Source organism: Lissotriton vulgaris, chromosome 3_1 (assembly GCF_964263255.1).
Source record: "Lissotriton vulgaris chromosome 3_1, aLisVul1.2, whole genome shotgun sequence".
Taxonomy (NCBI): domain Eukaryota; kingdom Metazoa; phylum Chordata; class Amphibia; order Caudata; family Salamandridae; genus Lissotriton; species Lissotriton vulgaris.
The window spans coordinates 1263584407-1263656495 of NC_141689.1; positions in this window are offsets into that span (position 1 = coordinate 1263584407).

The window sequence follows — 72089 nt, forward strand, 5'->3', positions numbered from 1 at the left end:
CCCAGTGCAATCTAGTGCCATCCCACAGGTCCAATCGAAACAAGGAAATGGAAATCTCTCAGCCTCAGATGACAAAACTGGCCAAAAATCTAAAGAAAGTATAAGCACAGACACTCCCCTATTAAAAAATCAAGCGGAAAGGCAAGGTTGGCCCGCTTCCAGACAATTAATCTTATGCCGGAAGCTTTGCCTTTTGTGGTTGTATTGACAGGAGTGCCACCTCTGAAAGAAGGAAAAAAGGAAACACAAATTGAACTAAAAAATAAATGTGTGCAATGGTTACAGTTAAATAGACCTTTACCTCCAAATATTTCTGGGGAAATACTTACGGTCAGAAGAGGGGAATGGATAGGCAGAAGCATAGAAACAATAGCAGGGGACATTATAACTATCAACTTTAGAGACACGGCTGCAGTGAATTATATATGTAATGCACCCCCTAGTGGAACTAATACACAAATCCACCCCTTACATCTCTCATATTTCTACCCGACCATACCCCCAAGACAAATGCAGAGACATGGAATACCTATGAGCAGGGCTTATCAGCTAGCTTCGCAGCATAGATTTCAACAATGGCAAACGCCCTGGCAAGGTACCCTAGATTATGATCCTTTTCTACCCCAGTACGTGTATTGGAATAGGTTCTGTGTACTGGACGAGGTGGACTGACTTACACTTGAGGAAACCAGCACTCTACTATCTGACACGAGATTAGATGAGGAAGGGCACATAATGACGGAAATCCCAGCCTTATGCCCCCACCCTACCTCTGTATTAGTGTCTAGTAATGTTCAGTCCACACCTTTAACTGTGTCTTTGCCCTCAATTGAATGTCCGGGCCCTCAAAATAGTAATGGTTATGATCCCAAAGGTTTATTAATGATTCTTATTTGGAACCTAGCAGGCATTCACAGGAAACTGGGCTCACCCGAGTGGAATGCTCTGGTGGAGGGGTACAAGATCTGTTTGTTCCAGGAGACTTGGAGCCTAGAACCACTCCATCGCGCTGGCTATGTCACATATTTTGTGCCCGCAGTAAAACCTAGAAATGGGAAGGGACGCCCTTCGGGGGGGCATTCTCATCTGGGTAAGCATTTCCCTTAATTGCCGTATAATATCCAAGCAGATCAATAGCCCTGATATTCTAGGAATTTTCTTGAGAGGTCCCTGTAGGGCAGAGGTCTTCAAACTTTTTGATGCCGAGACCCCCTTGTCAAACCTATTTAGGGGTAAGGACCCCCTTCCGACAAAAGTTTCTAGAAACTGGTACTCCTCATCATCATCTTTTGACAACCATAAATGCGCCTGTTAGACCTCATCACATCCATCCATCATTCATCCACCCACACTTTCACACATCCATCCATCCATCCTTCATCCATCCACCCTTTCATCTTTCCATCCATCCATCCATCCATCCTTTACCCATCCACCCTTCCATCCATCCACCCATCATTCATCCACCCACCTTTTCACACATCCATCCATCAATCATCCAGGCAACCTTTTATCCATCCATATATCCATCCACCCTTTCATCCTCCCATCCATACATCCATCCACCCTTTCATCCATACACCCACCCACCCACCCTTTCATCCATCCATCCATCATTCATCCCCCCACCTTTTCACACATCCATCCATGCATCATTCATCCATGCAACCTTTTATCCATCCATACATCCATCCTTCATCCATCCACCCTTTCATCCATCCACCCTTTCATCCATCCATCCACCCTTTCATCCATCCATCCACCCTTTCATCCATCCATCCACCCCATCGTTCATCCCCCCACATTTTCACACATCCATCCATGCATCATTCATCCATGCAACCTTTTATCCATCCATACATCCATCCTTCATCCATCCACCCTTTCATCCACCATCCAGCCTTTCATCCATCCATCCACCCCATCATTCATCCCCCCACCTTTTCACACATCCATCCATGCATCATTCATCCATCCATGCAACCTTTTATCCATCCATACATCCATCCTTCATCCATCCACCCTTTCATCCTTCCATCCATCCATCCTTTATCCGTCCACCCTTTCATCCATCCATCCACCCATCATTCATCCCCCCACCTTTTCACGCATCCATCATTCATCCATGCAACCTTTTATCCATCCATACATCCATCCACCTTTCCCTCCATCCATCCATCCTTCATCAGTCCACCCTTTCATCCTCCCATTCATCCATCCTTTCATCAATTCATCCACCCTTTCATCCATTCATCCACCCTTTCATCCATTAATCCACACTTTCATCCATCCATTTGTCCTTCATCCGTCGACTCTTTCATCCTTACATCCATACATCTATCCTTCATCCATCTATCCTTTACCTATCCACCCTTTCATCCTTCCATCCATACATCCACCCTTTCATCCATCCATTCACCCATCATTCATACACCCATCTTTTCACACATCCATCCAGCCATCATTCATCCATGCAACCTTTTATCCATCCATACATCCTTCATCCATCTACCCTTTCATCCTTCCATCCATCCTTTCATCCATCCATCCTTTCATCCATCCAACCACCCTTTCATCCATCCATTCATCATTGATCCACCCACCCACCTTTTCACACATCCATCCATCCTTCATCCTTACATCCATCCATCCACCCATCATTCATCCACCCACCTTTTCTGTGCCTCTCTTATGGGGGGGGGGGAGGTCAGTATCTCTCCGAGTCTTCTTCCTTCTTTCCTGATCATGGGAGGGCATCTCTGTGCCTCTCTGCTGGGGGCGAGGGACGTGTCACGAGACCCACAGCTCCAGGCGCGCAATATCCATTGACCTCAAAGGGCTACACCAGTGGTTCCCAAACTGTTTGAACCCATGGCTCCCTTGACCTATTAGTCGTTGGCCGTGGCTCCTCATTATGTTACTTTATCATGTTGGTTGGGGAGGTGCAAGTTCGGCCTCAGGAGTACTTCCATTTTTCTCCCTGAAAATGATTGGGATGAAGCAGATGAAGGAATTATAATCATATACAGCCTGAAAGCATGGAAACATGCCCATTAACCTGGAATTGTGCCCACAAACCTAAGACCACGCCCACAGGGAAATAGCCTCTAGCCTTGTACAGGTCCAGCCCACAGGCCAAAGAAATAGAAGCCACCAGCGCCCCATTCCGTGGCTCGTCGCATAGCCATCCACCTAGGTCATGGAGTGTTCTAGATCTGTTTGTGTTGCCTGCATTTCTGTGACCAAGCAGTGTAATATATACATGCAAGAAGTATTTGTCTGGGAGAACCTGTACATCTGGGATTGCTGCAAGGAGGTATACGTGTGCAGTTTAACATGCACAGATTTTACTGCAACCAAAGTAGCAATGGTAATTTTATCTTTAGTCTGCAAAAACTCTGAATACAGGTGTGCATTTATTCAACATCTGGACTACTCTCCATGTCATGCTCATCCCATTGTGAGGCTCATCAACGAAGCACTGGGAAAAATGTCTCCCTCTTTCATCACATCAGTTTTAGGAAACGCGAGCACCAAATATAAGTATTTATGTCTTCTAAGAAAGCCAATGTTATGTGTATGGTACATAGAGTTTGCCTTTTGGAGCTTTCTGTCCCCTGCTAATAAAGGCAAGTGTATTTATGATTACTATAATTGAATTCCTAATACATATGACTGAAATTGGGAATTTTCGTGAAAATCCTTTTTTAAAGGCCCCTTGAGGCAGATTAACACACATTTGTTAGTTTTCTTTTCTTTTAAATGTTTTAATGTTTATTTTAAATGTTGAAACCGTTTCCATTGTTTCTGTCTGCCTTAGTGGTTGTTGTCTGTCGTCCCAGTAAATAGAGCAGGTAGCTTTTGTCCCCACTACAAGAAACAGATTTCTACAAAAATGCATTTTATTTCAAGTAGCGGATACAATATTCATGTCTGCTGTACATAGTTGTCAGCTGCTTGGGCCCATCAATCTGGGAGAAGCCCAGCCGATCTGCTGCTCAATTAGCCAGAGCGTGAGCGGTATCTAGTCTGCGCGCATGATGTTTGATGGAACCTTGCATGTACATCATTTGCTGCCTTTGGAAAACTTCACTGCAAAAGTTACACACAGGAGCTAGACAACTTGAGCAATGTGCAAATAGCGAGCAGCAAAAGATATCGCACCACCCAACACGACGTTAACGTTTGCTTTGTGAAATCAGCCAAACAAACAGCACAGAACAAAATGCTCCATTTTCTTGCCTGTTTTCAAGAATGGCGATATTGTTCGTGAAGAATTAAAGGCTTCTTAGAAATTATCAGACAAGAAACTGTTCCCAGTATTAGTGGCAACACTCTTTAAACACCATAAAAAGCCACAATGTGTTATTCTCATATGGTGGTTTCACACTTTTTCAGCCTGGGTAAAAGGTTTAGCTGGCTCCCGATATTCTCAGATTTATCAGCTAACGCTGGTAACAGCTGTAGTGGGCCAGCGGAAAAGAGCCTAACAGTTTGCACCCTAATTAACTTCCAGTGATTCCCAAACTCTGTGCATGGCGCTCCTGGCTAGTTTTGCCAGCGCACCTGGGTGCCGCGGCTCACAGATTGGGAACCACTGGGCTACACTACAGCCTGCTCCCCCAGCCACCCCCCCATCCCCACTTCCCCTCCTCCCCCAGCTCAAAACGGCTTCAGGGACACACACACACAGCCACACCCGAGTACTTGACAGGTCTTATAAAGACTTTTTACTTGTTAATGAGGCTTTGATGTTTTTCACACCTCGGCGTGAATTAGGCCTCCGTCGTAAGCACCCTCGATCAGCCCAAGCCAGGAACTGCACTCTGACGGAATCTGCAACCCCCTTCCAAGGACTCCACGACCCCCCTGGGGGTCGCGCCCCACAGATTGAAGACCTCTGCTGTAGGGGGTTAACCCTCGATTTGTTTAATTTATATGTCAGAGGTACTAAACATGGGTCTATGTCCCCGATAGTAACCACTCTTGAAGCAGAATTCAGAGAAAATATTGAGGGTGCCCAAATCTTAGTAGCGGGAGATTTTAATTGCACCTACGAGCCACTCTCAACAGACGACATCCTGGACCTGGGCGAGGATGACACTAGAAGGGGTATTCCAGTCCTAACTATTCCCCCGATTAAAAGATGGACCCAAAGTGCGATCCAGTTAAATGCTCTGACATTGGAGTTTGGCCTAAGAGCCACAAATGGTCGTACAACCTCTGACCCCATGGGTGCTGCCACATTCAATAGAGCCAATCACACTTCGAGGATTGATTACATTCTGCTAGATTTTACACTATGGGGATTAGTGCAGGATATGGTAGTTTTACCTACCGTAGAAAGCGATCATAATTCGCTTTCTTTATCTCTTAAAAATCCTTGGCCTAACAAATCAGCTGAAATGTCCCCTAAACAAGCCCACAAAATCTCTGTTTCCTCCTGTGGGAGACGCTTGAAGTGGAATAAAATTTCAGCTGATGAAGCTAAACTTAATATTATAAATGAATTGCTTATGGCTTCACAAACGGAATTGGATACTATCAATCCGGCCTTGCTAACTGGAAGGGTAACACCTATCTTTGAGGACACACTTAGGTCCATAGGGGCATATTCTTGAAAAAGGTGCGTGTGGGCAGGAATATGGCAACCCGGAACTCTAGGGGCAAGCATGATTGGTACACATCTGCATGCAGGCATGCAAAATCTCTTTTGATTGAGGCTGTCAAAGGTAAATCACAAGCCCTGATACAGGGAGCTAGAAAAGAGCACAAGCGAATATTGGCAAGTGCAAAAAAGGAGTGGGAAGAAGAGTATTGGCGTATTTTAAAAGAGGCAAGCACTAAGAAAGACTCAAGGCATTTCTGGGATACTATCAGAACCAGAAACAGACCAGATAGTGACCTCATAACGTGTAACATCACTAGCCAAGTGTGGGTTAACCACTTCTCCAAATTATACACTCGCCAATCCGGACATAACATCATAGATATACCCAAGGATGATCAGGGCTGGGAGGTGGCTCCAATAAACCCCGACCTTCTGACAAAAAAAGTTGAGTATTCTACTGCTACTATTATGTCCCAAAACGATTCGGAGGCAGACCTAGTAGATCCTGACTTCTCAATAAAAGAAGTAGAGTATGCCATTAGTACCATTATGCCCCAAAAGGCGGCTGGTCCGGATGGTATTCCCGGGGACCTGCTGCGTTCAGACATCCCGAAATGGGGGAAATTTATTCACTGCCTGCTCACTGCCATCTGTAGGGGTGCACCGATTCCCGCATCCTGGAAAGGGGCGGAGGTCGTCCCTATCTTTAAAAAAGGTGCTAGGGACGACCCGTCAAATTATAGACCTATAAGCTTGTTGGACATAACCCAAAAGGTAGTCGGCAAGGTATTGCTGGTTAGAATATTGGAATGGATTAATGAAAACAACATCCTCTCTGACTACCAGGCAGGATTTAGAGTAGGTACCGGCACAATAGAACAAGCTTTCAGACTGATGTTAGTGTACTGGAAGGTGGTGGTCATAGGCAAAGGCAGTCTTTATCTCGCATTTATCGATTTAAAGACTGCCTTTGACCTTGTACCTAGGGAGACACTCTGGAGAGTCCTTGCTGACATGGGGATACCACACTACATTCTATCGTTACTCGTAAGGCTTCCTGAGAATAGTTTTGCCCAGATAAGATGGGTTACAGAGGGAGAGAAAATAAGCAGTATCCCGGTAGAGAGAGGGGTTCGCCAGGGATGTGTTTTAGCTCCCACCCTTTTCTCCCTGTATATCAACGGAGTGGTCGAGCACCTGCTGAAAGATCCTTCAGATGAACCATCCCTGGCGGGGGAGCGCATCCCCACCCTTCTCTTTGCGGATGATACGCTCTTGCTATCTAAATCCCCAATGGGTCTTCAAAAACTCCTTAACAACCTTCAGACCTTTTGTGCAGAACGGGGCCTGGTAATCAATACCAACAAAACGAAATATCTTGTGATGAATCCCCTAAAAAACCTGCATGTCCCCCAAAGTTGAACACTGTACCTTTGGGGAGGGTAGATGTATTTGATTACCTAGGCATCCGTTTGTTGCACAATATGCAGTGGGCTCCTCACTTAGACAAAATGCTTTTAGCCCACAAGAGGGTAACAGGGGCTCTCCTGAAGGAGCAGCGCTCTTGTGCTATTAGACCTATAGCCCCTGTTATTGAAATCTATACAGCAAGGGGTGTTAGCGCTGCTCTCTATGGGGCAGAGCTATGGGGCTCATGTAATATCAGTGAATTGTCAATATCTGAGAGGAAGTTTTGTAGGGCCATCATGTCACTTCCCCAAGGTACTCCCATGGCCCCATTAATGCTTGATTTAGGTTGCCGACCTATTGGAGATTTAGCAAAGTTCTGGCCCTTACTTTTATGGGCCCGGCTGTGGCGAGTCCCTGAGCTTGCCAAATATGCAAAAGGGCTCTCTGAAATAATGTCATTACCAGGGTGGCACAGAATAAAATGGTTGAGAGACATGAAATCCCTCTTGTGCAACTTGGGCCTAAGTGAAGCCTGGGCAAATAGGTCTTCTCCACCAAAGGCAACACTCAAGAGTCTGTACTGGAATTGGATTTTGACTCAACGGAGTACTAACCACACATTGGGTAGACTCACGGAGGATTTTTTGAAATTCAAGGACTTACCAATTCGGGAACTCTACTTGGAAATCATTGAGAAACCATTTGATAGGACCCTTTACTTTAAATTCAGAACTGGGATTCTTCCTCTGCATGCTTTTACATCTCTGTGGAAACCGAAGCACAGACCACAGAGTTTTGCCCCACTTGTACATCTAGACAAGAGACAGTGGCACATTTTCTGTTTGAGTGCCAGGAGTATGCCCGACCAAGAAGAAGATGGCTTAAGCAATTGTGCCGCTTGTTAGGGACTAGGCACCACATTGAGGCATTACGCATCCTAATGTCGGACTCTCGCCCACACTATGTCTGTACCTTTTCTAAATTTTTATCATGGGCCTGGTGCATTAGAAGCAAAAGGCTTAAAGAATATGTTTAATTCTTTTTAATCAATCACTTATGATATGCTTCTTTTATCTGAAAATTAAGACTTTTAAAGTTAAATGTAATTAAATTGCTGTATCTTCCTTTTTCTCTTTTAAAACAAATGAACTTGTGTATTTTTACTGTGAAGCTTTTATGATAATTTTTATCGAAATAAAGCCTTTTTGACTTGACTTGAGATACAAGGCTCAAGATGACTTGATACTCAATTTCTTTTAAAATGTCTCTAACTGTATATTTAGCTTCATGTGTAATGGGGAATTGTGGTTGCACTTGTGGGCTGGACCTTATGAGTATTATGTGATGATGGGAATCCTAATTCAAGCCTATATGGCTGCTATATAATGCCGGAATCGTTCAAGAGTCCACTCCTTGTCATACGCTTGTTTGCCTACTTTAGGAACAAATATGGAGAAATATGGTAATATCACATTTTTCCCTGTTGGGACTTCACATACAAACTCAGGGGGCCAATCTTTTTCAGCCACGAGAATTTCATAGCCAAATATCAATTTCTCCCAAAAGAGAATTTTTTTTTTTTTTTGTCCTCATTACGCAACAGTTAAAAGTAAGGAGTTTTCAGGGACCTTTCTTAACTTCGTGGCACCGCTGAGAAAAAGAGACCCCTTACGTCCGTACACTTATAAGGAGGAGGATTGTTGTATCGTAGTAGGTTGAGCTAGCCATATTTGCTACTCTTGCAAGCCTTCCTCGACATTGTTGCGATAGCGTAATCATTGGACAGTTTACAGAGGAAGTAGTGGGAAATCCAGGAATGTTACCACCATGTTACATGCACATTATATATATACAGCTCCATTAAATTCACCTCTTATGATATTCTTCCCACAAGTCCCAGAATTTATATTTTTTAGAGGCATGTTTCTTTTTTTATCTAGGTTGAACACTTTCAAAACTGAAGCCAGCCATTTATTATGAGTGGGGGGCACAGGAATTATCCATTTTACACAAATCTCCCTTCTTGCCAAAAGAATCAGTATGAAAATTAAGTTCTCTTGAGCTTTAGTAAAAGGTCTTCCTACATTCGTACTTGAGACCCCAAAGATAACTAGGTCGATACTTACAGAAAGTTGTCTTCCAAAAACCCCTTCTAAGGTAGTACCCACTTCTTTCCAGAAGGCGTCCAGGCTGTTTAGCGATACCGATAAGATCAGCAGGAATAACGGAATGGGGACAGCTCCTGTTTCAAAATAAACTTCTTGATTGGGATATATTATCTCAATGCACGAACTCCACTCTTTCGAAATTCAAATATTACCAACTACTGAGTTGGAGTAAGTCCCTCAAAGAAACTAGAAAAGGTAACACCGCCCTGGAGATAAAGATGCAGACGTCCAAACCATTTCTGAAAGAAATTTCCTTCTGGTACTGGGCTCTAATCTCGGCTGGGGAGGACGACTTCCGAATTCCAGAAAGTATCTGGGGAAAAGACCTGCCGACGCTGGATACATGTGATGCATGGCAAGTATCTATGAGCATATGCTGGTCAATTGTAACATCTGCTGCTCTCAAAAGAAATCATTTGCTCACTGTACACAGACTGGACACCGAAAAGATTATCCAAACTGAACAGGGCCACAGTGAAGAGCTGCCCAAAGTGTGGTTTACAGATGGCTGATGACTTACATATGTTCTGGCGTTGTCCCAGCCTGGACGCCTTCTGGAAAGAAATGGGTACTACCTTAGAAGGGGTTTTTGGAAGCCAAAAGAGAACTTTAAAGGTATGTGTATATCAACTTCAATTTGGAGTTGCAATGGATAGCTGAAACTGGTTTTTAGACCTGAACAAATTCATTAGTTGCTCTTGCCACCAGAAACTCTTGAATGTTCTGGTGAACTATTGTGGTGACCTATGGCCCACTGTCTAGCAGAGACTAGCTTGTTCAGAAGACATTTCCTTAACACGTATGGCATATTTGAGTGAAGTACCTCCCACTCTCTTCTCTTTGAATTTAGAATTCTGTAGCAGATGTTTTTCTTACTTTTTTATGGTGATGTCTGCAGAGCATTGTGAGACACTTCACCGATTTGCACTCTGATCGTCCTCCTCACTCCAAGCATTTTTCACATGATTCCTGAAAGGAACAAGAAGGACGTGGATCAGCATACTGATACCTATTAGACGGCTTCATAGTTTCACAATTATGCAGGATATAGCATTTTTCACTGAACTCCTGTTGAGGAGATCCACCCCGTGATTTAACTTTTTCTTTATTGTTCTGTTTATCCTTTTCAGAAATGCCTGCCAATTGAGATTTATACGGTCTGGCTCCAAAATGATCACGACTAATAGATGTATAGGTTTCAGCAATAATTTTTGGTAGGTTGTGCCCCTTGCCCATGAGAGCCACCTGTGTGATGCGTTAGCTTACTGCATATGCTGCTGCTTCCCATCTGTTATAAACTTAAAATTATTGAGGCCATCGTGGCCTAATTGCTAATCAGTTTCATCCCCAAATCCAGAGCAGGGGTTGCCTACATCCATTTTGAATCTGTTTCAGCACATCTGGCAAAACAGCTATAAATGGTGTACCATGAGTGATGGTATAAAGTGCAGCAAAAACTGTGCCCCATGGGGCATATTTTTCCATTGGGGGAACCATCTAGAAAGGTAGGAACATTGTGAGGATTCTAAGTTTGTCTTGGGGACCCATCTGGAGAGGCACTGCTTCAAGCTTATTTGTTTTTTGTGCAATCCTTAAATGAATCTCCTCCTGTCCGATGGGAACCTTATCCATGGTTGCTTATATAGTAACTGGACTAATTGCCGACATTTTTAAATGTGTTTGTGCAGCATAATAAAGTGTGTCATAAGTCTGTATAATCTAGCTAGACCTGTGTAAAGTGTGCAAAGCTCTTCTGCTGTGCCTGCTGATAACTGTTAATATGGTGTGTAGCCTACTAAGACTGGCCATGTTACCCCATTGTTGATGAGTGGACCTCATCTAACGTTTGCTAGTGGATGTGGTAAGGGTCATTGGAACCAATGTGTATGTGCCTGAAATGTAAATTTTATTTAGAAAATCTTGGTATACACTCAAAATATTGAGTTAAAAATATTGATTTGTATTAATAGCGAATGAAAAATATAGAATGGACATAATATCGAATGGACAGAATATAGTGGTTAAAAATATCGAATAGAAGGAAAGTAATATCGATTTTTAAAATATAGAAAGTCAAAATATCGATGTAGAAGAAGAAGAAGAATTCTTTATTGCTCAGTTAAATAAAACCATTGCAATCAGCATATTTACATGTAGGTGAACTTCAAATAAAACTTTTGTCTAGTAAAATATGACTATCAAACATTTCAGTTAGATGAACTTTAAAATGTTCTAAGAACTTACTTGAGCAAAAAATATATGTTGGAAGGCGATTAGGCTTTCGATTATCTAAATGCTAAGTCATTTTGTGAACAGGAAGAGAAAAAAAGAATAAAAGGCAAGCTCGCAGACTCCCTGCAGCCTTTACAGATTCTTTGGGGTTCGTAATCCATCTGTGGTAATTGTGGCTTGAGTTTGTGGTAGCGGCTTGATGGGGCGGTAGTCGGAGTTAAATGTTGTGTGGGTTAGTGTCTTCGGGGCTCTCCCTTCTGTCGTTCTGCTTCTTACCCGCTTTTTCCAGGAATTTTACCAGATGACTTGCTAATTGGATGTTTTTTCCATCAAAGCATGCTTTGACTGCCGGCCGGCATGTTCTTATTCCCAGTTTCTTTAGGGTTGGCTTTAGATGTTGTCGGCGCTCCTTGTCCAGACCTTTGCAGATGCATATTAAGTGAAGGATGTCCTCTTTTGTGTCCCCACATAATCCGCAACTTGATGGCATTTATGACTGTTTCCACGGGGGAAGATGGATTTGAGATGGGAGGATGCCCAGCCTTAGTTGTATAAATTTCTCCTTTGTAGACCGTGTAAAACCGGCTCCTAAGTAGCTTTGGCATGAGCTGCTGGTGTAGTTTTGGATGACGATCCAGCCGTGTGCCCTTTTCGTTAATGCAGCTTTGTCCTCTATTAGAGACATGGTCCTTACAGATTTATTTGCTAGTTGTTTGAACAAATTATGTGAGATGTTGCTCTTCCAGGCTTCTTGTAGCTCCAAAGTTTCTATGGAGTGCTTTAGATAAGTTGCGGCAGCACTCGTGTTTCTCCCTGATACCTCGTTCCAGAGATGATAATCCATGGATGAGGCATGTAAGTAATATCGATTGTTTAAAATATAGAAAGTCAAAATATCGAAGTAATATCAAATTAAAAAATATAGAAAGATAAAATATCGAAGTATATAATACAGATATTAAAATATAACGAATTTTTTATAATATCTTATTTCTTTTAGTGTTTTTTTATTGTATTTAAATTTTGCGTAATCTAATTCTGTAGTGGGTTGTGGGTTTATAGGGGAATAGGGTGGGAAGTAATTTAATTTGAATTAATTAAAAATGTTAATTTATTTATTGGTATTTATTTTGAATTAAATGTTAATTAATTTTAATTGGTAATTCATTCATTTTTAATTGATAATTGTTTTTTTAAATTAATTAATTGATAATTATGTTAATTTAATTAATTTATTTTCCTTAGTGGGTTGTGGGTTTATAGGGGAATAAGGTGGGAAGTAATTTAATTGTAAATAATTAGGTATGATCATTTTTTAATTGGTATTTATTTTGAAATAAATACAAAATTATTTATTGATTGGTAATTTATTAGTTTTTAATTGGTAATTCATTTTAATTAATTGATTAATTAATAATTATGTTAATTTTATTTTAAAAAACTTGTAGCGGGTTGTGGGTTTATAGGGGTATAGGGTGGGAAGTAATTTATTTGTAATTAATTAAATATGTTAATTTATTTATTGGTATTGAGTTTGAATCGTTAATTGATCCTTAATTATTTAATGTGTAATTGGTAATAGAATTTTATTAATTGATTATTTTATAATTAGGTTAATTGTATTCATTTATTTTCTATAGTGGGTTGTGGTTTTTAGGGGAATAGGGGGAAGTAATTTAATTGTAATTAATTAAATCATTTTTATTTATTATTTGGTCTTTATTTTTGATGTATTAATTAATTGGTAATTAATTTGTATTAATAGGTAATTTATTTTCTTTATTAATATTAATTTGTATTTGTAATTGATTAATTATTATATAAATTTACTATTCCCACTCCAGATTACCAATTACCAAATATTACATTGGTAATTCATTTTAATTAATATTTTCTTGGTATTAATATTTAATTCATTTTTATTATTATATTTAATCTTTACTTTCCCTACTGTTGCACTCTTTGGAGTGGGAATAGTAATTTTTACCCCTACGCTATCCAACTTTTTCCCTACTGTTGCACTCTCTGGAGTGGGAATAGTAATTTTTACCCCTACGCTATCCAACGCTTTCCCTACTGTTGCACTCACTGGTGTGGGAATAGTCATTTTTAACCCCCCCCCGCTATCCAAAGCTTTCTCTACTGTTGCACTCACTGGAGTGGGAATAGTAATTTTTACCCCTATGCTATGCAACACCTTCCCTACTAATGCACTCTCTGGAGTGGGAGTAGTAATTTTTAGCCCTACGCTATCCAACACTTTCCCTACTGTTGCACACTCTGGAGTGGGAATGGTAATTTTTACCCCTACGCTATCCAACACTTTCCCTACTGTTGCACTCACTGGAGTGGGAATAGTCATTTTTACCCCCCCCCCCCGCTATCCAACGTTTTCTCTACTGTTGCACTCACTGGAGTGGGAATAGTAATTTTTACCCCTATGCTATCCAACGCTTTCCCTACAGTTGCACTCTCTGGAGTGGGAATAGTAATTTTTACCCTCCCGTTATCCAATGCTTTCCCTGCTGTTGCACTCTCTGGAGTGTGAATAGTAATTTTACCCCTCGCTATCCAACGCTTTACCTACTGTTGCACTCACTGGAGTGGGAATAGTAATTTTTACCCCTACTCTATGTAACGCTTTCCCTACTGTTGCTCTCAGCCGGGTGGGAATAGTAATTTTTACCCTCGCGGTTATCCAACGCTTTTCCTACTGTTGCACTCTCTGGAGTGAGAATAATAATTTTTACTCCTCGCTATCCAACGTTTTCCCTACTGTTGCACTCACTGGTCTGGGAATAGTAATTTTTACACCTACGCTATCCAACACTTTTCCTACTGTTGCACTCATTGGAATGGGAATAGTAATTATTACCCCTACGCTATCCAACGCTTTCCCTACTGTTGAACTCTCTGGAGAAGGATTAGTAAATTTTACTCTCCCGCTATCCAACTCTTTCCCTACTGTTGCACTCTCTGGAGTGGGAATAGAATTTTTTACCCCTACGCTATCCAACGCTTTCTTTACTGTTGCACTCTCTGGAGTGGGAATAGTAATTTTTACTCTCCCGCTATCCAACGCGTTCCCTACTGTTGCACTCTGGAGTCAGAATAGTATTTTTTACCGCTCGCTATCCAACGCTTTCCCTACTGTTTCACTCACTGGAGTGGGAATAATAATTTTTACTCCTACGCTATCCATCGCTTTCCCTACTGTTGCACTCATTGGATTGGGAATAGTAATTTTTACTCCTACGCTATCTAATGCTTTCCCTACTGTTGCATTGTCTGGAGTGGGAATAGTAATTTTCACCCTCCGCTATCCAACGCTTTCCCTTCTGGTGCACTCTCTAGAGTGGGAATAGTAATTTTTACCCCTACGCTATGCAACGCTTTCCCTACTTTTGCACTCTCTAGAGTGGGAATAGTGATTTTTACCCTTATGCTATCCAACGTTTTCTCTACTGTTGCACTCACTGGAGTGGTAATAGTAAATGTTACCCTCCCGCTATCCTATGGTAAAAATATTGTATATATATATATATATATATATATATATATATATATATATATATATATATATATATATATATATATATATATATATATATATATATATATTACCTACTGGCGGTCGCCAGTAGGTATATATAGTTAGGATTTTTTTCCTATGGGATTTCTGAAAATTCTATGTCAAATAACTTTGGCGTTTGTGGACAGAATTGGCTGAAATGTTCAGGAAATTGGCACATTTTGATTCTGAGCAGCCCCTGAAAATTTGGGGGGGTTTCGTCAAGGGGGGGCCGAGAAAAAAGGGGTGTCTCAAAACGAGTTTTTCCCATTCATTTTTCCATAGGGCGGTTGGTATCACTTTTAGCTCGAACGGCTGAATGGATTTACACGAAACTTGGCAAAATTGTAGATATGGTTTGCCCGACGTGCCTTTGCTATGTCTCAATATATGTGCTCCAGTGGATTTTGAGAAATTAACGTTTTAAAAAATAGATATATCTGTGACAGCGCTCCGGTTAGCGTCCCGGTTCACGTACCTGACGCGTAACGGAACTTCGCGAAGTGAAGCTGATTGGCTCTCCGGTGTCTGTCAACATTCTAAACAGTCCGGAACAGCCGCCATCTTGTCTCTCGGTAGGATCGAGAGACAAGAGGTGGAGAAAAATGAAGGGGGAAATTAATGAAAGGGGGCAAGGTAGACCCCTCCTGACCCCCTAGGAATGATGTGGGGGCTATTAAAGGGTCCCATGGGGAAAAAAAAAAAACGATTTTTCGCGGTAGAAGCGCTACCCGGTACGCGAACCGGGTAGCTCACCGGTAGCGTAACAGGAGTACGCCATTTTGTGTTTCGGTCGAATTTAATCACAAGATGGAGAAAAAACAATGTGGGAAATGGGTATAAGGGGGGGCACGGGAGACGTTTCCTGACCCCCTAGGTTTTCTGAGGGTGGCTGAGAAGGCTCAAATATGTTGGAAAAAAAATGTGAATTTTTTGCGCGGTTAGCTGCCGGCACGCGAACAGGGTAGCGAACTGGGAAGCGAGCATAAGTGAAAATTAGTGAAAAAAGGTACATTCGAAATTTTAAAAGAGTAATTATAGTCAAGGTAGCTCTGAAAAGAGCTTTTGGGTTCTGTGTAAGTTCTAGGTACTTATAAGTAGGTACCAATACACAGTCTAAAATTTTGTATGAAAACTCTGTTTCCCTCATCTGAGAAGTGCACACCATCTCCTCTGTAGATATCTTGCATGTAGTAACGCAAGTTATTGTTGTAGATGGAGCCCATTCCATGGTCTCTCATATAAGCTGAAACAGACTTATTTACATGCTTCCTCGCTTTCTCAATTTGTGGACAAATTTGATTGGACCACCTCCATTTCTGTCTTTGGCATATATTGGAATATACCAAGGCAGTTTGAGGAAAAAGTGCCATCAATTGCTCAAAGGTGTCATTTAAAAGCATTTCCAGACCTACCCCAGTCAAAGTGCCCAAATCATTTCCTTCACAGTGCACTATTAAGAGGTCAGGGTTTGGCAAATGCAAAAAGGTTTTCACCAATAGTATCAATTGATGAGATCTCAATCCTCTCTGCCCAATCCATTTGATTTCCACATTTTGTAAATTGAGGCTGTGTAAATTTCTGTTATCAGCATACCTGTGAGCCCAGTGGATGTAGCTATGTCCAAGAATACAGACTGAAAACATGGTGAGAGGAGGTTTTGCTGCAGTCAGATGAAGTGTGGGAATGAAATGGCAGTTGAAACAGTAGGAGTTTGTAAAGAAAAAAAACTGTGAAGTTTCAGTGCTAATGATTCACTAGCAGTGATTGGTGGATTTCCATTTCTGAAAACAGAAAGTTAGGGTGCATGGTTGTGTTCTTTGAAATATGTAATTTGAATGGTTAAGAAAAAATGATTTTAAGAAACATTGCAGTGGATTAGCAGGTGTACTGAGAGTTCAGAGTTCATTTGAAACATTGTTGTGTGAACTTGTAAACATGAGAGGTCTGTCAGGATGTAGTTGCTATGGGAAAAGGGCAGAAAGGGCAGAGGGGGGAAGGGTGTTGATTTGAAAAAATTGAGGGAAGAGTTTTGATTGGGTGACATGAGAGATATGTGTGATGAAATACAGCATTCTGTGCCATTGTTGGTTGCAGCCTCTGGAGTGCATACCCTTTGCTCTGCTAAAGAAAAATTGGTGTGTGTCTGAGACTGTTTTGAAATTCAAAAAGCATTAGCTAAGGTGAGAAAAAATTCATTTAATTTAAATAGAGACTAGTATAGTTCATGGAGAAAATAAGGAAGCCAGCTGTGCATTTAAAATGTTGTTTTGTGTCAAGTGATTTCATTATCTTTTCAAAAAAGATTTTGCTTCTTTGACAACCTATAATTAGAGATAATGTGAAGTATTAGTACTGACAGGGTGTGCTTGTACATAGGAGCTGTGCTGTGTTTTCAAATTATGACCGGAAAATGGAGAAAATAAGGAAGCCAGCTGTGCATTTAAAATGTTGTTTTGTGTCAAGTGTTTTCATTATCATTTCAAAAAAGATTTTGCTTCTTTGACAAATTATAATTAGAGATAATGTGAAGTATTAGTACTGACAGGGTGTGCTTGTACATAGGAGCTGTGCTGTGTTTTCAAATTATGACCAGAAAATCGTTTTGTTTTTTTTAAAATGCTTTTCACATTTATGAGAAGGACAACATGGTGTCTGCTTTTTTGAATAAATATTTCACTTCCCATCATGAATATGGGAGAATAATTTGCTTGTTTGTTGGTTTAAAAACTCGTTTCTTGAAGTCATTTAGGTTGCACAATATGTTCTGCAAGAGTTACATAGTCAACATGGGGGCATATTTACAAGGCTTATGAGCCACATTCACGTCATTTTCCCCACTTTAAAAGTGACTTTAAAGGTGGTGCAAGGTCCTTGTAAATACACCCTCATAAGTGCTTTGCAAATTTAAGTCATTTCCCCTGGTGCATGTGCCTTGTAAATGCGCCCCTATGTGTGCTAGACAATTTTAAGTCACTTCTCTCATGAATCTGGGAGACTAATTTGCTTACATGATGTGTTTAAAAATCGTGCTAAGGTGAGAAAAGATTCCTTTAATTTAGAAAGAGACTAGTATGCTTTTTGGAAAAAATAAGGTAGCCAGCTGTGCATTTAAAATGTTGTTTTGTGTCAAGTGTTTGCATTATGTTTTACAAAAAGATTTTGCTTCTTTTACAAATTGTAATTGGAGATAATGTGAAGTATTAGTACTGACAAGGTGTGCTTGTACATAGGAGCTGTGCTGTGTTTTCAAATTATGACCAGAAAATCGTTTTTTTTTAAAAAGAAATTCTTTTTACATTTATGAGAAGGACAACATGGTGTCTGCTTCTTTAAATAAATATTTCACTTCCTACCATGAATATGGGAGAATAATTTGCTTGTTTGTCGGTTTAAAAACTCGTTTCTTGAAGTCATTTAGGTTTCTCAATATGTACTGCTAGAGTTTCATAGTCACTATGATAATAATGATATACATTTAGGACTCTTTAGGGGGAATGGATATGCTGAGGCTTCTGTAAGCGTCAAAGCAGGTGAGTTATGTACATTGCACTGCTGCATACATTCCTCACCTTCTGCGTACTCTTGGATATGCTAGACTATATCTGCTCAATGAGATACCTAAGCTGAGGAAACACAGGTGATGTGATTGTGAAATGAGCAAAAATATTTGCGCATTTTTCAATTACATCACCTGTGTTTCTTAACATTACTAATCACATTGTGCAGATGAGGTGTAGGCCTGTCCAGGGAGACAGAGGAGGTCTGGCCTTTGTTCAAGAGTGCAGTGGACATGACTCACTTCATCTGTAGGCCTGCACATGTATTATCTCCTCTGTACTCTTCAACAAGCCTAAATTTCATCTGCAACCCTGAGTAGGCCTCACCTCAACCAAACCTTTGGATAGGCCACACCTTATCGGCATCCTGAACCAATCTTTTAAAATGTTAGTGGCAGATTTATGATGGCCGTGCGCCTCTTTTGCGCTAACGTTGCGTCACTTTTGGGACGCAGCGGCGGCAGAAAAGATGCGCCATGTTGCGACATATTTACAACGTGACGACGCATAAGTGGTGCATGGGCCTTGTAAATACACCCCCATGTGTGCTTGGCCATTTTAAGTCACTTACCCCTGGTGCAAGGGCCTTGTAAATACACCCTCATGTGTGCTTGGCGATTTTAAGTCACTTCCCCCTGGTATAAGGTCCTTGTAAATACGCCGTCATGTGTGCTTGGCCATTTCAAGTCACTCCCCCTGGTGCAAGGGCCTTGTAAATACGCCCCCATGTGTGCTTGGCCATTTCAAGTTACTTCCCCCTGGTGCAAGGGCCTTGTAAATACGCCCTCATGTGTGCTTGGCCATTTCAAGTCACTTCCTCCTGGTGCAAGGGCCTTGTAAATACGCCCTCATGTGTGCTTGGCAATTTTATCTCATTCCCCCTGGTGCAAGGGCGTTGTAAATACGCCCTCATGTCTGCTTGGCAATTTTAAGTCACTTTCCCCTGGTGCAAGGGCCTTGTAAATACGCCCCCATGTGTGCTTGGCAATTTTAAGTCACTTCCCCCTGGTGCAAGGGGCTTGTAAATACGCCCCCATGTGTGCTTGGCAATTTTAAGTCACTTCCCCCTGGTGTAAGGGCCTTGTAAATACGCCCTCATGTGTGCTTGGCAATTTTAAATCAATAACAATAACATCAACAATGTCTGATGTGGAGCAATCTCTAGATGTGGATCAATCTCTAGATAAGGAACAATGTCTAGATGAGGAACAATCTCTAGATGTGGAACAATCTCTAGATGAGGAACAATCTCTAGATGTTGAATTAAAATTATATAAAAGTTTTCAAAAACCCCCTGTGTGAAGTGTCTTTAATATAACTGTGAAATAGAGTCTCGAAATTAGTTGAGATTAACATATAACAGAGCATATGTAGGTCATATGTAGAAGCATTCCATTCCATTGCTACTATTTGAGATTTTTAAATGTGTCTATGTTGTTAAATTACTGTAGGTAGAGTTGACAACTAGTGTGTTAATTGTTTGCCTACTGTTATTGGTTTACTGTTTGGTAATAGTGGTTAATAACAATTTTTTAAATATTTTTCCACAGATTTAACTGAAGATCTTTTGAAAAATTCAAAAATGCCCTCAAGGCAGAGGAGACAAAAAGAAGCAAAGCGACTTACACTCCACCTTGGTAAACATTTGCAGCAGTCCTCTACTATAAAATCGTTTCAAGTCGCCAAAAATGCTCCGGGTAAGAAAATGAAATCATTTTAAAAAATAATTTGTAGACCAAAAAATACCACTACAGAACATGTTTTAGTGCAGAAGAAGAGAGACAATTTAAAGGAAAAGGAAAGGCCCATCAAAAAAGTTTCTGCTAGAGCAGGAGATAACTCTGTGCATGGCAGTAGAAGGGAAAATTAGTTCAGGGACATTCGTGGGCGAATGTTCCTGAACAGGATAATTGTCAATTTGTTAAAAAATACTAAAAAAGGTCAACAGAAAGTGGCATTTTATAAGAAAAAGAAAAATGTAGAGAAAATTATTGATCAGGCTTTCGAAATTAAGCGAAAGTTATTTATTTTGGTAATCAATAGAATTAGGAAACTAAACAAGGTAATTTATGATTTCAAATCAAATAGTAGATGGAAGAGATTAGTTAATCGTAGTAATTTTTGTGAAGTTTTCTCAGGAGAATGGATGCATAGTTCAAGTTGTGAGGCATTTTTCAATGAGGAGAGTTACTTCCAGGACAATGATTTGGTGCATGCAGTTGACACCTGTGGTCGAGCATATGAGGTGAAAGACGGTTGTCCGGTTGAAAAAGAAAAACTTGTGTCTGCAGATGCAGAAGAGGTGTTAGGTGATGAGGTTTTAGGAAGACGTCCTAAGGGTCCAGTGTACACCTGGAAGTGTAGTAGTGTTTGTAGTGTGCGACAGGATTCCATCAATTTGCTTTGTGATTTTGGTGGTACATTTAATAAGAAAAGTTTAAAACAGAAAATGAAGTTGTTGCAAGAATTAGATCCTTGCAGAGTGAGAGAAGTAACAGGTTTGCATGGTCATTCACTGGCTTGTCTTTCCAGAAGAGTATGCCAGAATGTTTTTCATCATTTCAGGATGCTAGCAGTGCATCATAATAAAGTGAGGAAATTAGTGAGAATGTTGTATTATGCTAAGAGTCCAGCAATTATGCTTAAACAATTAAGCAGTGCTCTTTTGCATGGTTCCGAACTACATGTGAAGAATATTTGGGAAGAAATTGAGTTCTGTTACTTTGATAGTAAAGAGAACAATGTTGAAATTGACCCAGTAGAAGAAGGTAATGTGGAAGAGAGTGTACAGATTTCTAATATAGATAAGTTTCACAAGGAAATTTCCATCTTTCAGGTGAAATCAAGTGAGAGGCCTAATTTCACTTGTGTGTGTTGTCGACGGACTTATTATAAGAATCAGACTAAGTTAGTGGATTTATATGCAAAAAGTGAAATGGAAAATAATAGTGAATGGAAGGATTTTGCCACATACTTGATGGTAGAAAATTCTTTGGAATTGGGATCGGACCAACGTATGTGTACTTATTGTTTTAACAAATTAAACCAAAACCAGATGCCTGCTAGAGCGGTTCATAATAATCTGGAATTGTTTGACATTCCTTCTGAATTGAAGGATTTAAATACTTATGAATCTATTTTGATTCTAAGTGTGCATCCCTTTCAGGCTATTGTACGAATGGAGCCAAAGACAGGGAAATTGCCTCCATCAGATTTACAGAGAGAATTAAAGGGAAGAGTTGTTTATTTGCCTTTAGATTTGAAGAAAAACATTAATACAATTGGAGTAGAGAAAGTGGAAGAGGAACCTCTGGTTATCCTAGTTAATGGGGTTCCGACAAAGAGTAAGAAAATCTGGCAAGATTTAGTGGATGTTAGGAAAGTCAAGTACTACAAGAATGTATGTGTTGCAGAAGAGGAAGTAAGTGAAGAAGAGGACAGCGATTTGTGTGCTGGACAAATTGAGAATGTAGAAGCCTCTAAAAATGAAGAAATATATGAACATTATAGTGTTCATCCTTTGCATTCCAAGGAAGTCATGGGGAATGCTATTGAGTTGTTTCAATTGAAACAAGCCAAAGGGAGTCCCATTAGTGTTTGGGAGGAAAGTTTGGAAGCTCGGTGTTTTCCACAGTTATTTCCCACAGGTCGAGGAGGACGATATGATGAGCGACCTGATCAAATTCCTGCTTCTGAATACCGGACTTTACGATTGTATGCAGAAGATCCTAGGTTTCGTCAATGCATTTCCTGTTTGTTTCATCTACTGTTTGAAAGTGATCTGTCTGGACTGTCTTATGCAGTGAACCACATCCTGAAAAGTGGTGTACAACTGCAAAATATCTCGGCAAGGGACTTTATGGATAAAGTCAATGTGCAAGACAGTATTTTGGATTCTCACCTGATTAATCTCATGGCATGTCAACGTGGTACTAATGAGTATTGGTACCGTCGTCATGGTGACTTAAAATGTATGTTGAGGAACTTAGGAACTCCCACATGGTTTCTCACTCTCAGCTGTGCTGAGTATGGCTGGGAAGACTTACTTTCTAATTTCTACAAGAGGCAAATGGAAACATTGAAAATATTGAATTCAAGACACCCGGAGAACTGTGCTCTTTGGATCCAGTGAATTTATGCAGGTACTTCAATCATAGATTTGAAGCTATGATGTCTATCATCACGAACAAGAAAAATCCACCTCTTGGAGAGGTGTTGGATTTCTTCTGGAGAAAGGAGTATCAAGCAAGCGGTGCTCCTCAAATACATATGCTGCTATGGATCAAAGATGCACCCAAATTTGGAACAGATCCGGATGACTTAGTGATGAGTTTCATAGAACAGTATTCTACATGTGCTGTTCCAAAGACAAAGGAAGACAAAAGTCTAAGAGAACAAGTTTTACGGTTTCAAAGCCATCGTTGTGGAAGGTACTGTTGTCGTAAATTCAGAAACAAAAACAAGTACTACACAAAATGTCGTTTTGGATTTCCACGATCGGTGATATCTAAAGGAAGAGTGAACAATTTGATGTCTTCGCTGCGACATAATGTGACGAGGAAATCATCCAAAAATACATACAATTTGAAAAGAAACGAAGAGTCCAAGAACATCAACGACTACAACCCAGTGATTTTGTCCATGTGGAATGCTAACATGGATATAAAGTTTGTGGCTGACACTGTATGGCTGTGGCTCGGTATGTGACGTCTTACATCACAAAAAAAGAAAGACAGAAATGAAGGATATGTGGGAGGACATTTCCCATGAAAAGAGCATCAGTAAGAAGTTGTACAGTTTCAGTCTGAAGATGTTGTCACATCGAGAAATCGGAGCTTACGAATGTTCTGACCGGTTATCTTCAGCAAGTCTCTATGCCAAATCTAGGAGTATCATTTGGGCAAGTCTTGGTCTTGCTGCAACACGTAATCGAGTTCTGACACCTGTACAGGAAATTGGGTATTTGGCGGAGAAGGAGCAAAGCAGTACAGCTTTTTTGAAGACCAACATGTTGGATACATATTTTCCAAATAGAAGCAGTCACCTGGAGAATGTTTGTCTGTATGAGGTTCTACAAAATTACATTTTCAAGAGGAATATCAAAGAAGATATTGATAAAGGAGTGTATGCTGTAATTGGAAGTGAGGGATGTCTGGTCAAGCAAAGAAAATGTCTAATGGTAAATCATTGAAAATTGAATTGCGAATCTCCAGAAAGAAAAGAGTTTTTCTATTTAGCTCTTTTGCAACTTTTCAAGCCTTGGCGTGCAGAAGAGGAACTGCTTGGAGATTTCCTCTGTTACGAAGACTCTTTCAATGCATCCAAGGAGTCCATAGAATGTCCTGTTTTTCCAAAATATCTAGAAATGTTGAATGCAGAAATCGAGCAGGAAGCAACAATTGCAGCCGAGATTGCTAGAGACAGCTCTCAGGACAGTCAGAGTTCTGTTTCATTGAGTCAGGATCCACTAGGAGGACCAGTTATCGAAAATGAAGCTGCCACTGCCATGAATGAAGTGGAAAGAGCCATGGCACATGCTCAGGAGGATGCGGTTAACTTAGAAGATTTGGAAAGACAACTCAACGTTGAGCAGAGGAAAATATATGACGAAGTTACCAACCAAATTGATCATGGATTAAGTCATGAGAAGAAAGAGTGCTCATGTACGTCGTTGAAGCCTGTCCGACTGTACGTGAGTGGAGAAGCAGGAATTGGAAAAAGTTTCCTCATTAAAGCAATTTCATGTTATCTGCAGAAAAGGACTGAGTCATCGCTGTCTTGTGTTGTCACCGCTCCAACTGGACTGGCAGCACATAACATTAAAGGTATTACTTTGCATCGGCTACTGATGCTGCTAGTGGAGCATGATAACAAATTAAAATACCACAAGTTATCTGGAGATGCTTGTTGTGAAGTATCTAGAGTCCTGAAGAAGATGAAACTTCTTATCATTGACGAAGTAAGCATGGTTTCCAATGTCATGCTTGCCTTTGTGCATTTGAGAATGCAGGAAGTTCTTAAAACAGAGTATGATGTGTTATTTGGTGGCAAACACATCATTGTTTTCGGTGATCTTCTGCAGCTGACACCAGTGAAAGGACAACCAGTGTTTAAACTGCTTAGGCATGAAGATACCAGGAAGTGCCTAGAGAGCATTGGCAACGTTAACATATGGTTAAACTTCAATTATGCTGAGCTGCGTGAAAATATGCGTCAGGCGAAGGATGAAGATTACAAGAATATTCTACAAGATGTTAGAATCTTGAAAGTGACAGAGCATCGGAAAGAAGCTTTACATGCACGATTACTGTCAAATTTGTATCCAGAAGAAGACGTTCTGCCAGAGAATATTTTTCAGAAAATTACTGAGAAGAAATCTGGAATATGTTTGATGCCAACTCTTGCAGAATGTTCCATCTTCAACAACAAAATGTTGAATTTAGAAAACCAAGAGATTGTGAAACTGGAAGCTATTGACAGAATAGAGCATATGGGAGCAACAATTATTTTGTCTGAGAATTTGAAATTTAAATTGGATTCATTAGAGAAGACTATATCTAAAACTGCTGGTGTTGAAAAGACTCTGAATGTGTGCTTAAATTGCCGTATCATTTTGAGAAGGAATTTACATGTTGAAAGAGGTCTGGTAAATGGATCACTGGGTAATGTTGTTGATTTTGAGAAATACAGAAATAGAGATGGAATTGAATTTTTAAAAATTAAATTTGATGGCATTGAGGAAGTACAGCTAATTGGTCGTTGCACAGCTAGGTTTTTGCTTGTAAAAGACTTATATGTTCGCCGTAAGCAATTTCCTGTTTGCTTGGCATATGCGGTGACAATCCATAAATCACAAGGTTTAAGTGTAGACAGTGCTTTGGTGAATATTGGCAGTTCTGTGTTCAAAGAGGGTATGGCTTATGTAGCATTGTCACAAGTCAGAACTTTATCAGTATTGTACTTGATTGAGTGTGATGTCACAAACATTTGTGCAGATCTAGATTGTGTTAAGGAATATAATAGGTTAAGAAGAGAGTATGTGCCACATTTGCCTCAATATCCTTTGTTTGAGAAACGTGTGGTAGGCCGGAAACGAAGAAATGTCACCAATAGTAGGGAGGTTGTAGCAAAAAGACCAAAAGTCGATGAACCCAAAATTGTAAGCAGAAAGAAAATGAATTCTGTTGAAGATGTTGTTGGTTTTCAATTTGAATATAGTTCTGGTGTAAACTGCTATGCTAATGTAGTGGCTAATGTTGTCTTTTCTCTAGAAACTTTAAAAGAACAGATTATGATCAATTCGGATCAAAGTTTTTGCTGTTTGTTGAATTCTGTGTTAGAGAAATGTAGCGCTGATAGAACAAGAGTAGAAAGTGTGTCTGAAATTCGAAATCTGTTAGACAAATGTTCAGGTCAAACACAATTCTCTCAAAATATTCAGCAAGATTGTCAGGAGTTTTTAATGTATATGCAAGATGAAGGTGTAGATGTAGATCATCTGTTTGGCCTTTCTTATCAATGGCAGCATGACTGCGAGAATTGTACGTTATCAAGTACTACTAGTGTAGACTCAGAAAGATTTATATATTTAACTTTGCCAGACAGTAAATCAGTATCCTTTAATAAGCTAGTAAAAGCAGCCGATCAAAACATGGAGTGTAGCCAATGTAAGTCTGCAATGCTGTCCACATTATTTATACGAAGATATGGCCAGTATGTCATTTTAATGTTCCAACGATGTAGGCCTGATGGAACAAAATTGACAACTTTAATAAAACATTTTGTGGCTTCTCAGTTGCCAATATCAGGAAGGACTTTTCTAACTGCAGCAATTATATATCATGAGGGTCCTTCAACAACATCAGGACATTACACAACTTATTTGAAGTCTGGAGACGGCTGGTCATTCTGCAATGATTCTGTTTTAACTTTCAAAAAAAGATTGCCTTTCACCTTAAAAATTCTTACCTGGTGTTCTCACAACCAAAATTTTAGGGAAGGAATCTCGGGATTTGTTCTGAGGAATTTCAAGAGGTTCTAATGGCTCCTACACTAAATAGCCTTGTGGATAAGTGTAGTACAGAGCGAAAACTGTTTGTTTTAATAAGCTAGTTCAAGCAGCAGATCAAAACAAGGAGTAGAGGTAATGTACGTCCGCAATGCTGTCCACATTATTTATAGAAACTTATGGGTGAAATGTCATTTTACAATTCCAACTATATAAACCGGATGAACATAAGTTGTCAAGTCTAATTAAAAATGTTGTGGCTACACAGTCGTCGATTTCAGGAAGAACATTTGTAACTGCAGCTATTATATGACATGATGGTCCTTTGACAACATCAGGATATTACACAGCTTATTTGAAATGTAAAAAAGGCTGCTTTTTCGGCAATGATTACCATTTGACTATGAAGCAATGTTGCCTTTTGACTTGTTTTCAGAAGTGAGAATTTAGGGTAGGTAACTGGACTATAATGATTCTAGGTGTTGATATAATTTAGTGTGCTGTTTTAAATTGCTTTGTATGTCACATTTTTGTTAAAACAATGGAGCTTTTCTTTCAGAAAGTGGCGGGCAGAAAATAATAACAGCACAACAGAGCATAAGCTGTTCATAGGACATCCTTTGACGTCATGGAAAGTAAGTTACTTTTGAGGAGTTCTGATTTCTGATTCGTTATATTATATGGGTTTTTTAAACACAATCATTTTGATTGTGATTTTTTTTCCCCGCTGTTATATGATGAATACCTTCAACTCACTGTCTTTAGTGAAATTTGATATATTCTGAGAACAGCAAAAATAAACCATTTAATATGAATAATTAATTTTGTACTTTGAATTGTGATTTTTAATATGTATTCATCTTGTCTCATGCTCACTCATCTTTTACTACTTTCTATCAATTTTTAAATTTTTGTTCTGTCTTTCACAGATTGAAAGTACAAAAATAACAAGTGACTAAGTTAACGACAATTATAAGGTAAGTGTTTAGTACTCTTTCCGTTACATCTCTATCACCTTTAACTTTTATTAGTTCCACTGCTTCATTTCTTTAACCCTCAGTTTCCTGCCTTTGCTACTTACCTCATTCCTTTTCTTTCTGTTTCCTTCCCTTATACTCACTCTTCCTTTTTTAAAAATTTTTTTTTGTTTCGCTTCCGGTTCGCGTACCGGCACGCAAACCGGGAAGCAAATCAAAAGAAAAAGAGGTTGCCAGAGTGCTAAACATTCTAGCAATTTTTTATAAATGGGAGGTAGTTCTGAAAAGAACTTTTTTTTATTGTTTTTGCTGTTTTAATTTTTTTTTTATTTTTATGAACATTTTTTTACTTTTTTTGTATTTTAAGAACGGTTTTATATTTTTTGTGTTTCTTTTTTGGAGGGGGGAACGAAAATCAGTCATTATAAAGGGCTCAACAGGAGCAACAAAAAAAAAGATAATTTACTTTCTGGGCCGTTTTGTACATTTATGATTTTCATAAGCTGTGTTGATGAAAGTTATACTTTTCACCCCAAAGGAAATTAATTTGCCGCAAAAAATACAGGTATGCTTCATGTTACCGAAGTTCATCTGTATGTTTGGGACCGTCTCCCTCGCCTCTGGTCCCGTCACTGCCTGTTCATCTGATCTACTGGCCACAGGAGGGGGGGTTTCCTGTAGGTCACGTACCTGTGCAGCACTGTAATTAATAGGGTGCCACCTCTCCATGTGGCGATGCATGGTGTAATTCCCATAGCTGTACTTTTTATCTGTTCCTCGGGATAGTTCTTTGTCACAGATCAAACATGTGACATAACGGGCATTTACTTTTTTTTTGTCCCCGGGGATATGTGAAGAATTGCCAGATGTAATTTACTTTCACATGGGACCTCCTTCGTACTTCCGGCAAAAACAGCCTGCTCACTTGCTCCTCTACCTCTTCTTCCTCTTCTTCCTCCACTTGATTAAGGAGGACCTGAGGAGGTGGTCCATCCTTTTTTGGTGGTGGTGGTGGTGGAGTGGCTCCAGCAGCTGCAGCTACAACACTTGCCATTTTTCAAAATTTTGAAAGTAGGTCTTTCTCTCATGAAAATGAAAGTCAGAGTGAGGAAAAAAGGTGGAGTTTTCATCATTTGTGAAAAAAAATGTAATAAACCAATGAAAAGTGTTATTTTCAGGTCACATGACCTAGCCTTACATCATTAGGAAACCAAAAGTAAAATGAACCAATGAAAAGTTTTATCAACAAGTCACATGACCTGTTATGCTTACGTTACGCGTCCCGCTACGCAACCGGAGCGCTTCCGGGGTGCTGCGCTTCGCGCCTCGGTTCGCGCTCCGGAGCACTTCCGGGTGCGCCAACGTGGCGCGTCATAAAACGCATTACGCGGTAACGCGATACGTCGCGTTTACGCGACCCGTCACGATGTTGTTTTCTTGCGCGGCAGTTGCGCTAACGGAACGTTTCCCGGTTCGCGGACCGGGTCGCGGCACCAAATTGAGCTAACGGGAAGCTACCCGGTGCGCGGACCGGTAGCGAAACAAAAAAAATTTATAAAAAAAAATATATACATAAAAAAAATTATATTAAAAACATATAAAATATATTTTTCCATTAAGATAAGAATACATTTTACAGCTTTTGATATTTGCTATTAAAAAACCATTGAAATTCACTGAAAAAAACATAGGTTATAGACCATATATAGTTAGGAATTAGCATTTACAAAACCTTGAAAATTCACTGAAAAAACCATAGGTTATAGACCATATATAGTTAGGTATTAGCATTTACAAAACCTTATTTTACTCACACAAAACCATTGAATTTCACATATATAGTTATTTGCACTAACTATATATCGCGCACCCGCAATCCACTGCTGATGATGTCACATATTACATCATTCATGACATGGTCAGTGACATCACTGATGACATCACTGTTGACAACTTAAATGACATCACTGACAACATCACTAATGACATCATTCATGTGATAATACGATTAACCTCTTCAGACTCTAATATAACCTTAGATACACTCTTAGTAAACAGACACTCACTGATTGTCACTCATCCATGGAGTTACTCATACACCTAGTCAGTCATGCAACAAATCAATCACACCTCCATTTCCTCAACTATACAGTTATACACACCTTATTATTGAAACATATTCTAACACATATTTACTCTCTTATACAATCACTGATACACGTTTTCAATGATCCATGCAGCCACTCACACATTCACTGGCTCTTATACACAGTAATTTATATATGTCAACTCTCACATGTACTGTGTTTTACATATGTACTTACTTTGAAATATAGCACTGAGATATCCATTCATTCACCAATACACTCATGCACACAGTCAACCACCCATACAGCTGTTTCCACATGCAGTTTTGAACCCATACATCTAGTGAATCAACTGTTCACACATCTATGCACAGAGTCACAAACCTCCAAGACACCCACACACACACACACTCACTCTCCCATACAAATACTTGGGCAACAAATCAATAATCCATATAGTTACTCATATAGCTACTGGTCAACACATGCAGCAGTTTAAAGAACAACAGATATAATGATGCACAAATTAAGTCAGTTTAGTCACTAACCCATGCACTCAGTGAGACACATTTAATCACTCTCTCATACAGTCAGTCATGCACCTACTAAATTTTTCATCCAGACACTTATACATCCACTCATTCTTCAATATGTAAGACATATTTTAACTTTACAGAAACATACAGTCACTGGGTGATGTCATCAGTGATGTCACTGACCATGTAATGAATGATGTAATATGTGACATCATCAGCAGTGGATTGCGGGTGCGCGATATGTAGTTAGTGCAACTAACTATATATGTGAATATCAATGGTTTTGTGTGAGTAAAATAAGGTTTTGTAAATGCTAATCCCTAACTATATATGGTCTATAACCTATGGTTTTTTCAGTGAATATATATATATATGTATTTAAAAATCAAAATATATGTTTATTGTTTTGTAACCCAAATTAATTATTTATTAATTTTAAGGTAATATAAGTATTTTAAATATATTTAAGTTAATTATATTTAATATTTTATTAATTTAGAATTATTTTAAAGCATTTAATTTTTTTCGATATTTTGACTAACTGAGGGCCATATGTATGAAGGTACACATTTGCAAATCTCAAATAGCGATTTTTAAGATACGCAAATTGGTATGTATGTAGAAAATCGCATTTTTTTTTGCGATTTCTTAAAATTCCTTAATTGCGATGAGCAAATTGCAATTGCAATTAAGGAATACTTTCCCATTCATTTCTATGGGCCAGGAGGCCCATAGGAATGAATTGGAAGTTATTCTCAATTTGCGATTCGCAATTTGAGAATCACAAATTGAGAATAATTTCAAGGGTGCAGGGGTGTCCAATGGACACCCTGTTGCACCCCTAAAATTTGCATGGGTTCACATGTGGTGCACATACCTGCCCTAAGGGCAGGTATGTGCTTCACAGTGCACTTTGGAAAATTCAAAAAAGTGCTTTTTTAAGGAATTCGCAAATTACCACCAACTTTAACTTGGTGGTAATTTGCGATTCCTTAAGGCCAATTTGCATTTTTTTACTGCTTCTTACATTGCATTTAAGGAATCGCAAAATGTGCGATTCCATAAATGCAATTGCAAAATAAGGAATCGCAAATTTTACAATTCCTTATTTTGCACGCAGATTTGCTTAATATATACCATTAGGCCGAATTGCATTCGCAAACACCGAAATTCTGTGATCTTCGGCGTTTGCGAATGCAATTTCGCTTGATACATATGGCCTGATATTTTTTACAACAATATTTTTGATTCAATATTTTTGTACTTACCTGTTTGGAGATAGGGATTCGATATTTTTGTATTCTATATTTTTTATTCGATATTGTGGTAATTCGATATTAGTGACATCGATATTGTTTCAGTGATCCGAAAATCTTTATACGCTTCATGTTTGTTTGCTATTACTGCTTCAGTGTATGTGTGGAAAACTCTAGTGTTGGCTTCTACTGTTGAAAATGCTATCAATGAATATAATACCTCCGTTTTATATGTTTCATGGCCCTCTATCATAAAGGTAACATCTACTCCCATAAGAGGAAGCCCATAGTGTTGTAACATCTATGTTTCTGCATGTCTGCAATTTAGTGGAATAACCACTGGCCCTGCGTTAGCCATTTTTCATAAATGGAATTCAGAAAAGGGAAACTAATTAACAAAAACACAAAGGTATCCCATCTGGAATAAGGATGGCTCCTTTGGAAACAATAAAAGGTAGTCAGTATGTCGGGTGGCATACACCCACTAATGTGGGTGGGAAGGAAAAGTGACCCTTTTCTTTATAACCCTCATTTACTCTAGTTGTGACATGCTTCATCATCGGGTTCACCCCAAATCTTAAAGTTTGGGGTGGGCTCAACCATATTCCAGAGAGCACTTATAGGATTACTCACCCACTCCTTTATTTTTGGGGTGGGAGAGTGGGTTAAAAAAAATTGTATATAGGGCTAAATGATATAATGGTCCTATGACCATAGTATACCAACATGTTTCATCCCTTATGTATGGTCCTGGGCTTTGGTCAGGGTGGGTAGCAATGAAGTCACTCCCCCAAAGACATGAATAATGTGCACATGCAGTTTGCATGTGAGATAATTACGAACAGGCATATACTTGCTACAACATCATGAGAAAATTACCTACAAAAAAACTTCACAGTGCAGTACCCGTGCAACAAAGTGCCTATAGTGAAAATCAATGTTTTTACACTTACGGTAATGTTTCATTCAGTGATCTCAGTGATTTCAAACCAGACATACTCACTCATAAATCCTTTCTGTTCAATTAGATATAGTGGCAAGTAAAGGTGAGTGAATTGAATGTGGATTCACACATGTGGTGTCATCGCACACCGTAGGGCTGCTCACACTTACACCGACATCCAAACCTTCCTATGTAAACAGTATATATTTTTTTTAAATATTTTTTGGGGGGTAATAGAGTCACTCACCCATTTTTAAGTGGTGCACTTGCTCCCACGAGGGTATGAGAGGGAGGCCTTATAGTCACACACAATATACAGAAAAGAAGAAAGGCCAGAATATTGTTAAGTAAGATAAGACTAAGGAGGGCTAGTGAGCATGGAGGCAAAGCTCCGTCAAAGTAAGCATCTGGCTATATCTCAGACACGGAGAGCAAGAAAGCATTGTAAACTTATTTTGTTAAAAGTCCCGTCCCTGTAGAGAACCTACTGTCAAAGTCAGGTCACCTGCTTGTGGTAGCCAAGACAGATGTGGTGCTTAGTTTAAGTATTGTGCCATTTCCGAGACCTGGAACCGAGTTTACATGTGTAGCCCTGCTTGTGGTAGCCAAGAATGATTTTGTGCTCGGTTGAATGGAGTTTCTGTGTGTAGACTCACCCTAACATGGAAGAAAGTGAATTTGGTGCAGCGTGGGAGCTCATCCAGGATCAGGGTCTGAACGTGCCTCCATCTTCATTGTAAATGGTGGCACAGAACGTCTGTGTGAGGCCCCGCCTGTTGGGGCGTGGAATGAGCTCATATATTGTGTATGAGAGGCTTGTTCACTGCATCACGTGTTATCAAGGGTGGTGGTCAAGCAACTTTTAGGTGATGTAGCAACATGGCCGCTCCCTCGGAAGAGAGGAGCGTCAATGTTAGGATACGCATGTGAAATTATTACACGTTCAACCTGAGATCATATTAGTTGATGCACAGAAGTAGATCCTCATAAATGGTGCATTATGGATAATGTAGTTCAATGTAACATGTGCACATACCTAAAAATATGGCCTGTACATATTAGCAGCTTGTAGTGGTGACTTACAAATTAATTAGAAACATGGCCAGTACATGTAGGGCACTGAGAGTGCTATGAAAGTTATTGCCTGAATAGGTAAAAAGGCAAAAAATGCAAAAGCACACAAAGTTTCACTCTGCTGATAGTCGTGGTTGCCATGTCTCAAGTAGATATCTCTATGTATCTATAGATTGGATTTTAGCCAGTCAGAGACCACATGTGTGAATCCACGTTCAATTTGCTCACCTTTACTTGCCACTGTATCTAATTGAACACAAAGAAACATTTATGAAAAGTGCTGCATCACTGCGTGAAAACAAACATGCGTCACTTTTCATTGCGCCCTCCTTGCGACAGTAATGATGCAACATATTTACAATATGACGCAACATGTTGCAAGGAGTTACAGATACGTCAGTATTTCTGATGTATCTTTAGGCGCAAAAATGACACATTGCTGGAGTGTGTCACAAAAGTGACGCAACTCCAGCAATGGGTCATTCCACAAGGGCAAGTCCCATTTCAAATATGCGTGCATCAGTCTTATGCCTGCTTTGAAGCAGGCTTAAGATAGTGACGCATTTGCGTCTTAGAAGAGGCGCAGTGACATTTCATGAGGCTTACTTGCATCAGAATGCCCACCCTGCATACATTATATCTGGTGCATTTATATTGTGGCGCAGGGGTTTACAAAGTGACTCATCTACCTAGATGAGTCACTTTGTAAATATGACGCAAAGAGGCACATTTTTTATGCCGCTGGTGTGTCACACAAAGTGACACACCAGCGGTGCAAAAGTGACTCAAGGGCTCATAAATAAGCCCCGAAGGATTTATGAGTGAGTATGTCTGCTTTGAAATCACTGGGATCACCGAACAAAGCAGTATCCTAATTGTAAAAACCTTAATTTTCACAATAGGCACCTCGTAGCTTGGGGACTGCTCTGTGAAGTATCACTGCAACGGTACGCCAATCTCTGGCTTTACAGACAAAATTACAGTTTGTACTCCTGTACTATGTTTTATCATGCAGGTAATTCCCTCATGATGTTGCAGCAAGTATATGCCTTTTTGTAATTTTCTCACATGCATATTGCATGCACACGTCATTCACATCTTAGGCTGATAGGTAAAAGTTGAAACATGTTGGTGTTCTCGGGTCATAGGACCATTACATCTTTTAGCCCAATATAAAAAAAATGTTTAACCTTCCCTCCCACCCCACGACTAATGATACCTTCGGAGTGGTTGAGAAATGTTATCTTTAAAGTTACGCGTCCATGCACCCATGCTTTATAGGTGCTCCCTGGAATATGGTCGAGCCCACCCTGACCTTTAGGAGTTGGGGTGAACCTATTGATGAAGCATGTCACTATAAGAGTGGGTGAGGATTGCATAAAGAAAAGGAAAAGGGTCAATTTCCTTTCCCACCCACAATATTGAGCATGTTGGTACCCAGCGTACTGATTACTCCCCATTTCTTCATTGTTTCCAAAGTACCCATCAATGGTTCCAGAGGGGATACTTTTGTGTTTTTGAGTATATGTCAGGGAGGACGTATCCCTTCTATCCATTTCATTGAGGACCTCCCTACACTTCTAGGGTTTCCACTCCGGATCCCTAACCTTGTGTAAAAGGAAACTATATTAACAGCCTACAGACAGAAAAAAGGGCTTCCCTATTTATCTCAGGAGGATTTTTCCATGACACCACAGACATCTCTGTTAAAGGTGACTGGGGACTTTGGGCACATGCAAGAAAAACATCACAGGTGACCCATTAAATAAGTAACTCACCTATAAGAGTGGTGGTGCCATGTTGTATGGTTCTTACTAATTTAGCAAGACTGTACGTTAGGGCAACTTATACATTAAAACTATGGGGACTAAGTTTACACATGCCATCAGAATATGTTGACCTATTTCCTATCTATCTCCGAGTGAGCCATCTGGCCCCATAAAACTTAACAGGTATCTGATGAAATCTGCAATCACAGAATATTACAAAAATGATTCCCCCAATGTAATTGCTACAGCAGATTTACCCTTTTGTTGTTATCTCAGGCATGCCCAAAGGTAGACACAGGAAATTCACAAATTGGCCTGTGAAACATTTATTGAAGCAATTAAATTCTTGTGTGAAATGCATGTGTGGCAATGATTTCAAAAGGAGACAAAACATTGCAACTAGCATTACAAGAATGGTGAAAAGATGAATAGTTCAACCATTATAATTATTGCAATGATTATATGAAGACATATAATTGTACTACTGTTTAGCACTATTTATCCTAGAGAGCATAGTAGGAGTGTGGTTCTGCTAGATACCTTTAAGTGGTCTAACTCCCGTGTACCTGTGTTGTTTTTCATCTGGAAGCCCGTTTGGTATAGAACAGGCAACTGTCCTCACAGGACAGTGAAGAGTCAGCTGGATTGGAATTCAGACACGGCGACCAGGACAATCTATAGAAATGCTTCTCTGCTAGCTACGCGGCACTTCATATAATAAACATTGACTCATTTGCACTCTGTATGAGTTCTGATCCGGCTGTCATTTATTGCGTATTCTACAGATTCAGAGGCTATAGAGTCAGAATATCGAGTTGGAAATGTCAACTTGCACTAATATCGACTTTGAAATATCAAGGCACAGAAATATCGACGGCAAGAATATTGTGAAGAATATCGAGTTTAGATGCATTTCGTACTTTTGAATATCTTCAGAAGGCGTACAGCTTACATACCTCACAGAGATATCAGTACATACACCTCCAGCATGCCCTATGCTCCCACACAACAAGTGTCACAGTAATCCCGGAGTACTCCCCGATAGAAGATTATTTGTTACTCAATCCCATTGCGGAGAAACCCACATCCACAATTTACTGGAAAATGATAAACAATATACCCGATCCCTTTGTTACTCTCAGAGCAGCCTGGGCCCGGGACCTTGGGAGCCTTGACGAGGAGGACTGGCAGGATGCACTCCAGGGGCCCAGGGAGATCACTATCCGTTCTAGGTTTAGGCTCCTACAGTTTAAAATCCTTCTATGCACATACTATCCTCGCACCCACCTGTATACATTGGGAAGCTGTCTGTCGGCACTTTGTGTGTGGGGTTGTCAACAGGAGGGCTCCTTCTTTCATATCATTTGGGAGTGTCCGGTGATCAGTTTTTACTGGGTGAAAGTTATGGATACAATGTCTAGGGTAGCGGGGTACCAGTTCCGATGGACCCGAAGTGGCTACTTTTGTTGATCAAGGGGGACAATGACTGGACAAGATATGTCGAGCTTTGGCTGACCCTGGCTGAAGAGGTAGCGAAACAGAATGTTGCTTGGGTCTGGGGGGTGCGGGAGCCCACTCTATGGGAGGATTGGTAGTGGGACCTCGACTGGTACCAAAGAGCGGAAGAAAAGGTATACAAAAGCAGGGGGTGCACAAAAAATTTAAGAAAATATGGGCGCCCTGGCGCAAATATAGAGAGGTGGTGCCCTCTTGGAGGAGTAGTCAATTTGTATTGATGAAAGACACTTGTGTTTCCCTGATGTGTAATTCACAGATGATGCCTGAACTGTTCCACAATGGCATATTTGTACATGGTATTGTATTGTATGGCCTTATGGACACTGTTAATAATAAAAAAGATTTTAAAAAAAAGAATATCGAGTTAAATGTAAGAAATATCCTTTTTTAAATATCATTAATATTGTTTGCAAAAATATTGTTGGTAAAATATAGTTTTTTTAGTTTGCTTTATCTATTTTAGTATGTATTTTAAATGTATGTTTTTTAATATAAGCGTTAATTTTTTAGTAGTTATTAATTTTATTTTCTTAAAATTGTGCATTTTAGTTCCGTAGCGGGTTGGGGTTTATAGGGGAATAGGGTGGGAAGAAATTGAATTATAATTCAATTATTATTATTTTTTATTAATTAATATTTATTTATTTATTTATTATTTTGTACTGATAATTGTGGGAATTAATTTAATATTAATGTTTATTAATTGTTTGTGAATAATTATTAAATATTTGCTAATTATGTTAATTGTGCCATTTTTATAGGCGCCGGTTGTGTGTTGATGGGGAGTAGGTGAGAAGTAGTTTTATTTTAATATATTTAGTCATATTTTTTATATAATATTTATTTAATTTTATTTCATAGTGTAAATTGTAATTAATTTAATAATTATTTTGTATAATTTGTTTGTTAATTGTTAATAATTAGGTAAATAATTGTTAATCAGTTATGTTATTTCTGTCAAGTTTTTAGAAATGGGTTGTGGGGTTTATACTAGGGGAATGGGGTGGGAGGTAATTTATTTATAAATAATTAATTACTTGTTAATTAATGCTAAATAATTAATTAAAATGTAAATATGGCAATTGTGTAATTAATGTGATGTGTAAGTTGTGGAGTTTATATTGGTAAATTGTGGGAAGCATTTGTTTTAAATAATGATTTGTGGTTAATTCATATTACATTATAAATGTAAAATGGGTTATGGAAATTGTGTAATCATTTTTAGGTGTGTCTTGTGGTGTTTACCTGGATAGCGGGTGGAAACTAATTTAGTTTAATTTATTTAATCCTTGCTTGAACAATATTATTAATTTATTACTTGATTTATACTTTTGGTAATTGTTTTTATTTTGTTTGTAGATTTTGGTTCTATAGGGGTTAACGTTTGGTTAGTACATCAATTTTCATCTGTTTTTATATGTTTTCTAATTAATAAAATTCGGTTAATTGATAAATATTTGTGTTAATTATGGAGGTACACTTTTTTTTATTTAGATGTGTCTTTTAAATTGTGTGGTGTTATAGTGCAGGTAAAAAAGTAATATATTTATGTATTATTAAATGTTGTTGATTATACTATTTTTCTGAAGCAAATTATTTGTTTGTTCATTATTTTAATTTTGTTTAAAATTAATGTTTGTATGCAATTTTTAGATTTTTGTAACATTATAATATGTTTCTATCCGCCTGATTCATGAAGCAAAATTGCACTCGCAAAGGGCAAGATTCTCAGAATCTTGCCTTTTGCGAGTGCAATTTTGGCATTTGGGATTCACAATCCCAAATGCTAAAATCGCTAATGAGGAATTAGCAAATATGCGAGGATTAGCATTTAAGGAATCTCTATTAGAGATTCCTTAAATGCTATTCATGACACTTGCAAAAATTGCGATTTAGCAAAATTGGGCCGCTATTTACCGAGAGGTCAGACCTCTCGGTAAATAGCAAAAACATAGAAAAATGCTTTTAAAAGCATTTTTTTAAGTTGCATGTTGCACACACACATGTCCTTTGGACATGTGTGTGCGCAACACCTGTTCAAATGTGCATTTTAGGGGTGCTACAGGGTTTCCTTTGGACACCCCTGGCACCCTTAAAATCGCTATCTGATTTGCGAGTAGCAAATTGCTACTCGCAAATAAGGGATACTCCCCATTCATTCCTATGGGCCTTTTGGCCCATGGGATTGAATGGGGAGAAATTCCTTTTTTTGCGAGTAGCAAATTGCTACTCGCAAATAGAGAACATGTAGGAATCGCTATTGATTTAGCAATTCCTACATGAATGCCGTTTTGCGTGTCCTCAATAGCGAGTCGCTATGATTCTCTATTAGGGCCACGCAAAACGGCCCGTACATGAATCAGGCTGCTAGTTTTGTAATTTTTATATTTTTTTATATGTGTTATTCTTTGGTTCTGTTTTGTATTGTAATTGATATTTTTTTTGTTTTTAAATTTGAATTTTCTTCAGTGGGTATAGTTGTTTTCCCTCCACTATCCAACATATTCCCTTCTGTTGCACTCACTGGAATGGGAATAGTAACTGTATCCCCTCCTTTATCCTACACTTTCCCTACTGGTGCACTTTTTTTTATCCTCTGCTTTTCAAAACATTCGCTTCTGTTGCACTCGTTGAAGTGGGAATAGTGATTTTTACACCTGACCTACCCAACACTTTCCCTACTGTTGAACTAATTGCAGTGGGCATAGTACATTTTTCCCCTCTGATATCCAACACTTTCCCTACTATTGTATTCACTGGACTGGGAATACTAATTTTTACCTCTCTGCTATCCAACACTTTCGCTACTGTTGCACTCGCTGGAGTTGAAATAGTAAATTTCCATCCTTCGCTAACCAACACTTTCCCTACTGCTACATTTGCTGGAGTGGGAGTAGTATTTTTTTACCTATCCCCTATCCAGCACTTTCCCTACAGTTGCATTTGCTGGAGTGGGAATAGTAATTTTTACACCTCCGCTCTACAGCACTTTTTCTACTGTTGCCCTCAATGTAGTGCAAAACATAGGTTTAAAATATCAAATATTTTAATATTTTAATTTATATTATACAAAATGTTTCATTAATTTTTATGTTACAGGGGTATGTATATATATTTATTATAATTGTTGATATATTTATACAATTTTCATATTAATTAAAATTATTGGGGTCGATTACGGTGGCGGTAAATCCACGACCGCTGGGCCGGCGGTGAGGCCCGCCGGCCCGTGGTCGCGGATTTACTGCTATCACCCTTGAAATTCCCACCGCCAAATTAGGATGGTGGTGGGAAGGGAAAAGGTACCTCGACAGATGGAAAGACTTTCCGCCTTGGTCCCGCAAGGCGGGCCTTTTCCGCCTGCCTTGCGGGACCAGGTACAGGGGGTCAATGGAGGCAGTTCCGTGCAGGCACCGCCGTGGGCATTACGATGCCTGTCTTTTGCGGCGGCGTTGCTGCCGCATAAAGATAGGCAGAGAATGCCTTGGGGGGGCCCATTGCGGGCCCCCAGGGGGTGGGGGGTGCACATGGGGGGGGTACCTATGGTACCCCCTTCATTGCCATGCACTACTTGGCAGGCACCACATGGTACCTGCCATGTAGTGCATGGCAATCACTGCGGGATGGGACCAAAAAGTTAGGCAGAGCCCAACCTACACCTGATAAGGATGTTTCCTGCCTTCACACAAAGGATTGCATACCCACTTTCTAGAATCAGGGCACGAAAGGCAGTAAACCTGTGCACTTCGAAGGGGAACCTCAAGAAGCTTCTCCCACTTGGATGCAAACAGGTATGAATACTGCACCTGAGACACCAACTTCTCAGTACACTTCTGGATCTGTGGAAGACTCTGCCAGAATGAACAACTGCTGTGCTGCTGAAATGACTGCCATTAAGCTGGACAGTTGCCTTAAATGACTGCTGCCTACTGTACTGACCTATCTCCCTCTTGCTTGGGTAAGAAGGACTGTAACTGTAACCTGTATCCAGGACCGTCAGAGTGATTCCAAGGACCAGTCTTTTTTAACCAGCACCTGGACTCTGCAGCTGTGAGTCCTACCCTGCCAAGTTGTGCCACCCCAGTAGTGGAACCATGGAAGTGGGCCTGAAGATACTCTCCAACACATCTGTGGATCCAGCAGATCCAACACATCGTCTCTGCTGTGAAGATTCTTCCAGCGCAGGGACTCCCCATCTACCTTGCAGCCTGCGGCCCCATTGTAACTGAAGCAGGCCCTTGCATCACAAACCTTCAATCGACTGCAGCTTTGATGACAATGCAGGACTTTACATTGCAAGCCCAGCTGTTTCTTTGGAACCATCAGTGAGCGGCGCATCTTTGATAAAGGACTTCACATCGCAAGCTTACCTTGTCGACAATGAAGCAGAGCCTTACATTTTATTTATTTATTTATTAATTTATTTGGTGTTTTATATAGCGCAAACATGACCCCGAGTAGGGTGTCAGAGCCCTTTATATTTTCATTTCTAAAACAGTCATGTTACCAAGTCATCAGTTGTTGTACAATGATTTGCAGCCTCTAGTTCCCCAGGACTAACATATTGCCTTACCTTCACACCACATCCTCGGTGCAGGACCTTAAATTGCTCCTCAACCAGGATTTAAGGTACTCTTGTTCAGCTGGCCTAACCGAGTCCCTCTAGCCAGCACGTGCTCCATTGTGGTTGCCCCTAACTTGTTACTTTATCCCAGTCTGGTGCAACCAGATATTCAGACTGAGTGTTTTGTGATTTTTGGTGCTATTTTCACTTACATATTTGAAGTTGCATGTGTCTGGATCTATTGACTGGATTTTAGTCTTTTTTGTCTTGTTTTATTTATTAAAATGCATTCTGATTTTCCAATCTGGTATACTTTTTGTGATGTTTTTTCATTTGGTTACTGTGTGATGTCTTTCACAAATATTTCACACATGGCCACATTGGCTTTGGGCCAAGCGACCTGAGTGTTGAGTAAAGGTTAATTTAGGGTTTGCTTGTGACTTCACTCTGACAAGGATAGCAGGTCATGCTGGAGTAGAGTTTTACCCCCTCAACCTATAAATCAATTTCTTACATCTAGGTATAGAGCCTGGCCAATTTAGGGCTTAGTCGAATAATGTGTCTACTGTAGGGATCTGTGTTGGATCTCATGGCCACAGGTTCTAATCCTGTTGGGTCCTCTCAGCCTTTCATCTTTCTGAGGTTAATAACATGAGTACCATTAAGTTGGGTAGCAATAAACATCTGGTATTCAGCGCTAAGATACTCTTCTACATTAACATGCGGTTTACAAATGCACATTTTATGTTATGTAAAAAATTCTTACATGCAGTCAGGCCAGGTCTACACTGCATATGTGTAGCGAAGACACAATGGCATCCTCGCTGCCACTCAAAATTACATGTATCTGCCTCAGAACAGGATTTTCTTAAAGAAAATTCCTTCCGCAGATGATAATAATAGATATTTTTCTCTTACAGGGTTTAGTATCAATTCCTTGTAATTAATCAGTGTTGATTCACCATGTACATGTTTTCTCACTCATTTACTCACTTATCTTCATAACCCCCGGTGGTGGATTCCTTTTGAAAATTTGAAATTTGAAATTAAGTCTTATCCTGCTCTTTACTATAAAAGGGAATTCCATGGTTAGTCCATCAATGTCACAATTGTTCCCGATTGATTGCGAGCCCACTAGACTTTGTTGACTCCGTGTTTCCTCCAATTCATGTTGTTACTCCTCATTCCATTGCCTTGTCCTTCAACCTGGTTCGCAAGAAGGTTTTTCTGGCTTCCAGTGTCTGATCATTACTAAATTATTTTGGAACAAGCAAATCAAGTTTTACGCTGGAAAGGAAAGTAAATCCAAATAAAACTTTGCACCAGTTTCTGTCATTTTTTGTGACTTTGTATTGGCTCAAAGTGATGGTTAAATCTGGCCCTTAGCGTGAAGGCCTGGCATCCCAGCCTCAACCCTTGCACTCACAGGAAGTGAATGAAAATCAAACTGAAAACATTTTTTGATAATTTTTCTCAACTTACTTAACCTAATTTCTTCTTTTCTACAACTCTATGTGTCCATAAACCTCCGTCTTAATCTCATCTCTGTTTAACTCACCTTTGCCGACCTCACCTCATTCTCAACATGCCCAATATACCTCACTCAACTTCATCTCTGTCCACCGCTCTCTCATAACTTTGTGTTTTGTCATTCTCTGTGCCTACTTCAAGATCTCTCACTCACAGTCCACTTTCTCTACCTCAACTTTCTCTGTTCCCCACCCCTTCCACTGTATCTCACTGCTCTTTTTCCTCCAGACTTCCCTACATCTAATAAAGACATCTAGCCCGCAGTTTTCTTACGTGTGAACTTCCAGGCGTCAGTCTGGATCCAGAAGATTTTTCTTAACAGTATCCCTGCGAGTTGGTAGATGGTGTCTGTCGACTCTACGTGATGTTGCATGGTGTCGAGTTTGTCTCTGTGATGCATCTGTTGTCTATATAGGTTTCACCTTAGCGCTCTGAAGTCAGTTCTTTTCTTTCTGCACCAGTCAGTACAGATACATTGAAGAGAGCTTCCCCTTGTCATGTTTTGACAGACTTTTTGTTGATTTTTTGGTTATTAAGATGTCCAAAAAGACCACAGGGTTTAAACTGTGTGGCTCCTGTCTCCGCACCATGTTGGTTACGGACCCCCATCTTGTGTGCCTTTGGTACTTGGAGCACTACAACGACCCAAAGTCGTACTCCGGGCAATATCACTTTTAGGGACCTGTCCTTAAAGCTGCAAGCGGACTGGCGACGGGTGACTCAGATATCTCCTCAGAGACCTTGATTCTGCTTCTGGTCTTGGTTGAGAGGAAGGTCTATGCACCACTCTGGGGATCAAAATCTTCGTCCTACCATTCGAAATCTTCAAAGTGGTGAGGTAAAAAGCACTATAAGAAACACAAGAAGTCAAAGCATGCTTTGACTTCACTGCACCCACCACCCGACGGGACGGAGGAGTCTCTGCGTATGAGGCCCCCACTCCACAGAGTGCCTGGTCAGCTCTGTGGTTCCCTCACTTCACAGGGCAGGAGCAACACCCGCCCAGTTAAAAGAATGTTATGACACCAAGTGCGCATATTTGGGTGGCCTGACCATGCCTGTGTGCCTTCAGGCAATTTATGGTGGGACACAAGCACTTTCAGTTTGCCATGCTCCCCTTTGACCTCACAAGTGCCCCTCAGGTGTTCACCAAGGTGATGGCGGTGGTCGCAACTCATATAAGTAGCTCAGGGGTTCCCGTCTTCCCATCTACAACGAGTGGTTGTTAAAAGCGGGCTCACCCAAGGCAGTCGTCTCCCACCTCAAGACTATGGTGAGCCTCTTGTATTCACTGGGATTCATTATCAATGTGCCAAAGTCACACCTGGCTCCCTCTAAGATGCTCCCTTTCATCAGGGCCGTTGTGGACATGATGCATTTTCGGACCTATCCTCCCAGTCGGCAAGTCCATGATATTAAGGCTTGATAATGATGTTTCAGCCTTTAGCCTGGATTTAGGTGAGATTAACTCTGAGGCTGCTAGGTCACATGTCCTCTTGCATCCTGTTGGTGAATCATGCCAGATGCCACATGCATTTTTTAAGGGAACTGCAAAAGATCTGCAGTGGTGTTTGACAAACCGCAATTGGGTTAGAGACAGACTCCTTTACCTTCCCCAAACAGATCTCAGAGTAGTGACAGGTGCATCACTTTTGGATTCTGGACTTGGCTGGAATAACAGGGCATAGCCTGGTGGTTCAACACCTGGACGTTTCTCTGCATGCCAGGGTGAATGAACTGAGCCGTCAGTGTCCGGCAAATCACGTGAGGGGTCTCCTTGCAGGGGTGGTGCAAGAACTGTTTCAGAAGTTGAGAGAGCCTTGGTTAAATCTGTTTGCCTTCGTCAAGAACATGCAAATCAGCAGTTTTGCGCATTGAAGTTTCCAAGGCAACTCTCGCTCGGCTTCACTTCTAGTCTCAAGTGGAGCTCCAGCCTCCTTTCTGCCTTTCTGCTCATACCACTGCTGTCCAAAAGTGCCCAGGAAGATTAGGAGTGACTGGGCACAAGTAATTCTTATGGCTCCAGACTGGGCACTGAAGAGTTTGGTGTCCCAAGCTTGACAGGAGTGGTATGGGAGAAAGGCATAAAGGAGGCCAGAGCTCCACTCAAGACAAAAAGCATCTGGAAAATGCACAGCTGTCTGGGAACAGGTCTCCGGACTTGTGAAGGGCAAGATCAGCAATTGTGCTTTGGACCAGTTTTTCTTGGGCAATGGAAAGCCACAGGTTATTGAGCAGCTGTATTGCAGGAGAACAGAGTATGTCTCCATTGAGGAGTCGAACAAGCATTTGCCACACCCAGCTTGTGGTGTAGAGAGTTATATTTTTAGGGTCTAATGTTTAGCCTGAAAAGAGAAGCACCCGCAGGGGTGTTGGGGCCACTAGATTTTTTTCAGGAATGTCGTAGGGATGTATGTGTCAGAGTGATACTAGTGATAGACAAACTGGCGCTGTGCAGATAGATAATACAAATGGAAATGTGGGGAACTGAATCTACCAAGTTCGTACACGAGGATCAGGACAGTCAAACAAATTTGAGACTGTTCATCTGCTTATATAAGTCAAAATAGTAGCAAGAAAGAAGTTTGTGAGTGGAATTGGCACATTCATTATTTATCTTTTTTGGTACAGCCTGTCAGAGACCTACATCTAATCTGCTTGCATTTTACCAGTGGATGACTCTTTATTAGAAATTAGGTTTCTGGTTGGCAGATGTATGCACTCTGTCCAAATAGGAACCTTGGTCCTTGACAGGGTTAGTCACTACACAACCTAGATTATCCTTTTCTCACCCTCTCGTAGCTTAGCAAACAGCAGTCAGGCTTAATTTAAGAGCCAATATGTAATATTTTATAGGTCCAGTACTTATACCCATGTGCCTTTGAAGTGGGGGAGGCTTCAAAGAAATTGTTAAAGTCCACAGAGGTCCACCTTTCATGCCCTGGCTCCAGACTCACCACAGGAGGGCATGCAGCCCTTTGTTTATAGACAAGACCCAGCCTGTTAGGTGTAAGGGTGTGCTGTGTCCAGCCCCTCACTTCCGTTCTCCTAGGAAGATCCAAAAGTCACACCTAAGAGCCCTTTGTATATGGGTGTCTAGAGGAAATACTCAAAGACCAGCTGTCACCCAACACAGACTGAACAGAGAAAGGCAGCTTGCATCAAATGGCAAAAAAAGTAAATGGTAACCTTCTAAAAGTGCTATTTGCTAAAATGTAATTTAAAATCCAACTTCACCATTAGTTGTAAATTTAAATTGTGAGAACAGTGGCAACAAACTTGAAATGTCCATCCCTCCACAATTGAGAATTGCACTCAAAAGATGAAATAAGTAATCCCAATGTTATTCTATGGGAGAGATAGGCCTTACAGTAGTGAATAACAAAATTGGTAGTTTTTCAATACCAAGACATATAAAACTTAAAAGTACATGTCCTTTTAAATACATTGCACCCTGCCCTCAAGGTTATACAAGACCTGCCTTAGGTATGTCATATGTATAACAAAGGGAACGTTTTGGCATGACAAGAGGGTTTACTTGCCAGGTCTATGTTGCAGTGTAAATGGCACACACAGGCTCTGCAGTGGCAGGCCTGAGACATGGTTGAGTGTCTACCTATGTGGGTGGGACAGACACTGCTGCAGGCCCACTAGCAGCATTTAATTTATAGACCCTGGGCACGTGTAGGGCACTTTACTAGGAACTTATAAGTGAATTAAATATGCCAATTAGGGATGGAACAATATTACCATGTTTAGGGGAGAGAGCACAAGTACATCAGCACTGTTTAACAGTGATAAAGGGCACACAGTCTTAAAATCAGCAAAAACGAGGTCAGAAAAATGAAGGGAGGCAGGCAGTCAAAATGTTGGAGAAGACCACCCTAAGGCTGATAGGAATAACACTCTCCCACTGGCAACTATGCATATAAGTAACTAGAGGGGAGTGCGATTAGTTGTTTTCCACGAGAATATTACTGGGTCAAAATAATTAAAGCAAAAATGTTTTGAAGGTAATTTTATATAGGTGAACATAGGCTTACTTTACTTACCTCCACATCTGTATACCTTGTACATGGATGTGGTATTAAGAAAAGTAAATCTTTGGTATTGGTCCTAGTCCATGCAGTAGAGCCCTGCATGGACTAGGACAATACCAATTAAAAATCTTTTCTCCTGGTATCCTGCCAGACCTTTGAGATCTTCTTAGGCGTTCCTGGTGAGAATTCCCAGGATTAATAGAGTGAGGATGGGCGGCCGTGCTTTTAGTTTCACGGCCGCCACACTATGGAACACTCTACCTCTGGCATTGAGGAGCAGCCAAGACCTGCCCTCTTTTAAAGGGGGTCTCAAGACCCATCTGTTTCCAAGAGCAATGTAAATACATCTCGCCTGATGGTTAGATACGGTCTCAGCGCCAGGATACCCTCCCGGGTGACAGCCGCGCTTAACAAGCATTAAATACATACATACATACATATTCTTACCTATATGCATTTACCTTCTCGATATTTTGGCCAACATTTTTTGACCCCTTTGTATTTTACTCCTCAATGTTCTCAGCAACAGTCCAGAGGTGCTTTAAAAGAGGTGTGCTGTGGCAAGTGCCATTGGGTATATTTCACTTTTCCTTATAAGTCATCACAAGCGCTCATGATAGAGAAACTTTTCTTAACTGTTTTTCTGTGTTTAGCTTTGTGTTTTTTTTGTTAAATGTTGGAACCCATGCATGTACAGTGAATCTATTTTTCAGTATCACCACATATGAAACTGGTTTCCTCAGTGTCCTAGAATAGGGACAAGGAAGAAAGATCATGAGGCAATACAAATGTAAATACAGTTCTGAGTCCTATTCCTCCTCATTACAGAGCTACACATATCTACCTCCACCTCCTTCATCTCTGGCCGATGCGGCCAAAGGAAGGTAATTCTTTGGTTGTAGATTAGAGGTAAGTATTCAGGTTGTAACATACTGCTTTTCTGCCTCTCATCTAAAGCATTTTTAAGGCACTTTACATTAGGTGTACTCAAATGTGTTGTATGTGATGTCATATTGGTCCTGGAAAACTGTTAAGAAAAAATATGTAACCCTGATATGTTTTTTTTCTTGCAGACATGGATAAGATCATGGCAACATCAGCACGTATGGACGAAACTGTCAATACAACACCTTATGCTGTACAGTTGTAATAAACTTCCCTCACTGTGCTGAAAAATTGAGTGGTTGTTGTCTATACTGTAATTTCCATTCCATATGGTTTAATTTTTAAGAGCCTTGAAGGAATGTTTTTAATCTTTAAGGAGACATAATGGCCAAGTGTAACTGCTGATAGAACATAAAAGTTGGAAACACAAATGCAGGCATCTTCAAACAGTAAAAAATTGAAGTTCATAACAACTCCCCCCAGCTGTCTGTGCGAGCATCCTATGGACCCTCCCACCATTCATCCTCTCCAAATTAGTCATGAAGCAAGATCCTATGGTGTTAGAATAGTCATTGTTCATTCTCATAATAAACTGGTGCGTAAGTTATCACAATGGCATCAGTCATTAAAATGCTCAGCTCTTTGTTTACCTTGCATTATGTGTAATGCATACAGTTCATGCTGGCCCACAGAGCAATCTTATCTTTATTGCATATTAATACCTATCACCCCGCATAATTTGCCACACTTCATCCTTCAAACCATTAGTCTCTTTAATGGGTGATATAAATCATTGTTTGTCATACTGCCAGAGATGGCCATCCAGGCACACCTACACTCTTATTTTGTAGGGCTGTCTTAAGAGGAATACACATAGCCCAACTGTCAACTACAGTCAGGCATGTGACCCAGAGACATGCTGCTGGCACCAAACAGCTAAGTCAGGAAAATGTCAAACTTCTAAAAGTGTCATTTTCAAAATTGTAATTAAAAATCTGACTTTGCTATAAGAGAGGGTTTGATTACAATTCAAAAGACAGCAAATATGAATTAGTTTCCAGTTCACATTTGGAAGTAACAGCTTGTTATATGACATTAGCCAACGCAAATTTTCTCATATATTAAGAGGTAGGCCTTGCAGTAGTGAAAAGCTAATTTAAGAGTTTTTCGCTACCAGGATATGTACAACTTAAAGGCTATGTCCTACATTTTCTAAATACACTGCACCTGCCCTCTGGGCTATTCAGGGCCTACTTAAGAGTGACTTATATGGATTAAAAGGAAGGTTTATACCTGGCAAAAGGTTTATTTTGCCATGTTGACATGGCAGTTTAAAACTTCACACAAAGGCTGAAGTGGCAGGCCTGAGAGATGTTTGAAAGGGTTACCTAAATGGATGGCACAATCAGTGCTGCAGGCCCACTGCTAGCAATTAATTTGCAGGGCCTGGGTATGTGTTACCACTTTACTAGAGACTTATAAGTCAATTAAATGTGCCAATTGGGTATAAGTCAATGTTCCCATGTTTTAACCCCTTCCAGGCTCATGACGAGCTCAGCTCGTCATGAGGCACAGTTGAGCTGCACTCATGACGAGCTGAGCTCGTCATGACCACACCCGTTTCCATTGACCTTCAGCATGGAATGAGGATCACTATAGCAGCCAAAGTGTTAAGGAGTGAGCACTTGCGCTTGAGCTCTGGTTAGCAGTGGTAATGTGTGTAGAGTGCTAAAGCCCAAAAACAAAAATCAGCAAAAATGGAGAAGGAAGGCAACATCTTTGGGGGATGTGCAATCTAAGGCTGACGGGTCTATCAAGGAGAACAGTTGGTATATACACCGTGAAACAGTGCCATATTATCCACATGCGGCTATAAGCAGAACTGAAAAATCCGATTCATCACAATGGATCTATGAGGTCAAATGAGTGGCTAGGGGTGTACATCCAACAGAGATATGTACTACATAATGTCCAGTTCCATTCAAATAGCTAAGTACTAAAGATTTCTTCAACTGAGCGCTGGTTTGACTACAAAGAATTTCTATAAGAAACTTAGACGTAAAAATAAGTATTTGGAAAGTCTTCATTAGAGCATTATATCCCCATTTCTACAACTGTGAGTACAGAACCTCACTTTAAAGTCACTTGGAAAGGTACTGTTAGACCTCTCATTAATATGAAGCACATGAAACAATTAGATTTTTTAGACAACTAATCTTTGGAAGAAATGTAAAGATATGTGTTTGAGTCCCATCTACCTTGTGAATAGGCTAAACCAAGGATATTATTATTCTTTTTGTAGATGGTATAGGAAAGATGGTGGGTATGTTAACAGCAGCTGAGTAAATAATGCTTGGTTTCCACTGTTGGAGCCTCTGCCCCATTCAAAAATGATACCTTAATTTCTGAACTGCCCCACTACTGACAGAAACCACTACTTGAAAAAACTACACAAAGCAAACAATAACAATAGCAGAACAACCATTCGGGCCACTACCTTCTAGCTCTCAGGATCACTTCATAGTCTACATGGACTGCAATTAAGGATGCATTATATGGCAGTCTTTTGTGCACAGTCACAAAATCCTAGCACAATTCATGATACTAGTCAGAAACAGAAAATGTGAACCTCTGTGATAGGTAATTATCATGTTCCCATCAGGTGACACCCTAAGTAATTGTGTTGACTTGCTCTAATGTCTCCCTGACCCTGATCCAAGAGTCTTCATTAGGAAGCACAAGCTAGACCTTCTCTTGAAGCTCCATTCAGACCCCTTTATCAGACTGATATACAAAACTTAATACAACACCCACATCCAAAGCCTCATACATATCCCCTATCTCAAAGACCTATTCCTAACCCACTCTTGATGGCACATCTGGCCTCTACGCTCATAGTCATCCCAGACATCCTCTTGAATCCAGAAAGTACCTGTTGACCCCGCAAGTCTTAAGACCCACTACAGGGCCCACATGAAATACACACTCTGACCCACATTTTAGAGAAGTCCTGTGCAGGTATCCCTCTCAATGGCATATTCGGACCCATTTGAAATTCCTCATCATGACCACCCTAGAAGGAGCCCCATTTTAACTGGCCTAAAAGCAGCCCTATCCAGACATCCCTCTGCCAGCCTCATCCATACCCACTTAAAAAGGGCAATCTAGACCACCCTATAAGAAAACAACATCCACTCTAAATAATATTCGTTTTTACTAAAACGTCTACCTTCATGCTGTCACCTAAGGTCTGGCATGATCAAGGGCCGCTGGTGTTAATGAGTGTTGGGTTGTTGACCTATCATTCATGGAGGAGGAGGGGGGAAGATACACCAGTCAGTTTAATGCTGAGGGCAGCAGGCTGTCTGCAGTGAAACAGCTGAGACTGTGTTTATTTAGAGGGAGGGAGGGAGAAAAGGAGGATGAAGGGTGTGCTACTGCTCATGTACCGATTGGTTGAGGACTTCCTCGCCCTCAGAGTCGAAGTCAGTACAGTGGCTTCAGCAGTGGTAGTTATGGCCAGTGTCAGTAGTAGTAAGAGGAATACTTTATTCCATATTCAATACCATCAAAGTGTGCATACACAGGGTAATACAATAAATACATCAAAATAAATTTTTAAAACATCACATGGCTCCTGCGGAGTAAAAAGGAGCAAATGCTATTCAAAAATTATTTGACTCCTAGCTAGTCAAAACTTCTCACCCTCACTAGGGCTTATCCACCAACACGCAAGATGGAATTTTTGACCACTCCTTTCCCAAACACCATATATTTGGTCTTATTAACATTAAGCTTCAAGCCCCTTGACACACAAATGTCAGTAAATTTGTCAACAAGGAGCTGAAGCCCCCTCGGTGTCTAAGGGATGAGAAGGGAGGCATCTTCAAATCAGAGGAACGGTACCTTATTGCAATTCTGAACAGGGGAATCATTTCTGCAGTTCATCAGAATATTAACCATGTGATTTATATAGAGGGTGAAGAGAGTGGGTGCAGAATGCATTTGGGTAATTCTCCCATGTGGCTGCACCATACCTGACCATAGTTGTAACTGTACAGAAAGATATAAGATGAATAAGTCAATTAATCAACACTTTATTTCATATTAAAAGTACAAACACGAAATAACAAACATTTCAATAAATTACCATCAAAGACATACATTCTTAAAAAGAAAGACGAAAGACTGGCAAACCACAATACCCCTCAGGTGACAGTCTTTCAAATACCTGGGGGTTTGGGTTGCATTGCTCTCTGATCTCGTCTTGTCCCTCAACATAACTCCGCTGGTGAAAAGAGCTAAGGAAGACCTTTGCAAATGGCAGATGCTACCACTGACTCCCCTAGGGAGGGTTGCCCCGTTCAAAATGATGATTCGCCCCAGATTCCTCTTTGTCCTTCAGAACTCCCGCTTCTGCTTCCCAGGATACATCATATGGAAAGTGAATGTCAAGATTAGTGGTCCTGTCTTTGATTTGATTTATTTCTGAAGCATTGTTCAACCATCCTGTTTTTTGTAATGTTTGGTCTTCTTGTTTTTTTTGTTTTTCTCCTTCATTGCAGCACGCTGTATAATTAATTGGCTTATGTATGTTTTGTATCTGTTATAATTATGCTATGAACTGAAGGATAATAAAAATGTATATAAAAAAAGAATCTGGTATCTCACACCCTCATGCTAAATCATTGGAAAGTAGATTAACCCCTTGCATGCTCGTGACGGAGCCGTTCCATCACGAACCTCGGGTGGGCTGTGCTGGTGACGGAACGGTTCCGTCACGGCCCGCTCGCCGCGCCGCCGCGGTGCGATTTCCACGCCTGTGCTGAAGGTTCTATTAGGCGGGCAGGGCTGTGACAGAGCCCTTCCGTCACAAGCACAGCCCACCCGAGGCTCGTGACGGAGCGGTTCAATCACGAGTACGGGAGCGCCGCTCGGCCCCCCCTCCCTCTTAGCACTGCGGCGGATTAGCCGCCCCAGCTAAGGGGTTAAGATAGACTGTCCAAATCGGGTGCTTCAATTTGTATAAGTCTCAAGGAACTTTTTCTGGTCCTGGATCCTTAGCATATTTTAAAGAACAAAAAAAGGTTCTGGCAGTATCCTCTGGGCTAAAAATATTAGCTCTGCCATGAGCTTCTATAGTGTCATGACAGAATGTGCCTGTGATGGTCATGGGGTTGCAACAGGACATAAGGTATCTGTTGCCTTTATTTCATAAAGTTCAGAAAAGTGGGATACCCATTTATCAACTGATATATGATGTGGATCACTGAAATATTATCGACGGTCACATTATCGACTTACCAAAATATCGTTGACAAATTATCGACGACAAAAATATCGACTTTCTATACTTATTACACAAATTACAAAAATATCGAGTAAAAAATATCGAGTACTTACTATATCGAATACATAAATATCGCTTCAAAAAATATTGACTACAAATATATCGTTGGACATGAAATTTGCCCTAACACTACAAAAATATCGACTACAAAAATATAGACTACCAAAATATCGTAAAAAAAAAAATATCAAGTTCATGTTTGTAAACTTTCATTTGTAAAATACCATCTTAATCATCAATACAAGTCATTGCTCTATACAAAATACATTTCACATATAATACCTGTTACTTAAATAAAATTATTATTAATCAACATTTGCTATACATTCTATTACATGCATTTTATCATGTTCTAAATTTTCTTTGCATTTAACTAACATTTTCATTACTTATTTTCACATAAAAATCTATTTCATTTAAAAACGAACCTGCTTTAATGCGGGAATCACCACATACCACCATTCTCACATCAACAAACACTCCAATTAACTAAAAAAAATTCAAACTAGCCTATACAATGCTTCATTACATCCTACAACCAATCAAATCAAAGCACACATAATACATATACTATAAAAGGGATACATGCATTCTACCATTTGTTGCTGCTACCTCTCTGGAAAGTAGATGCCAACACTCTGAAGATTTTGTTGCAGAATAAACATCTTCAAAGATCCAGCTCACTAGCTAATTAATCAAGTAAGTAACACTGCATTTTTTAGAAATCTAAATTAGAAGTGCACTATTTTCCTTACATGTCCTAACTCTTACACTTATTTTATTTTCATCTCTTCCTACATTTCTGATAGAAACTACTCCAACACAATTCCTATTACATGGTCATATTTCTTCACGTGCAAAATCAGATAGTAAGTATATAATAATGCTCTGTTATACACCAACTGCTGTTTTTAAACACTAATTTACAAGAGTATTTAATTTTTATAAACATTATATTTACAGATATACTGAGATTGTCCTATTTCTACACCAAAAAGGATAAAACTACACTAATTACACATGTAAGTATAGATGTGTTTGTTATGAAACAGCCAATTTTATTATTGCACATTTCTAAGCAACATATCTTGCTTTTTACATCTTCCCTATAGATCATTTGAAAGATCCAACATCAACTATACCAAAAGACAAGAGTACCCTTCTGAAAAATGTAAGTATAATTGTAATTTGTCTAAAACTGGCCAAAAAAACGCAAACTATATTCTTAACACCATGTTATATATTTTGAATTGCCTCTACAGATATTCTCAAAACATCATACATCTATTCTACATATCCTATGAAAACATCCAACACAAACTATACCAATATACAAGAATACCCTTGTAAAAAATGTAAGTATACCTGTCATTTCTCTAAAACTGCCGAAAATAACACACACTATGTTCTTAACAACATGTTATCTATTTTATATTTCCTCTACAGATATTCTGAATACATCATACAGCTATTCTGCCTACATCAAAGAAAACGACTTATTTAGAAGTTAGTATACTTTTAAATATTTCCCATTTCCAAATGGTTCAATATAAAAATTATAATAATTTTCATTTATTTCTTCTATCTACCCTACAGATCAGACCTGTACTAACTTGATGTACTCCACCAATTACTACAACTCTACTATTTAAACAAGTAAGTATATGTAATGTTTACATCAAATGTACAAGTAAGCAAAAAAGAAAACTGCTTTTTAGTAGGAAATACGTTTGTTATGTGTAAACATTAACGTGGCTTTTCTATATTTTCATACCAACAGCAAATAAAGACATACATACAAGAAAATCCTTCTAAAGACATTTTTGATTTTGTGACTACTACTTTCATTAACTGTAAGTATAAATGCATCATTAATGATGTTAGCACCACAAAAGGAAAAATATGTGTTTTGATGTTGTTTCTTTCTACTCTTTCCTAGAACAAGTAAATCAAAATGACTGAAGGTGCAGAATTTGTCATGTCTCAGAAAAATAAATTACTATTATGCTACATGGGTTATGTGTATAATCAGGAAAGACAAAGTGGTAGAAAAGTTTTTTGGAAGTGTACCAAATATTACTCCAACAAATGTTATGGGAGGGCTACTACTGAGGAAACGAATGTGCTATTTACTAGGGAACACAATCATCCCCCAAATGTCACAGAAATTGAAATTAGAGATGCTTTAGAAAGTATTAAAAGTGCTAGCACACAAAGTGATAAACCAACAACACAAATCCTTAAAGAAGAACTGGTAAAAGTCCCAGCCCATGCTTCAGATCAACTACCCTCTATTGACTCCCTGAAACGCACAATTGCACGCACTAAACGACTCACTAGCACAACCCAACACAACCCAACAACTTTTGAGGAGATTATTATTTCACCAGAAATGGCCATCACACACAATAAAGATAAATTTATCCTTTTTGATAATGAAAACAGTACAAACAGAATAATTATGTTTGCAACTGCAAGTAATTTACGAAAAATCCAACAGTGTCCCCAATGGATGATGGATGGAACATTTAAACCATGCCCAAAACCTTTTTATCAACTGTATTCCATCCACGGTTTATACCATAATTCTAACATACCTTTCATTTACTGTTTGCTACCCAACAAACAGCAAAACACTTACACAGAAATTTTAAATGTTCTCAAAACGGAAATCAATAATTATTTTCCTGAAAAAATAATTATTGATTTCGAATTAGCTATGATTAATAGCATTTTGAGAACATTTCCCCACACAGCAATCCAGGGTTGCTATTATCATTTTAATCAGAGCATATGGAGGCATCTCCAAAAATCTACTTTAAGTATACTATACTCTACAGATAGCACCTTTGCCTATCAAATTAAAAAGTTAATAGCCCTGGCCTACGTCCCTGTTACAGATGTAGCGGAACATTACAATTTATTAATTGACAGCGCATATTACGAAAGGGGAGAGAGGATAAACTAACCCCATTACTGGACTATTTCGAAGACACTTGGGTGGGAAGGTTGCACAGATCTGGACATCGACGCCAGCCCAAATTCCAAATCCCTTGGTGGAATGTCTATCTTAGTACTTTAAACCAAGAGGCTAAAACCAACAACAGTGTAGAAGGGTGGCATAATGCTTTCCAAGCAACTACAAACAGAGGCAAACCCACATTCCATAACCTTCTAGAAGCTTTGAAAAAAGAACAAAGCTATCAGGAACTAATAATGGAACAATCAGTGTCACAAATAGGTCCAAAACTCACTAAACAAACTAAACAAATGTTCCGACTACTTCAAAGTCAAGTCACACTATACCCTACAACTAGAGGATTAGAATACCTGTCAATAATAGCTAAAAGTCTACTATAAAAATGTCAACTAAATAGACTAAAGTCTTCTTACAATAATAGTAAAATTTAAATGTCATAAACATATATAATCAATTATAAATAATACATATTTGTTTGACAAACTTATTAAAATTAATAAAAATATTTCGTAACAAATATGCAATGTTTATAATTTCATCATACATACACATAACATTAAAATTCGACATTTCCCACCCAATGAAAATTGTAAATAAAATACTTACAATTTTTGGAGATGAGAAAGACGCAATCAAGCTAAAAGCAATCCATAGAATCCAATCCAATATCTTACAATTCCAATATGGGAAACCCTCAAAAACCCGAAAATGAAAGTGTAAAATTTAAAAAAACGCTCCAGGAAATCCCGAAAACAGTAGTGTGGATACTTTAGTATTTAAAGTGATATACACACAACTTTTAAGAAACGGTCACGCATATCAATGTATCAATCCGATTCGAAACCCTCCAAAAAACCCGAAAAAGGTTGAAAAAGTGTTAAAACCGCTCCTGGCAAACACGAAAAATAGGAGATAAATGTCAAAATATAAGCATAATAAGTCAAACATTTGTTTCTCCGTAAAAAAACACGCTTCCTTCCATGTAGTTTTCATGCGAGGAACCGGAACCTGTAAAATAACATACATAACGAAACCCACCCACAAATACACCCTTCACATTTGTAAATATACTAACAATTAACATTAACCATGTAAGAAGACATTTCCGAACACTTAAAATAACACTTGAAGCAAAAAAATAACGACACATCTATAACGGAGACTTTTCACCAAAACGCTACTTGAACAATTAATACATACACCAAGAAACACTACAAAGTTCGATTATACCCTCAAACATGACCACTTACTTATAATTTGTAGGTAAAAATAACCTTACCTCTCTCCACGCGAAGAAACTCCCAACCGCGAGCTTCTCCAGTCCAGAATGGAGCGCAATAACCTTACGCGGTAAAAAAGTAGTCCCCTTAACCCATTTGTGTAAAAGTATAATAGACAATACAATGTAATAGTTAAAAAATATAATACATATACATGTATATTTTAACAAATTAATACACTATATTCATTACAATTTTCCTTATTTAAGAAAAATAAATATATTTAATATAAATTAATATATAATAATTATTATATATTAATAATATTAAATAAATATGTAAGACTTTGAATAAAAGATGTAAATATGTGGTTATTGTGTACATTTATATGAATAAGTTTGTGTTTATTTGTAAGTAAACATTATAAATGTTTATGGTAATAATTAATAATAATAAATAATATAACTTATTTATTGTTATTAATATAACAATTTGAACGATTTACTATATAAACAATGGCCTGAAAAAAAGTATTTATTTTATCTGTGAATGTATGTTTTTTTTAAAATAATAAAGGAATGTTTATGTTTAATAATTAATAATAATAATAATAATAAATTAAATAGTTATTATTTTTATTAATTATTACAAAATGTTTTATAATAATTTCTAACTATAACAAAAGTATATAATAGCTTAACTAATATTTTGGCAATACCAGATATTATAATTCAACATATTGTTTCCCTATACAATTATAAAGTTTACAACCGAATAGATTTCTATGTTTAATTTAAAAACAACATTTTCTGAAATATATACCAACAAATATTTTATTTTGTATTTCAATTTCTTCTAACAAATGTAATAATAGTCATGTTACTTGTTAAAAAAAAAATGTTTTATATATATTTAATGATATTAATATTTAATATTAACATTATTAAATATTAATGTAAGAAATGTATTATAAATAATGTTTTATGTATTTCAATATAAATACTTGTAACTGTAAGTGACTGATGGGAATATGTTAAATTTACAGAAATAATGTTGTAAACAATTTTATTTTTATTATTGACAACATGTATATAAATGTAAATGTGTTATTCTGTGAATACTAAAAGTCAAAATAATGTGATGTTATTTTTGTTTGTGATTGTATTGTAGTACACAATAAAAATTTAAAAAATTGTTTAATAAAGTTTTTTGAAAACATCCATGTTGCGTTATTTTTTAATATTAAAAGACAGTAATGAACAAATGTATGCAAATGTGCTGCACACTGACCAATTTAATATGTCCTATTGCTACTCCAGTCAAGCTAATATCATAGAAGCTGCAGGACACTAGCTAAAAATTATTTACTATTCCTACTCCAGTCAAGCTAATATCATAAAATGTGGTGGACACTGACCAATATTTATTTAGTAATCCAACTCCAGTGTAGGTAATATCAGTGATGGTGCTGGACACTAACCAATTAATAATTAGAATTCCAACTCCACTCTAGCTACTGTCTACAAAGATGCTAATACATATATTTTGTAGATAAAAGTAAAACTTAATAATGTAAAGTTATTTTTTTTTTATTTTCCTGTAATAGCTTTAATGTATAAGTGTTTTATTTTACACTATACACCAGCACTCCAAAATACCCAAAACTGTCCCTGAACACTAAAAATACCCCTTCACCCCAAAGCCCAAAACTGACCCAGAACCCTACAAATACCCCTTTATCCACAAACTTAAAACTGACCCTGAGCCCTACAAATACCCCTTTACTCAGAAACTGAAAACTGACCCTCAACCCCAAAAATACCCCTTTACCCAAGAACTGAAAATTGACCCAGAGCCCCAAAAATACCCCTTTACCCACAAACTGAAAACTGACCCTGATCCCCAAAAATACACCTTTACCCAAGAACTGAAAACTGACCCTGACCCTTTAAAAAACTCCTTTACCCACAAACTGAAAACTGACCCTGAACCCTACAAATACCCCTTTACCCACAAACTGAAAACTGACCTCAACCCAAAAAATACCCCTTTACCCAAGAACTGAAAACTGACCCAGAACCCCAAAATTACCCCTTTACCCACAAACTGAAAACTGACCCTGATCCCAAAAAATACACCTTTACCCAAGAACTGAAAACTGACCCTGATCCTTTAAAAAACTCCTTTACCCACAAACTGAAAACTGACCCTGAACCCTACAAATACCCCTTTACCCACAAACTGAAAACTGACCTCAACCCAAAAAATACCCCTTTACCCAAGAACTGAAAACTGACCCAGAACCCCAAAAATACCCCTTTACCCACAAACTGAAAACTGACCCTCAACAAAAATAAAACCCCTTTACCCAACACCTGAAAACTGACCCTGAACCCTATAAATACCCCTTTACCTACAAACTGAAAACTGACCCTAAACCCTATAAATACCCCGTTACCCACAAACTAAAAACTGACCCTGACCACAAAAAATACACCTTTACCCCTGAACTAAAAACTGACACTGATTCTTAAAAAACACCCCTTAACCCACAAACTGAAAACTGACCCTCAACCCAAACAATACCCCTTCACCCAAGAACAGAAAACTGACCCTCAATCTTTAAATAAGCCCTTGACCCACAAACTGAAAACTGACCCTTAACCCTTTAAAAACCCCTTTACCCACAACCTGAAAAATTTCCCAAATCCCACTAAATACACCTTTACTAACGAACAGAAAAATGACACAGAACCCTAACAAATTACCCTATACAAAAAATTATTTAACTGACCCTGAACACTATAAATAATAATGTACACAACATTAAACAATAATATTTAATTAACAAAAAAATAATAATTAACAAAAACAAAAAGAAAATATATTATCACATTAGCTATAATAATAAATTTGATTAATTAATATTGTTTATTTCCAATTAATTAATTAACATGAACATACATTTATACATTAAATTTAAATGCATCCAAATAATGTAATTAAGTCATTATTATTAATCAATTACCAATTAATGAATTAAAATAAAATGCAAAATATTAATAAGATAATTAACTAATTATAATTAATTTTTTACCAATTTCTAATTTTCAATAATATGCTAATTAATAATAAGATAAATCACTAATTATTATTAATTAATAACCAATTTATCCATTAAAATAATATACAAATCAATAATAAAAAACATTCACGAATTATTATTAATTAATTACCAATTAATCAATTAAATAATATTCAAAATACTTAATAAAACATTTAACTAATTAATATTAATTAATTACCAATTAAAATTTAATTAAAACAATTAACAAACATATAATAATTAATTAATTATTATTAAATTACTTCCCACCCTATTCCCCTATAAACCCACAACCCGCTCCTAAACATTAACTACTATTTATTTATATTTTATTAATATATTTTTTTTTTTAACAATTTTTTTCTACATATTCTCGATATTTTTGACTTTCACTATTTTTCGATATTTTGTCTGGTCGATATTTTTGAGTCGATATTTTTGTATTCGATATTTTTTGGTCATTTTTTCAGTCGATATTTTGTCCAACGATATTCCTATAGTCGATATTTTGTTAATGTCGATATTTTTCCGTCGATATTTTGTCCATTCGATAATATGTAGTCGATATTATGTCCAGTTACCATATGATGTCAGTGGCTTTTTTTGTTATCTCCTCTAGTTTGGGTCACTGTTCACCAGAAGAGGCTATTATAATTTGTTTTGACTGCAAACAACATGTCCTATCAAATTTTGTCACCCCAGTTCTTTTTGGCAAAGTTTAACAAGGCTTTGTAAGTACGCCTGACTTGGTCTATTTGATCCCCATCACAAAACACAGCGGATCTTAAGGAGCTTTTGGCTAGCTTACAGGTGAGATCATACCATTTTATGTCTTAGCCCAAGACTGGCTTCTTGTGAACCATAACTTTGTAAAATACCTGTTGTAGCTCTTTGTAGCGTAGACTGTGTATGCTCAAAATAGGGATTTCTGATTAATTTACCCCTTCATAATTTGTCAGAAACTTGGTATGAAGGTCATATATCTGTGACAACAACTTTGAATTCGACAACTCTGGGCAAGAAGACATAACGTCGACAATTGTCTAAAACATGTTCAGGCACTATTGTATAACATGTTTTTGGTTCTCTGGAAAGTGATACTCCAATCAATGATACAGTCAAGGAGTCATGATCACTGTCAGGGCACCTGTCCACTTTCTTATCTGCCCAAAGTGGCCACAATCTCATGTCTAGGATAACAAAATCAACGACACTCGTATGATTGCCTCTTCTGAAGGTGTGGGCTCAGTCAGGATCAGAGGTAATGCATCCATTACATTCCCTCAGCCCTCTGGCAACTGTCAAGGAACCTAGTTTAAATCCAGTGGCCATAAAATAAACTTGGGGCTTCTCAGTTAATACCCTAATACCCCTTAGTCATCTTCCTCTTCAGTGACCTCATTGATGTAAGAGGAATGTTTATAGGATGTATTAAAATCTCCAGCCAATATTATTTTAGCATTTGGATGCAAGGAATCTAAAAATCCTTCAAGAACAGATAAGATGGGGAATTCGATACAGGCCACCGTCGATCTTACATAAATATTTAAGAGTACCAAGTCCAAACCTGAGGGAAGAGTAACTTGAATCCTCATTAGATCTGGGCATTTAATTGCAGTGGGGTGCATGATCAAAATACATTATTAATAATTAGGATCAAAAGACCCCCAATTGCCCTCCCAAAGTGCTCCGGGAGTTTGGCTTCCACACTAAAGATAGTGTAGTAAACCCATCAACAAAAACATTTTCAGTGGCCTAAGTCCCTTGAAACATACATCATCGTATTTATCAATATAACAATCAGGGTCAACAAGTTGAGACAGAATTCCTGCCAAGTTCCAAGATATTAGAATGATACTGGGTTTTGAGTGAGTGACCTCAAGACAGCTGTGGTGAGAGGGCATGGAGTTGCACCTGCAAGTATGATAGTTGTGCCATCATCCATTCTACCGCCTTCAGATCTATGACTGCCGGAGATTTTATCTAACCTACTCAGACATGACGAGATATCTGGGGATATTTTTTTCCATCCACTATCCTCATTCACCTCTGGAATCACAGAACATCCAATGATATCCATCCCTAGTTTTCAATTACTAATGTTAGGAAAATCGATAGATCACCTATTGGGTCAACTGCCATTCTTTCTAATATAGCGCTAGGAGGTGTGCAAGTAGAAAATACAGACTGGATGCTCAATCATTTGCATTCAAATTTGACACATCATTCGCTCTGGGGCTAAAGAGTGCACATGAAAGCCGTCAAGCAATGATAAACGGGCATGGACGTGTGGTAGATGGCACAATAGATATCATTTCCTTGAGTTTGGGCAATATGGGGACTATATCCGCAGTGGGTTCAGGGGTCTCACAGTGGTGGTCTAGAATAGTGGAACTTGTTGAATGTGCAGTTGTTGGTACTGACAATTTTTAGTTTTTAAACATATCGGAGACCCTTGAGGGTTTATCCTTCTCTTTGTTAGAGTTTGGAGTTAGAAGGGACTCCACCTCTTCAATTAATAAATAAATATCAGCCAGTGTGCTGGTATGAGAATGCAAAGCAGCGTCAGGTTTTTTATGACCTTGCTTTCTGGGTTTCTTGGCATTAGCTTCAGGCCTAAGAGGGTCACCAGCTTTCCTTTTGCCCATGGTAAAAACTAAGATAATCACCTTCGCACAATACAACAGGCAAATAAGAAAGGGGAATAGTGAAAGATAAAAGTTGTAACTAGCTCAGACTCAGGGAAAGGTGAATAAGCGTCTGTCTCCACCCCTAGTCAGCACAGTACCAGAACACTGTTACAACTTCGCAGCTGCATAAATAGCACCGCTGTAGATGGAATACTGGTGAAATAGAGACAAACATCTGCCAGTGGGGGTTGACCACTGATGTTGGAGGGAGACTGGCCTCCTCCAGTCAGTGACGGGCAAGGACTGTCCCAGGTGCGGCCTGGGCACTGCCCCTGCTTGTCCTGCACTGCAGGGACTCGCAGCTGGCTTTATTCACCTCCGGGTGCCAGGAAATAAGGCACTGGAGAAGCGGTGAAGCTTGGGGTCTGTGGTCCGGCCCTAGGCTCATGAGAAAACAGGTACCACACAGCGGGCCCTGTTGCTGGGTTTATGCGCCTCTGGACACAAGCAAATGAGGCAGTAGAGAAGAAATGGAGCCTGGGGGATGTGGTCCGCACCCCCGTCATATGAAAACAGGTCCAGCACAGCGGGCCATGTAGCTGACTTTATGCACCTCCAGGCACCAGGAAATGAGTCAGTAGTGAAGTGATGGGGCCTGGGGGCTGTATTCTGCACCCCTGGCTTGTATGAAAACAGGTACCACACATCAGGGCCTTGTAGTTGGCTTTATGCACCTCCGAGCACCAGGAAATGAGGCAGGAGAGAAGCAATGGGGCCTGAGAGCTGTGGTCCACACACCCGGCTCATATGAAAGCAAGTCCACTACAGTGGGGCCTCGTGGCTGGCTTTATGCGTCTCCAGGCACCAGGAAATGAGGCAGTAGAGAAGCACTGGCACCTGTGGTCTGTGGTCCACACCCCCGGCTCATGAAAACAGGTCCTGCACAGCAGACCTCATATCTGGCTTTATGCACCTTGGGTGCCAGGAAATGAGGCAGTAGAGAAACGGTGGCGCCTGGGGGTTGTGGTCCGCAGCACTGGCTTTCATTAAAACAGGTGCCACACAGCAGGCCTCCTACCTGGGTTTAGGAGCCTCCAGGCTCCAGGAAATGAGGCAGTAGAGGAGCTGTGGCGTCTGGGTGCTGTGGTCTGCACCCCTAACTCGTATGAAAACAGGTCCCGTGCCGCGGGTCCTCATGGCTGGATTTAGGCGCCTCTGGGCACCAGTAAATGAGGCAGTAGAACAGCAGTGGTGCCTGGTGGTGGTGGTCCGCACTCCCGGCTTGTATGAAACAGGTCTCACACAGCAGGGCATCATAGCTGGCTTTATGTGCCTCCAGGCACAAGGAAATGAGGCAGTAGAGAAGCGGTGGAGCCCGGGCGGCTGTGGTCTGCACCTCCAGCTCGTATCAAAACAAGTCTGTGTCAGTAATGCAGCATAGTTCCATTATCGGCGCAAGATCCCCACCCGCACAAAAGTAGAAAAGGCATGCATAAATAAATACACAACACAACTTTTTTGTTTGGAGAAAATATGGCTGCAGGTTTATTCCATACAAAAGTATGCAAATTATGGTGGGTTATCACACGGGCGATCCAAGGGCAGGTAGCCATACTAACCTATGCTACCGTGCCCGCCTGATGAGCCAAGCACTGCGGAAACCCAATCAGCGCTACCCTCATAGGGGCGATCCCCTTACTGGATCACATGACACATTGGTCCCTTATTACTCACGCCCCTTTCAGGGCAGAGCGTAGCAAGGCAAGCCCCCTGTTGTTCAGTCCCACACCCGCCCTAAAGGACTAAAGGGGCACCAACGTCATTGTTCCAGGACCAACCCCTGAGGCTCCTGTGATTTGCCTCTGGCACCCCTATTGTGCACTTGCAGAGGTATCCTTCTGTACCCAGACTGCTTCCAAATCGCCCTGTAACTCTGCCTGCAACAGCAAAGAAAACATTAAAACATCCTCCAACTTCTCTTGCCTGTGCTATGCCGGGTATGTGGTAGGGTGGGAGACGGCGAGTCGGGCAGCAAAGAGGGCCAACAATAGTTGAAGGAGGCCTAAATGCCCCTCCCCAGCCCCCGGCACACTGGACATGATGTGTCCAGTGCGCCCTGTAAGGGGACTCCTCCTGGAGTCCCGCAGAAGCAAGAGGGAAGGCGCCTAAATGCCACTAAGGGGTGGCCACCCGCCCAGGTGGACCCAGGTGGACCCCTGTGGAGGCCGCAAGCAGCCGCATAGTTCCATTATTGGTGCAAGATCCCCACCCGCACCAAAGTAGAAAAGGCATGCATAAATAAATACACAACACAACTTTTTTGTTTGGAGAAACTATAGCTGCAGGTTTATTCTATACAAAAGTATGCAATTATGGTGGGTCATCTTACGGGCGATCCCAGGGAAGGTAGCCGTATTAACCTATGCTACCCTGCCCGCCTGATGAGCCAAGCACTGTGGAAACCCAATCAGCACTACCTTTATAGGGGTGATCCCCTTACTGGATCACATGACACATTCGTCCATTATTACTCACGCCCCTTTCAGCAAGGCAAGCCCTGTTTTTCAGACCCAGAACCACCCTAAAGGACTAACGGGACACCGACGTCATTGTTTCAGGACCCTCCACTTAGGCTCCTGTGATTTGGCTCTGGCACCCCTATTGTGCTACTTGCAGAGATATCCTTCTGTACCCAGACTGCTTCCAGATCGCCCTGTAACTCCGCCACTGCTCTGGAGGCGGCCCCCGTCGCCTACTGAGCCCCCCACCAACCAAACAGCGCTTAAACCCCTTGCAACCGGCTCCTTCCAGTGTCTCTTGCATGTCCAAGAGGATCAGGTCCATTCCAACCTGTGACAAATGAACCATATCTGCATCGAAATAGCCTTCCACCTTCATTTGTATCAGCTCATGTCTGATAATCCCAAAACCATTTTGGTCTGTTAACTGATAACCCTTTTGAATGAATGCTCCACTGCTTCATTAGACTTGACCCAATGCCAAGACAAGCGTGGTACTATTTCCGACCAAAAAAGCTTGCATTGGCCCATGCACTTGCTGATCTCCCCCAAGTCAGTCTTCATAGCTTGTAGGAGAGCGCCCCTGCCCATTGTAGGGAGATCGTTGCCTCCCAAGTGGATGATCAAAAAGTTGGGAAAATCTTCCCGCCCAGCCATGCCCTTTTCTAGTCTGTTCAATAGGCTGGCCAACCTCATGCCAGGAAAACCCCACCAGACAAACTTGGTGTGTGGGAACTTTTGCATCCACTTCCTGTGTGCAGCCCACTGGGCCAGTCTGGCGACGAACAAGTGGCCGATCACCCCCACTTGGAATCCTGGAAAAATAAACGGATGCCATTTTCACACACCAAATTTTTTATAGTTTTTTGTGCTTGTAAAATGTACTACATGTTATGCTGATCAGCTTCACTGCACACTTGTTATACACATGATGCCTGGATAAGTGAATGAATTACACTGCACACAAATTATTTACAATTTCCCCTTGTAGCCGTCAGCGGAGCACCAGTTCAACACGTATTACCCGCCCACTCAAGGACGAATGTAGCGCTTAAAGCAGGGGGATTCCCAGTGTCCTACTTTCTTGATGCTTTCCTGCCCCATGCCCACCTTAAATGCTGCAGTGGCCGCCCCAATCCTAAATGAGTGACATGAAAACTTCTTGTCAGGAAGGGCAAGTCCTGCCGGCCTGAGGAAAGCACACATGACCTTGTCCATTGGAAATTTGGAGAGGGGCACCTGATCCACATGTATGAACAAGTAACCCAAGACATTGGGGCGGACAGCAAAGTAATCTTTCACTCTGGCAACCGGCAGTATCTGTGGTCCCCCACTGGCATTAGTATTATGTTCATCCCCTTGCCAGCTTGATCCGTTTTAGACCTGAGGTGAATCACCAGTTTGTCTGACATTTTCACATCGTGGGTGCATAATGCATCTCCCAACTGGTCAGTTTTTGCCCTACACACCAGTTAGCTAATTCTCAATGCCCCAAAGAATGCGAGGCAGAATGCCGCCGCAAAGAGTCGAGCCTCAAACTGTGAGAGGGTAACCTGTTCCACAATGTCCAACATGGCCTGGAGTGTGTGAAACTCAATTGGCGCCCTGGTATCTGGGCATCCGACTTCTTCCCTGACCCACCATTTTAAAGCTGCCCTGATCAAAAAAGAGTTTGTGGGATCCTGCTCCCCCCATAACTTGACGTCATGGGTTATTGCTGACAAATGACCCCACACCCATGAAAGACTCTTGCCTGTTTTTTAGCCCATTGTACGAAGCCCGCACCCGTTGCTCTAAAGGATGCTCTGCTTGGCCTAGAGTCAGTGACATCTTCTGGAAAGTGGCAAGCTGATTGCTGTATCTTTTTCTGGTCTCTGGTGCGAGAGAATGTTCGCTCATCGCTCTTAGTTCTTGTTCCATTGTAGAAGTAGCCAAAGCTGCACAGGGAAAGGGGTCATCGTCGCTCTCGCTTATGGCCAGGCCTCCCGGAAACGGAGCCACTGAAATCGAGAGAGAGCATCAGGTGCTACATTCTTGACCCCCTGGATGTGTCTTGTCCTAAATTTGACATTACAGTGCATGCAGACCCAGAACAACTCCCTTAAAAGGAACAACACCAGAGGGCATTTGGCTGTCTGCCCAATAATGGCTTGTACCACCGCCAGGTTGTCAGACCAGAATACCACCCTCCTGGCTGACAGCACTTCTGCCATAAGTGAAGTGAGATGACAATAGGGAACAGTTCTGGTACTGTTATTTTTGCAGTATCTTCTTTTTTCGACAAGCATTGGGGCACTTGTGCGTGCACCACTCGCAGTCCATTATAGCACCAAAGCCCTCTCTGCCTGACGCATCCGTGAAGAGGCAAATCTCTGGGCTACCAGCCGAGGTGTATCTCCAGATGACTATGCCATTAAAGCTCAGCAGAAACCCCTTGATAATCTCACCATGTGATGCTTTCTATGCACGTTGGCTGTGGCCCTTGCTAGTCTCCTTGCGAAAACTCTGCCCGTTGGTACAACTCTGGCAGCAAAATTCAGCTTCCCCAAGAGGCTCTGAATGTCACCCAGGGGTGCTACGTCCTTGCCTAGGAGTGTCTGGATATCCAGCCGCAGAGCCTGCACCTTCTCAGCCGGGAGTCTGGACACGCCCTTGACTGTTTCCATCTCGATGCCCAGAAACGTGTGGACCTGCGCTGGATCCTCAGTTTTCCCCGACAACAAAGGCACCCCAAAGTGCCCTGACAGCTTCTGAAAGTGATGCAGTGCTAAGCTGCAATCTTGGGTCCCTGCTTTCCCTATGAAGAACAAGTCATCCAGGTAGTGCATGACTCCAACTGAGTTGTAAGACCAGGTGAGTGCCCACTGTAAGAAACGCCTCAAAGTAAGCGCAGGAAACCGCACAAGCCATTGGCATGCACTTATCAAAATAAAATTTGCTTTGCCATTTGAAGCCCAGTGGATGGTGACTCTCGGGGTGTACTGGAAGCAGGTGGAAGGCTGACTCTATATCCGCCTTGGCCAGCCATGCCTCTTTCCCTGCTCTCCTGACCATGTCAACAGACATGTCCTAAGAACAGTACGACACGGAGCATGTACCGTCCTCCAGCCAGTGATTAACTGAATTGGAGTCTGAGTAGGGCAAGTGATGAATGAGGAGGAAAGAACCGGGTTGTTTTTTGGGGACCACCACTAGGGGAGAGACCAGGAAGTTTTACCCTCCCCAAAACCTTCTCCTTCAAAATCTTTTCATGCACCACATGTGGAAGTTCCCTGGCTTACCTCAGGTTATCTGCATCCCTGCACACTAGTGGCCCTTGGTATGGGATCTTGAAACCATCCATGAAACCCTCTGTCTTCTTTTTTGGGGTACGCACTGAGCATGGGGATGAGGGTGTCAATGCAAATAGGTGAGGGGCCCTTACCTGGGGAAACCTCCTCTAGAGTCGTGGCTGGAGGTAAGGGGGAGACTGGGCCAATGGTGCTGAGAGGGACTGGCGGAGGAAGGGGGTATGGGAGGGGACCACGTTACTCGTCTTGTTACTTGTCAGGCTTGCTGGCAGCTGGCTTATTGGTACATGGGTGCTGGGTGACTGGCGCCACACTTGCTGCAAATGTGCCCAAACTTGCAGGTCTTTCCCCACGAGATGGACCCTGCGTTGTACAGTCTACAAGAGTTAGTATTGAATCGTTTGCCCCTGCTTCCCTGCTGGCTGCCTCCCCGGCCTCCACGAAAGGTCTGTCGGAAAGGGCAATTCACCAGAAGTTTCTGTCCCTTGTAATTTCCCTGCCCCTTTTGTTTTTTTTGGGGCACTCTTGATATCTGCTGTAAACTTTCCCATGTGCTCCACCCAGAGCTGGATTTCCTTTTGGTCCCAGCTCAAGTCTGGAGACATTGCCATCCTCTTGCGGAATTCGCGATCGTAATTGTACCACCTGATGCCCCCTGTTTTTTCTGCCTCATCATGGATTACGTGAAAATACTGCCACACTGCAGGACCCTGCTCTGGAAATTTCTCACCCACCACTGCTGCCAATATTGCAAAAGCATCCCCCCAGTTAATAATTGTCTTCTCTGGCCAAGTCTGGAACTTTACCTTCTTATGTTCGTCCTTCCCCCCATTATTTCCTAGTGTCTTGAGCTTCTGCCCCATGCATGAGGAGGGTAAAGATGTCCACAAATTCCCGCCTCCAGATCCTTCCTTAGCCGCCAGCGGTATCTCCCAAGCCAGAGAGCAGCGACTCGATGTTAACGCTGCTACTGTGATGAGCGGCACTGTGGACCCTGTGTCTACCTTGCCTGGCTCTGCCTAGGCCGCCGGCTTGGGAGCGTTTAAGGATTTACCTGACAACGGGGCAGTTACACCTGTCAGACTGGGACTGGGGGAGGGGGGATGCTGATCGCTGTAAGGTGGGTGCAGGCAATGATAGCGCGCTAGTGGTTGTGCTGCCGCTCCTGGCTGGGACCTCCCTATGGTCGCCTAGCCGTTTGCGCTGCGCACCCCTGCTGAGACCTTGCTGCTGCACCATCGACTGCTGAGCCCGGAAATTCTGGACCCCACGCATTGCCAGCCACTTCTCCCCACATTCGCACAATGGATGGTGCACTCCCCCCTCTAGGAGCCTCAGCCACAGGCGTGGGAGTAGGTACTGTGTCCACAAAGCGCGATTTAAAGTCATCCAAGATGCACACCACGGAGTCCATCATCTTACCAATTTTCTCAGAGTTTGTGTCGCTAACTGTGATTGGTGGTGACGGTCCAGCCGGGATGACCGCAGGCACCGATGCTTGAGTGAGGGAAATCACCCTGACCTTCGGCTCAAGAAGAAAGTCCTTGTTAGTCGGCACAAGCACGTTTCAACCTCCTGTGAGCGGCCTCAGCTGGCACTGCTGTAGCCGCAGAAGGCACATTTTCCACTACCCCAGAGTCTGCCTGTTACCGGGCATCACCAATTATCACAGGGGGAACCCATTAAACCATCTAGGCATCTGGGAAATTCAACTAAACTGAGCAAAATGATGCCTATGGTAGTGTTCTCAGAGAAGATTAATATAGGACAGATATCAAAAATTATCTGTCCTGTGTTTTTGTAAATACTCCTTGACTTAATCTCCAAGTTTACTTTGTATTCATTCATCTAGTAGCTATCTAGAAAATTCAATAAATCCAACAAACAAAAAAGTGGTTTGCATAACTTTTTAAGTAAACCATGTCTTTTTTCATAAGGAAAATTAATTTTCACTTTTTCTGTATCTTTTTGACTTTTTTCTTTTTGAACATGTATATACACATTTATCACATTTAACATGTATGTATATGCAATATTTACAATATAAAGGTAGTCATAACAAAGCAACAAAACTTTCTCTTGAACCGTTTTTGTGGTTCAATTGCCCAATTATTTAAACAAGGAAATCTATGGCACTCAATTACACGACCTTATTCCTTTATCTTGGTCACCACATCCAATTGTAATGAAGCCTGGGAAGCTAAAATGACTTTATACTTCCTTTCTTAAGGCTCTAATCAAGTCTTTTTGATTCAATTTCAACATTTTATATTGGTGTCAGAATAAACAACAGTTGACGCGTTTCAGCCTATGAAATAATCAGGCCTCTTCAGGACTTTGGGCAAAGAATATACATTTACCTGCATACAACTGCAGTCTGAATCATTTATACAAATTAGCCGGCAGGTCCGCACCTACCCAATTGCGGGGGCTTTTAGTAAAGGGAAGCACCCCAACCACGAGTATCTCCAAAAAGTCGAATATGGCTCAAATTCCTCACGGTGATGCCCAATTACTTAAGGGTCTCAACAGCATCCACGCGACCCAGAACAGCGCTGGTCATTTTTCACCAGGGGCTTAAATCCCGACTATGAAGCAAAATCCTATTCTGAGAGCAATCTCCGATCTGTTCATGCCGCGGTGTTCCCGGGCATCAAGCATCTCTTTGGCCCAGGAGACTCCTCTAGCCTTTGCCATATCCCTTTCGTCTGCCTGATTGTTTCCTGCGACTTGCCGGGCTGTGACTCTTCCACCATGGTGAGTTGGGAAAACCGGAGAGGAGGGGATCTCTGGCTATCCATGCCTCTGGGTCATCGTGCAGAAACCTCACTCGGGTCCTGCAGAGATAAAGGATCTTGAATATGTGACCCCTTGTGCTTACTGCTGGCCAGTGGGTTCCACCCCTCCCCGTCAGCTCTGTTCTATCAGAGTCCCTCCCACTTGTCTTTGGCCAGAACTTACGTAAGTCTTTGTTTCCTGGCTCACCCTAGCGTGACAAGCGTTTAAGTTGGTTTCGGACGTCTATTAACGGTTGACCTTGTGAAAGGGGGGGCGATGTCCATGTTTGCAGGCAAGAGCAACAAAAAAGGGGGGTGTGGCTTCTCTATGCTGCAAACAGAAACAAACAATAGGCACTTATCTGCCCTACCGGTCACTCCCGGGAGGCAATGTGACTGCGGAGGTGGGATACAAGGAGGTCCAAAGAGGAGAAAGGTTGGGGGGGTGGGGTAAGGGTGGCAGTGTAAACGAGGGCGG